This window comes from Bos taurus, chromosome 29 (genome assembly GCF_002263795.3).
Source record: "Bos taurus isolate L1 Dominette 01449 registration number 42190680 breed Hereford chromosome 29, ARS-UCD2.0, whole genome shotgun sequence".
NCBI classification, from domain to species: domain Eukaryota; kingdom Metazoa; phylum Chordata; class Mammalia; order Artiodactyla; family Bovidae; genus Bos; species Bos taurus.
The window spans coordinates 31628280-31700368 of record NC_037356.1 but is presented as its reverse complement, the minus strand read 5'-3'; the positions used below and the strand labels follow the sequence as shown (position 1 = coordinate 31700368).

Below are 72089 nucleotides of genomic sequence, written 5' to 3'. Positions count from 1 at the left end.
TTGTCTGGAAAATCCCATGAATGGAGGAGCCTGGTAGGCTGCAGTCCATGGGGTCGTTGAGGGTCGGACATAACTGAGCAACTTCACTTTCACTTTTCACTTTCCTGCATTGGAGGACGAAATGGCAACCCACTCCAGTGTTCTTGCCTGGAGAATCCCAGGGATGGGGGAGCCTGGTGGGCTGCCGTCTATGGGGTTGCACGGAGTCAGACCCGACTAAAGCAATTTAGCAGCAGCAGCAAGGGCATAGATTAGAAAATACGATAGGGATCTAAAGCTTTATACTGTTTAAAAACACAGTTAAATCCCCTACCTATGAACCTTCAAGCTGCAAACTTTCAAAGGCGCGAACGTGCATTCGTATGTCCAGTCTCTAACTTAGGTCGTGTGTCTGACGTGCATGGTCAGGTATGTGCATCCTCTACAAATGGCTGTGCTTTCGTTTACTTCACTGTACAGTACAGTGTATAGAGTGGGCTTCCCTGGTGGCTCAGCGGTAAAGAATCCGCCTGCCAGTGCAGGAGACACAAGGTCGATCCTTGGTTCAGGATAATCCCCTGGAGAAGGAAATGGAGGCAACCATTTGCCTCCACTGGAGGTGATTTATTAAATAAGGCAATAAAAATACTGGAGGCACCCCACTCCAGTATTCTTGCCTGGAGAATCCCATGGACAGAGGAGCCTGGTGGGCTACAGTCCATGGAGTCACAAGAGAGTCGGACACGACTTAGTGACTAATCAATAGCACCTGTATAAGGCACAGTGGTGCAGCCTCTTTATTTCAAGCCCAGGATGTCTGGAAGCAGGCACAAGAGCAGCGGTGATGTAGCTGGTACGACTGTACTTTTCAAGGTTCTGCACTGTAAGATTAAAAAATGTTTTCTTTATTTTTTGTGTTTGTTTTTTTATGTATTACTCGTGTGAAAAATATAAACCTAATACAGCACAGTACTATATAGCTGATTGAGTTAGTTGGGTACCCAGGCTGACTTTGTTGGACTTCTGAACAAACTGAACTAAGGAACGAAACTCATTCAAATGTAGGAGCTCAAATGTAGCAGACTTGCTCTTCTCTTAGCACTTCTTATCCTCTTTTGCATAACTTACAGATGATTACAGAACTTCAGAGATGCTGGTGAATCGAGCTGTATACATTTGAACTATCCTAATTTTAATGTTAAAATGCAAACAACATCTAACAGCAAGGTGCTAAGCATGGGTGAGCTAGAGGGTTTGGAGAAGAGCCTGTATTCACTTTCCCGAGCTCTCGTAAGAACTCTTGAATATTTACTCAAGGGGATGTCATAGTTTGATTTTGTCCAGGAATATTTAGTTCTACTCAGAGTTCATTAAACCCAGCTGTTTGCTCAAAGCACCAGCTGAAGGAAGTGGCAGAAGTGGTGACAGAAAGGCAGAAATAGAAGACCAGAAAAGGTGAGAAAGCAAGTGTAAAACAAGAGGGGTGATCACAGTTTCAAGCTGTGTATATCATTTGTTTACTCTTGAATTCTGCGAGTAGGTGATTTATTAAATAAGGCGCTTTGCAATTACACCGCTGACTTCTTCACCAAAAATAGGACAGGGCTGGTTTGAACTTTCTGGAAATCTCATATAAATTAGCATCAGATGCCTCTGTTGTCTTCTGACTGTGTAAGGTTTTGAACTCTGTCCGTTCCTACTAAGCTCTTTGGCTTCAGGGCCACTGACACACTCTTCTCACCATCAGCCTGGCAGAGGCCATCAGGGCCCAGTCTCTAGTGGGGTGGCGAGGCCCCCAGTCTCTCTGGTGACAAACAAAGCCAAGTGCTACAAGGAATCACCATGCCATGTGGTGGCCAAATGCTGTGAGACCTAAAGCTGCTGTGGTAGTCTGCTGTTTGCTAGGATAAGACTAATTAGGGAACAGGATAAACATGCATGTTGCTTTGGGATAAGTGGAGGACAGTCAACTGAGGCCAGGCTTTCAGCCTGTCTCACAGCCATCGCTTACCCCCAGGGCCCATGTAAACACACACACTCACACATGCTTAATGAAAACTTGTCTCCAGCCCCAGATCGAGCCAGCAGAGAGTACAGAAGGCAAAGACACAGTAAAATTCCTTTTCTTCAATTCTCAAATTCCGTTACACCATCTAAAGAAACAGATCCTATTATAACCTGTGCTTGAAAGTTGGATAACAGCAAGATGAAGTGGCAAATGCATTTCTACTTAGGATGTAAACTGAAGAAAATAGTTAAATAATTTTCCACATGGAAAAATCGATGCAGAATGCATGAATTCTTTCAAGCTTATTCGACAGTGGTGTTACTGTTTTTTTTCTGGGGGGCATGGCTATTTTCAACAGTCTGATGAAAAACTATGGATAGTTTCCCCCAGACATATGCATGCATACTTACACACACACAAACATACACACATACCCATAGATGGAGAGAGAACTTTGGATGCTGTTTCAAAGGGACTGTTCTTTCTCTGTAGCTTATTTATGGACCAATTTATGGGTTTGGGATAAGATGTCCTGGCATAGTATATCATGATTAGGCACTTGATGGACAGTATTTCTAATTTTTGTAACCATACTGAACAGTAGGGACCACGTGTGGTCAGTCTGACTCTTGGAGACCCTGTGGACTGGAGCCCGCCAGGCTCCCCTGTCCATGGGATTATCCAGGCAAGAATACTGGCGTGGGTTACTGTGCCCTCCTCCAGGGGATCTTCCTGACCCAGGGATTGAACCTGTGTCTCTTGTGTCTAACCTGCATTGGCAGGGGGGTTCTTTACCACTATCCTGTCTTTTATAGAGGAGAAAGTTGAGGCTAAGGGAGAGAAACTTAGTTGGCAGGAAAAGAGTATTTCCTAGTGTTTAGGAGCCCAGACTCTGTGGGCAGGTTGCTCAGGTTCGAATCTTGTTTTCCCTCCACTTACCAGTTAGAAAATTCTGGGTGAGTTTCTCATCCCTTGGTGTGTTTCCTCAGCCATCAGTGAACATAATGATGGGAGGTAACTTCATAAACTCTGGCTGTTGGTGTTTAGTCACAAAGTTGTGTCCGACTCTTTTGTGAACCCATGGACTATAGACTACCAGCCTCCTCTGTCCAAGGGATTTCCCAGGCGAGAATACTGGAGTGGGTTGCCATTCCCTTTTCTAGGGGATCTTCCTGACTCAGGGATTGAACCTGGGTCTCCTGCGTTGGCAGGTGGATTCTTTCCCACTGAGCCACCAGCGAAGGTCCCATAAGGTCTTATGAAGATTCAATAATACAAGACATGCCAAGTGCTTAGAACATTGACTGGCACGTGGTGAGCACTAAATAATTGTTGGAATACTATGGTTAAAGACCACAAAGCTAGTAAGTAGAGGATCCAAGAATCAAACTAAGTTCTGTCTGGCTGGAGCCAGACCCCTAATGCCACCACACACATTTTCAAACTTGTTTTTATGTTTGTCCTTTGGCAAATCATATAATGCTTCCAAATTTTAGTTTCTGCATCCATAAGATACAGATGATGATAGTAATAGTAAAGCACCTCCTTCCTTTTGGGGAGGATTATATAAGACCTGGCTTCCCTGGTGGCACAGATGGTAAAGCATCTGTCTGCAATGTGGGAGACCTGGGTTCAATTCCTGGTTTGGGAAGATTCCTTGGAGAAGGGAAAGGCTGCATACTCCAGTATTCTTGCCTGAAGATTCCATGGACAGAGGAGCCTGGTGGGCTATAGTCCTGGGGTTGACAAAGAGTTGGATAGGACAGAATGACTAACACTTTCACTTTCACATATAAGATACCAGTAAGTACAGTTGGGTAAACTGTTAGGCGCTGTGCCTATATTCATTGTGATTAAAGAACCAATTTGTGGACTTCTCTGGTGATCCAGTGGTTAAGACTTCACCTTCCAATGCAGGGAATATGGGTTCTCCCTGGTTGGGGAACTAAGATCCCATATGCCTCCTGACCAAAAAACCACAACATAAAACAGAAGCAACATTGTAACAAATTCAATAAAGACTTTAAAATACAAAAAAGAAAAAAAAGAAAAGAATTTGACTCAAAGCAAAGAGTCTTATGTTTTCCCTTCTACGTTTATTGTAAATAAATTGGCACTCACCTCCAAATCTACTTAAAAGACACAAATCACTGGAGGTGATCACAATTATGAAATGAGCACTCCATCATCTTAATGACTCTCAAAGTGGGATAGAAAAGAGAGGTCAGCACTCCTCTGGACCTTCAATAACATTTGCCTAAGGTGGGTAGAAAAAACAAAAAGTGCTTTTATTAAAACAAATATTAGGGAATCACATTTATGTTTATGCCAAAACCAAGAGACCACAGTAGTATCCAGCAAGTTCATTATGTTGGCAGAGAAACTTATATTTTGTTAAACATCGAGTTCATTGTCCTTAGCTGGAATGCATGATTTCAGTTAGTTTTCAAAAGGTCAGTTTATTTCAGGGAGTAATATTTCTGCAATGCGAAGAATCAGAGGCCAAAAGGGGAAAGAGGACATGGCCTGTAGAATAGATTACATCCCTTTCTGGAGTCCCCGAGGGAAGCTTAGAAATGAAAGCTTAGCTGTGCTGAAGTGGAGACTTGCACAGTGCAATGGAATGATGATGTTGCAAGAGACTCATCAAATTTAGTTCTATCTTGCTCACAGAGTCCAATTCCCTTAGATATCAATTCAGGTCTTTCTGCCAATTCTTGTCCATCAGCCCTTTTGAAAAATAATGCCATTTGATGACCAGGTGTATGCATGCATGCATGCTAAAGTGCTTCAGTCGTGTCTGACTCTTTGCAACTCTACGGACTGTAGCCTGCCAGGATCCTCTGTCCATGGAATTCACCAGGCAAGAATACTGGAGTGGGTTGCGATGCTCTCCTACAGGGGATCTTCCCTACCAAGCGGTCGAACCCACGTCTTCTGTGTTGCAGGCAGATTCTTTACCGCTGAGCCACTGGGGAAGCACTGACCAGTCATATGCTGAGTGCCTAATATGTACGAGGTGTGTACACTAGTCCAAGAGGAAAGACACTGTTTCTTCCCCAAGTTGTTCAGCCTGATGGAAGAGACCATGCTGCCAAAAACCCATCTCAGGTCTTGCAGTACATCTCTGTTGAAGGGTTGAATTCATGGCAATAAAAGTATAATGTGCTATAGGAAAAATGTTGCTAGGAAATGCGCTGTTTTTGTGGCAGGTGGTCAGGGAAGAATTACCAAGGGCAGCAATATATGCACAATGTTGGTAGAAATGTAGGAATTTGCTGGGTGAGAAGTGAGTGGGAGTTGGAGGGGAAGAGTGAACCTGCAGATTGGGCTAAATGCCCACCAAGCAGCAACAGATGCCCGGACAAACTGTCACTGCGTTAATGTTCTCCATAAGAGAAAGTGCAAGTTCATGCTGTCCTTTGGAGGAGTCCCATGAATTGTCACACGAGTCATCTCTTCCTTTTCTTGTTTTTTGTTTTGGCCACGCCACGTGGTATGCAGAATCTGAGTTCTCTGGAGTACCAGAGGAGTCTCTTTTATTTTTTGTCCTTTTTTCATCTCTTTCATTTGTCCTTTCAGCATTTCACATCCACAGGAAATTATTGACGTTCTGTCCACGTGAGCAGAGAGTTTCTGTTCTATATCTGAGTCGGCTATTAAAACCCAGTCCCCACTCCGCCCCAAGGGTCGAGTTCACACCCTTCATTTCACCACCTACGAGTTCTTCTCTTTGGTGCTGCCTTCTTCCACGAGTGACTAAGGGCTGGGAGGTCGAGCGGCTGAGGCTAGGAGCATCACAGAGCTGGGGCTGCTGCAGGGGCAGGATACAGGGTTGAGCCAGCACTCACCTGAATGGGGGCCAAGTGGCTGCTGGAACCAGCATCTTCAGGAAAGACAGGCGAGAACCACAGTGGCTGGTCTGCAGCCAGAATACCTGGCCATAGAGTGGATGAAGGAAGGGATCCAAGACGGGAAACTAAGTGACCTACGGGAAGTTTGCAGAGGCCATTGGAGAGGATGGCAAGTCTGGAGGAATTTCCTGGGCTGGTTTGGATACTTGTGATGCTTTGGAAGAATTGCCTGAGGCCTCCTTCAGGGATGGAGGAGATCAGTAAAGGGATTAATTTATACACAGGATGGTTAGAACCTCTTTTGTGAGCTTCTATGCTATGGTACACTGTGAGTGTCTATCAAGCTAGTAATCAGTTCTTTTCTTTCAACTTTGTATTTTGTATTGGAGTACAGTTGATTAACAATGTTGTGTTAGTTTCAGGTGTATATCAAACTAATTCAGTTCCATATGTATATAAATGTATCTATTCTTTTTCAAATTCTTTCCCTATTTAAGTTGTTACATAATACTGAGTAGAGTTCCCTGTGCTATACCTAAGGTCCTGGTTGGTTATCCATTTTAAACATAGCGATTTCTTAATGCCTGTATCCCTAATGGCAGGAACGGTGGCTGTTGCACCTTTGAGACTATGTTCTCAGTACTTAGCTCCATAGGCTCTCAATTAGTATTATTGAACAATTCATGGGATGGGTGGGTGGGTGGCTGGCCTGGCTCTCTCGTCTAGCCCTGTAGGTATGTAATTGGTGGTTTTGTTGAGATGGGAAGGAGAGGTGAAATCTTGATTAAAACTTGGATCCATTGGAGCTCTTTCCCCAAGGAAAGGAAGCTGCTGCCTTTTGAAGTGGTACTGAGGGGCCTGAAGAGAACCTTGCCCATTCATCGTTCTACCAGAGAACATGATCCTCCCCTGAACTTCCTGCTCCCACAGATGAGGACTGGGGGTTTTTCTTTGTGTAGCAGACGCTCAGGAAATGCCTGTTGATTTGACTTTTCAATGTGCCATACAAGAAAACAAAAGGCAAGACATTTGAGATTTTTCTGAAATGAAGGAAGCAATTTGGATAAAGGTCATAAGAAGGAAGAGGACTTTTTTACTAGCACAAATTTAGACTTGGAAGTTAGCCTCACCCTCATTTCATTGATACGTGTGGGGATCCTGAGACCCAGTGGGTGAAATTCTTCTCTCAGCCACACAAACACATAATGTTTGTGTGTCTGTGCATCACATATGTTGGTTTTTATTTGCACACCCAACACTTGAACCCAACTTCCTGATCGCCTCTTAGACTCAGACTTTCTCCTTTCTCAGGAGGAAGAAGGTAGGCATGTCTGTCTATGACCAAATGTGGTGAAGGTAGCTAAATAAGAAGCCCAGAATATGCACCTTATTAGCTCTGATTTCCTCTTCACTTTGAAGTCCTCTCCAAGGCTTTGAGAGTTTTCTTTTATTCATCCACATGCAGCTCTGTACCCCCAGACAGCTCTCCAGCTCCACACACATACGTATCTCTGATTCTAAGACAGCTTTGATGGATATCCGTGAGACCACATGTTCCTCCATTCATGCTTTTCCCTTCTTTTAAATATTTATAAAGGTTCACAAGCAGAAATAAAAGTCCTTCAGATTCAGAGCCAACTAAAAATAGCACCTCCATTCCTTGCCAGGCAATCTGGCATCAATCAAGGCCATCGGAAAGATGCTAGGGAGGAAAGAAGAGGAGCTGATAACCATTTTATCCAGCTTTTTTTTTTTTAAGTTATCCCCCTCTGTTATTAATAAGTTAGCAGGACAGACATCTTGGGATGCAACCCAGATGTTTTCTGGGTTCCCACTGCTGAAGATAGCTGTTGCTTCAGGGTTTCTCTGATAAAATGTGTCCATGTGGAGAGAGGGCTTTGAACTAGCTAACTGCCAGCGGAGTCTAGTTGTTGGGCAAGGGTAGGATGGGTGGAATCTTCAGGATGGGATGGGGACCCTGTGAATTCTCTAGAAAACCACTACTTCTATTTACTGGGTTTAGGCTTGCTTTGGGTCATGTATCTGGAGAAAGGAATGGCAACTCACTCCAGTATTCTTGCCTAGAGAATCCCACGGACAGGGCAGCCTTGTGGGCTACAGTCCATGGGGTCACAAAGAGTCAGATGCGACTGAGAGACTTTCACTCACTCACTCACACTTGGGGTCATGTATACGGAGCTGTCACTGACTCAGTGATAGCTATTGTATAGCTCACTTGTCAATACTGGGTTTCTTTTTCAGTCTTGCAGTTTCCCAGAGCTCTAACATTGGGAAACTGGACAGTCATTCATCTGCTCTGGGATTGCCCCTTCGTTAGCTCTGGCAGACAGATTTTTGAAGTTTTCCCTTGGGATTCAGGTCTCTTCCTCTGTCCTTGGGTGCTGATGTAGTTGGTGAAGGCCCTTTTCAGAGAACTACCAACCCTAAATTCCAGCCACCTTTCTCTGAAACATTATTTTTGGATTATGATGCATTCTTTTTTATTTTTTTTTCTGCTGCTTCTCAAAATTTTGGTTTATGTGTTCAAAAGTTTTGACTTTTGATACATTTATCACTGACAAGGCTTTTAAGGGCAGATTTACAAATTTAATGCCTTGAATTTGACTCTTAGATTTGATCTGAATCAACTAGTCTCTCGGAGAAGGCAATGGCACCTCACTCCAGTACTCTTGCCTGGAAAATCCCATGGACGGAGGAGCCTGGTGGGCTGCAGTCCATAAGGTCGCTGAGGGTCGGACATGACTGAAGCGACTTAGCAGCAGCAGCAGCAACTAGTCTCTGCGAGCGTGCTAAGTCACTTCAGGTCTGTTCAACTCTTTGGGACCCTATGAATTTGTGGCCCACCAGGCTCCTCTGTCTATGGGATTCTCCAGGCAAGAACACTGGAGTGGGTTTCCATGCCTTCATCCAGGGGATCTTTCTGACCTAGGGATTGAACTCACATCTCATGTCTCTTACATTGGCAGGAGGATTCTTTACCTCTAGTGCCACCTGGGAAGCCCACTCTCATCAGGAAAGTGCATACAATTATTACTACTGCCTGAATGGTAATAAAACAGAAGGGACAGAGAGTGATGAGTACAAAAGAGAACAACCCTAGGTAATAGCTCGAGGTTTTATCCTGTTATACAATCGATAGTATCTTTCTCTTATCTATTTATTCCTTTTAATTCAGAAATAGTCACTGAGAAGGAGAAAGGAGAAAAACAGTTCTTTATATGTGGATGGATATGGGTCTGCAGTGGGGAAACAGAAGTTTGAAACGTATTCAAATCTGAGCCAGGTAAGTGACTTTATTAAGCATCTACACCATCCATACTGCGTGCTTGGTTTTCCCCTCAGGAACGTTTATTTCTTTGGCTCCAGCTGAACTGACTGAAGGAAAGAAGAGGTGCTTGCAATCTTTTTCACTATTTAATTTGCTATATATATATATATATATATATATATATATATTTGGTTCAGAAGCTGAATGCCTTTCATGGTCACAAATAAAAGTGGAATAGGTGAGGGGTTCTTAATTACACTCACTTCCCATTTTCCATTACATGAGCTGTTTTAAGCCAGAGAGCATGTGGTCGAGACCTTATCTTTATGGTATTTTCTGTTTGTTTCCCTACAATAGAAAAAAAGTTTACTGAAGCTTATAAAATTAAGGGAAGATATGGGTGGGTGTGAAAATGGGTTAAAAGACCTAGAGAACCATTTCCTTGGAAGGAAAACTAGAGTGGTTGTTATTGATGAAGCTAATCACGGAAATATGCAGGCTTAAACATATTAGAACTTTTCTCTGTGTCACTTGCTGTCCCCTCACTGATGGATTTCAGCTCACATCACTTCTCAGTGTCTTGAGGTTATTTCACAACATTATGTGATACTTGCTTTTGTGCAAATACAGGCTTCTGTTGTCTCCTTGATGTAGATTGGAAGAGCTGTTTATTGGTTTCACACAGGCCACCTCTTGTGTTGAAGATTCGTGGAATTACTATTGCCTTTCTCTCTGACTCTCCTTCAGATTCCTGAAGCAACGTCAAGCAACGTCAGTTTCTTCATGCATCTGTAGCACTCAAGAGCATGTTACTTTCATTTTCCCAGTTTTACTGAGAAATAATTGACCTGCATCATTGTATAAATTTAAGGCATATATTAAAGTGGTTTGATTTATGCTCATTGTAAAGTGATTACGATAGGTTTGTTATTCATCAACTCATATAGAAATGAAAAAAAATAATTCTCCTCTCAGAGAACTCTCAGAGTCTACTCTCTAAACAACTCGATACATACCACACAGCAGGGTTAACTACTGTGGCCACGCTGTACATTACATCTCAGCATTTATCTTATAACTGGAAGTTGGTGCCTTTTGCCTGCCTTCCTCCAGTCTTCCTCTTCCCTCCATTTTACCTTTCGATTATGTGATCCATGGATACTTTCTTCTGCTATAGAAACCCATCCACTCGATATACTGTTGTCGTCGTTCATTCACTCAGTCGTGTCTGACTCTTTTGCATCCCCATGCACTGTAGGGTTCTCCGTCCATGGGATTCTCCAGGCAAGAATACTGGAGTGGGTTGCCATTTCCTCCTTCAGAGGATCTTCATGACACAGGGATCGAACCTGTGTCTCTTATGTCTCCTGCATTGACAGGCGGGTTTTTTTTTTTTTTTTTTACCTGGGAAGCCCTTTCTCAGCAGTTAACATGTATAATCCTTTCTCAGAGTTCTCTTGTGTCCAGATCTCAGCAGGAAACAAAAGGAGTGCTTGAATTGGGCAGTTAGAGTGGAGTAGAGGACAGCTCATAAATGTGTGCACAGAGTGTGGGAACAGCACAAGAAATGTCACAACACCATAGGCTTCATAAGACTAGGCTGTTGGCCTCCCCAGAGGCGTGAGGGTGCTAGTGGGTTCTGGAACCCAGGCACAGAGAGCTGAAGTGGAGAATGATAGACCCTCAGTCCTGCTCCTGTTGATGCCACAGGAGTAAAAAGGAATCTGTATCGGGATTTCCCCAGTGGTCCAATGGTTAAGACTTCGCCTTCCAATGCAGGGGGTGTGGGTTCTATTCCTTGTCAGTAAGCTAAGATCCCACATGCTTCACAGCCAAAAAACCAAAACATGAAACAGAAGCATTGTTATAACAAATTCAATCAAGACTTTAAAAGTGGTCCACATCAAAAAAAAAAAAAATCTTAAAAATAAAAACAGAATTATTATCTTGGCCTCATTCTCCTCTTCTGTATGAGCTCCCTGATGATCAAACACGAGAGGAAGCCTGAGGGGAGGTGAGCATTGGCAGCAGTGTGCACGGCTCAGCCTTCCAGGGCACAAAGTAGGGTGGAGAAGGGGGCGGGGAAACGAAGGGGAAAAAAAAAAAATCCATCTTCATTCCGGGCCAGGGATGGGATGTACTGGCCTTGAAAAGTCATTTGGCAGAGACATGTACAGTTTCCAGAAAACACCCATGCTCCCCAAATTTCTCAACCCCTTTTTGCCAGGTGAGGTCATGTGGCTAGTTCTGAAAAACGGACAGCGAGTGGACGTCGTGTGTGTTACCTCTGGGCTGAAACACATAAGGGGCAGCACTGGACCCTGTGGCTTCCTCTCTCTTCGCTCTGCAACGTGGAGGCTGTGTGTGCTGTAGAAGAGTATTGGAGAAATAGGTTGGAGCGTGAACCACCTCCCGAAGGAGAGGCGGCCTGGAGAGACGCTGGGCCTGCAGCAGACTTTGCGTAGTTAGAGATAAAACTTTGTGGGTGGGCTACTGAGATTCTGGGGGCTAATTTCTTCCTGCAGAATAACTTATTCATCCTGACTAACACAGCTAGGAAACTTCTGGCCTCAAACACTGATCTCTCAAAAATGAAATTGACTAGTTCCATATACTGAAGAAGACTTTACCAGTATAGGAGGCTGTGTGACGCATTAAGAAAGAAGACCGACCACTGCCAGCTGGATACTTCTTTCCATGAGACTGCCGTAGGCGTTTACTGATCCTTGAGTTCTTATCCCTCAGTTTGTTTGATTATCCTGTTTCTGAACGTGATTCTTCCCCAGTTTCCCCCTCCTCACACTTCCCATCCAGATGTAAGCAAGTTAGGTACTGCTTCAGAAATCCCCACCTCCTTTTTTGAGGCTAACAGTTACTATTTTCTTTGTTTAAAATGTATTTTATCAAAGTATAGTTGATTTCGGACAAGGCAATGACTGATTTACAATGTTGTGTTTATTTCTGCTGTACAGCAAAGTGATTCAGTTATACATATGTATATACTCTTTTTCACATTCTTTTCCATTATGGTTTCTCACAGAATATTGAATATAGTTCCCTATGCTCTACAGCAGGACCTCATTGTTTATCCATTCCGTATATAATAGTTTGCATCTGCTGATCCCAAACTTCCAGTCTGTTCTTCTCCCAGTTCCCCTTCCCCCTTGAGGACTAGAACCACAAGTCTGTTCTCTGTCTGCAGAATCACTGCCTCTTGAAATATACCAGTCAAATTAATTGCTTGATGATAACCTAGAAACACATTATCAATTTGAAATCATAGAATCTCCCTACAGACTATGGGAAGAACTTGGATTTTGCAGCCAGCCCTCCCAGTGTTTGAGTTTCATTCCAGTCACTTATTAACTCTGTGACCTTGTGTATATTATTTAACTGAGCTTTAATTTCTTTTTCTCATCTGTCAAAGGAGGTTTTATTATCACTTTTATCAAAGTAGGATAAAACCTACTTTGCAAGATTATTGTAGGCATTTAAAAAGATAAGACATGAAAAACAGACTTATGGTTACCAAAGGGGAAAGGGAGGGGGCGGGATAAATTAGGAGCTTGGGATTGACATAGACACACTATTATATATATATATATAAAATACAGCAAGGTCCTACTGTATTAGTATAGGGAACTATGCTCAATATTTTGTTGTAACCTATAAGAGAAAAATATCTGAAAAAAAAAAGTATAACTGAATCACTTTGCTACACACCTGAAACTCAGGCAACATTGTAAATTCAATACACTTCAACTGAAAAAAAAAAAACACAAAAATAGCACAGTGGTTGCCTGATATATTTTAGAAACTAGATGATTGAAAATCTTTATTTTCAGTTTGTGAGAATTCAGCTGAGGTTGTGGCTGATGGTAATTGAGTTTACCGTAACATCATCACAGATCTTTACCTCATGTTTGGTTATGTTGGTTGGGCCATGTCATGGGGCTTTGTGGGATTCTTGGAAATATAACATAGATGTTTTAAACTTGTGTACTAGTTTAAAACTGCTGAATTTCTGAGAGCGTCGTTCTTGTTGGCAAGCTGACTGAAAAGTTATAGCTCCTGACTCACCGCTCTCAATTGAGAGGTTATGGAGAGTATTCTATAATGAATAATATTCTATTCAAAATGCAAAATACTATTTTATTGGCGCTATTTGGAATATTGGATTAGAAATTAGTCTGAGAGTCAAAAGATGTGGTTGCTCCCATCTCTCACAAATTTTAAATGTGTAACCGTTGCGAAATCATTTATTCTCATCAGTTCCTAGTACTATTCTCTTTATTAAAAAGTGGAAACAGGCATGTCTGACTTGCCTACACTCACAAGGTTATTAGGAGACTCAGAGAAATAGCACATATGCCAGGCTTTGAAGAATTATGTGCTATCTAGCATAGCGCTTGCGTGTGACTAAATATTTGCTGAACGGAGAAGGTTGGATAAATAAAAACTGAATCAAAAGAAATAGAACAGACTCAAATTATAGTTTCCCCTGAGGATGGAGAAGCAAACACAGACATCCACAAGCCTAGAATATCGAAGTCCTACTAACATGGCTGAACTTAGTGACCTAGAGCCACAAAATTCCACATGGAGAGAATTTTGAAAGTCCACAAATTCAATCTTCTTTATCCATGAGTACATCAAGGGGAAAGCGGCTTGGGGTTGTGGTAAAGTGGGAGTCCCAGCCTTTGTCTTCTAAATGTCAGAGGAGTGCTGGACTCACGCCACCACTTGGCGTCCTTCTAGGCTTGGTGACATCCCTTTGAGTCCTGAGACTGTGCAGATTCTAAGGGAGGGTGTCTGATCCTTGTGAGCACACATATGGATGAGATCCGATTCATATGCTTTGCTTTAGATCCACAAACAACACAATCCTTAACCCACACACATTTTGTCCCAAATAAGCCCGAAGGGTGTTTATGGTTGTATTCTGAGAATTCAAGGGTGATGGGGAGATTTTACCATTCTCTCAGGCTCCTCCCACACTCTCAAGGTCGCCAGGTTCCTCTTCAAATGAATAGAGGCTTTCACATGTTGACAAAGCCTGTTCCAGGTGGTCTGGTGTTTCCAGGCATAGATAGAGATTCAGGTGCAGGGATGATGTCGCCTTCTGTCACAGGGCTGTCATAAATGCACTCTCCATGGTGAATCACTTTGCATGAGGGGTCCTGAGACAACACGGGGGCTTGCTTCTGTCTCAGACCGCCCCATAGCCTGTAGGGCTAAAACTTCTGTACCCATAAAAGTTGCTGCTTCTGATAGCGTCAGTCTTGTTGGCAAGTAGGCTGTGAAGTTACCGCTCCTGACTCACCACTCTCAAATGAGAGTGTGAGAGCACACGTGGGCGTGGACACAAGATCACCTGCACCATGCCTGGAAATGGGTTATGAACGGACGGCGCTCTTTCTTGCCATTGGTGGTTCCTTACTATAAACTGGAAGCAGCCCAACGCTGGATTTCAGAGTAGCTCTGGGGTATTTGCTACCTAGGAAACAGAAGTTCTGCTCTGTGGGTTCTTTACTTTCTTCAGTCCTGAAGACTGAGGGGAAAACTCAAGTTTTTCTTTACCTTGGACAGGATTCCAGGTTGTCTGTTCCAATAAAATTCCACGACTTGATTATGCGGGTCTTTACCCCAAAGTGTGGATTGCACCTGGGTCTCCAAAGCAGAATGCAAGTTGAAAGAATTTCAAACATCCTCGTGGAAAAACAGGTTGACTTTCATTTACTCGTAGGCGTGGGTGTCTTTCATGAAAACATCACAGTTATTCTTGATTATATAATTGCAACAGTACTTTCTATAAAATACCCCTTCTTTGGGTCAAAATTCCCCTTTGGTGTCGATAGGTTTGACATGATAGATGGATAGGGTTTGTGTGTGTGTGTGTGTGTGTGTGTGTGTGTGTGTGTTTGTGTGTTTGGGGGGAGGTAAACGTAAAACTGAACATGGGTCCACTGAGTGAAAAAATTGATGAGATATGAAGGACCAGAAAAGGAGCAAGGTAGATTTGTGTGTTCCTTACGCCTGGTAGAGAAGAGAAGTGGATTTGAAGAAGTGTGGACATTTTGGTTAAATTGGACTGAAGGTAGATCATTGAACAATCCCTTTTTCTGCTCCCCATCTAAATATGAAAATACAATAAATCCAATTCCATTTTCACTTTTAACCTTATTTAAAATTTTTTTCTTGTAATTATTTCTAATCTTTTACTCAAGTGACTTACTGGAGCTGAGGATAATAAGGGGGTGGTCTTTCATTTTCCCGTATTTTGTGTCCCTGGGATCCAGTAGCTATGAATTTTACTTCCTACCTTTGCTCCCCAGTTGCTAGGTGATCTCAGTTAAGGCCTTTGATCTCCCTTTGGATCTGAAAAAGAAAAACCAATGAAATTAATCTACATCTCAAGTATTAAGTCCCCCAAAGCAGCACATTTCAACATTTCCCCTGACAGATAAGTCTGAGGTGAGGCAACTTTATCGTTCACTTTGCAGGGAAGCAGGAAATATGAAGACAAGGACAGAAAGAGACAAAAAGATGAGACAATGAATTAAACTTTTCTTTAATTTTAAATTTTCAGTAGTTTGATTTGAGAATTAGGTGAGCATGCACGTCAGTGCCTTTGGTAGGGACACGCGCGAGAGCAAAAAAGCCAGCTTGTGGTGAGTATCTTTTGATGAGAAAAAAACAAATTCAGGTATCTGTGGTAACGCTGTTTGTCTCCTTGTTTATCTCCTGAAACATCCCTCGATCTACACAGAACCACCAGAGAAAACCACTGCCCCACATAGATCTTAGAGAGCTGACCTGAAAATTGAGATGGAAATTCCGTGACTGGCCCAGACTGCAGTGCTTCCAGAGTGATCTTGGTCACTGTTGAATACCCCTCCCATCTCAGATGTGCACACATTCTTCTTACTGAATTTTCTTCGATTTGGGAAAGCTGGCCCGAGCCCTAATTCAGAATCCACCCTTTTTACTCTGTTAATCAGGTCAGGCAATTGACAGAAATGATTCCTGACAAGAAAGGGATTATACAAAATATCAAACACATTATCTAATGATTACTCTGCTGTTGAGAACAAAATCTAAAATTCCCAGCAAAGAGTCTGAAAAGATGTTCCTTTGCAGGGTTGAGGCTTAGAATTCTGCCCCTACTTAATAGATGGGATGTGGAGTGCTGACATTTTAGAGCTGAAAATCACCAAAGGCTTAGAGGAGAAAAACATACATGAAGCCCCCTGATTTTCAGTTCTGTGTTTGCATGGCCTGGAAACTCCCATAACTGTGAATCTTGATGCCATCCCCCAAAGGGGAGATTCTAGATCTAATATGAATGCACGCTCCCCAAACTTTTTCTGAAACAAACAAACAAAAAGGCCCAAAGAAACATACATCAGCTAAGTTTTACTACTAGCGTGTTGTCCGGAGCAAAATTTAAGGTTTTCGCAAGTGTCCAAATAGATTCTTTTTCTAATTTTCCCTGAGTCTACAAAGCCATATTCCTTCCACACATACCTGTTTTGTGCCTGTTCTGTACCGAGTTGTGATCTAAGGCGTTGGATACACAAGGAAATGTGATGATTCCAAGGAGCTTAAAGGTGGCATTAGTTTTCTTTCTATAGTAAAGAAAATCTACTGCAATTTCTGTACCCTTTTCCCTGTCTCGGTCTCATGGACCAAGTTTCACCTTGGTCTCCCATCATAACTGCCACCATTATGTGAGTGACTCTTAAGTCATTTTCAGGACTTTTGAAATCTCTCCTAAGCTGTGGTCTAAGATTTTCAGTGTTCTGCTGTTTGTACTTACATTCATCTCAAGCTCAGACTCACTGACACTGTGCATAGATCTCCCTTTCTTGTCTGCCAACCAGATCATTCTCATAACGTTTCTTGTTCTCTTAAAGGCACGATATTCCCCAACTGCCTAGCTGGGTTCCCCTCTGTGGGCCCTTACATGGCAGCATGTCAAATGGTCCTTTAATTCAGCCTCCCCTACGTGTTCCCCATCACTCCTTCACTACCATCACCATCTCATTCTGGTTTGGTTTATTATCTCCTGCCAGCTCTGTGATAGTTCCTCAGTTTGTCCCCCATTTCCCCCTCTCTTTTCTGTTTTTGGCTCTGCTTTGTCTTTGTTGCACGGGCTTTCTCTAGATGCTTCAGGCGGCCTTAGATGCCCCTAGGCATGGGGATCTTTGTTCCCCCACCAGGGATTGAACTCATGTCTCCAGCTTTGGAATGCAGATTCTTAACCACTGGCCCACCAAGGAAGTTCCTCCTCTCTTTTTCATCTTAAACATAATGCTCACTGCTGATTGCTTTTAACAAAGCATCATTTCTTCAGCACTCAGCCTTCTTTATGGTCCAGCCCTCACATCCATACATGACTACTGGAAAAACCGTAGCTTTGACTATACAGGCCTTTATGAACTAAGTGATGTCTCTGCTTTTAATACGCTATCTAATTTTGTTGAATAATCATTTTGCTCCTATTGACTTCTTTTTGGCCACAAATAAACTCTAAACTAAGTATTATTCTTTTTTATGTCTATCTTAATTTCATGGTGTCTAGCCAAATGTCTTGCCATGTTAGATACTCCAGACTATTTGGTGAATTAAAAAAAGAGAGAATTCCTTAGTCAATTGATTCATGTGAGATAGTAAGAGATTAGGGCTCTGCAGTCAGATGTCAGGCTTCAAATACATACTAATGGCCCTGTGACTTTTGTTGTTCAGTTGCCAAGTCATGTCCTTCTCTTTGCAACCCCATGAACTGCAGCACACCAGGCTTCCTTGTCCTTCACTTTCTCCCTTAATTTGCTCAAACTCTTGTCCATTGAGTCATTGATGCCATCCAATCATCTTACCCTCTGTCACCCCCTTCTCCTCCTGCCCTCAGTCTTTCCCAACATCAGGGTCTTTTCCAATAAGTTGGCTCTTTGCATCAGGTGGCCAAAGTATTGGAGCTTCCGCTTTAGCATCAGTCCTTCCAATGAATATCCAGGGTTGATTTCTTTTAGGATTGAATGATTTGATCTCCTTGCAGTCCCAGGGACTCTTAAGAGTCTTCTGCAGCACCACAATTCAAAAGCATCGTTTCTTCAGCACTCAGCCTTCTTTATGGTCCAGCTCTCACATCCATACATGACTACTGGAAAAACCATAGCTTTGACTATAAGGACTTTTATCAGCAAAGTGATGTCTCTGCTTTTAATACGCTGTCTAGGTTTGTCATAGCTTTTCTTCCAAGGAGGTACTTACATGTTGTTTAATCTCTCCATACTGCGGTATGAAGACCCATGCAAGGAGGATAGTGCTAATAGATTGAGGTTGTTGGGAGGTCTAGTTATGTTCATTTATGAGGAGTGTTTAGAATAATGCCTGGTGCAGGGTGGACACTCGGGAAGCCCCAGTTAGCAATTTCTACTACTGTTGTTTTAAGTGTTGTTGGGATTCAGAGAAGAGCGAATTCTGTGCAAACTGGAGTAGCTGGAAGAAGCTTCCTGCAGAAGGTAGGACAGGAGTTGGGATCCTGAATGACGTTCGGGGGGAGAAGGCGCATTGCACTTCGTTTTCCTCAAGATCGCAGTGCGAGTCATGCAGATGGTGCAGTCCGCTGTCAGCCACAGAAGTGGTGTTGCTTTTCAGTCTCTAAGTCCTTTTGTTCAATAAAACAAGGACTTTTTAGGGCGTTTTTATCTCCCCTGCACCTGGCCCACATTTTCAGTGAAGACCATCAGGACGCAGAGTTCAGGGCTTCCTCCCGGTGCCAAAACCTCTGCTCTCAGCCTTGCTCAGCCCGTCAGCCCAGGAAACATCTGCGAGGGCGGCTGCTCGGTGACACATCTCAGCATCAGCCAGACTGGCCGAGAGCGGCCTGCTGGGCTCACCTCCTCCAGACCGCAGCGGGGAGGCCCAGGAAAGAGAACTGGGAGGCCGGGCTTGTCACCTGGACACAGAGGGCTCCGATGACGTGATCCTATTGTTTAAAGAGCAGCCATCTGATGCTTTGTTCTTGTTAGTAAAACAAATAGAGCCTCCCATTTCTATGGTAATGCCTGAGCCGCCTGCCCAAAACAGGCCTGATGGTCCCACCTGGACATGGTTGCCTGGACTCTCAGTGAGGAGCAAGTGGGAGACTAATGACTTGCACAGCTCTGGCCTGATGAATAGCTTTGGAGGGAACTTCCTGGAGTGGGCGGGGGATGCTCCACCCAGGCATCTTGATTGCAGAAGCTATTTTGAAGCTTTTTTCTTTTTGACTCCCAGAGGGACAACCAATTGATTGAGATAGATTTCCTTTGGAGGCTGTTCATGCCTCACTCACCTTTCACCTCAACATGCATCCGCTGGGCCAATGCTCCTTCCACTCTATCAGTGCTCCTTCCACTCTATCAGTGCTCCCTCCACTTCATCAGTGCTCCCCCCACTTCATCAGTGCTCCTCCCCACTCCATTAGTGCTCCCCCCACTCCATTAATGCTCCCCCAACCCACCAATGTTCCCTTCACCCCATCAGTGCTCCCCCATTCCATCAGTGTTCCCTCCACTCCACCAGTATTCCCCCCACCCCATTGGTGCTCCCCCACCAATCAGTGCTCCCTCCACCCCATCAGTGGGTTCTCCCCAAGGAAGCCTTATCCAGAAGAGAGTGTCTGGGTGGTACTCTTAGTGGCCTGGTTTCCTACATCGAGCCTGCTTTCTGCTTCTCTTCCAACTCGTCATTCTTACTGTGGATGCGTTCAGCCACAGCTGGAGATAAGGAAAGATTTTTGTGTTCAGAAAACCAATTCCTTCTCTGTCTCCAGCATCCCATGCCTGCGAACAGCAGAGGGAAAAGTTTTCTGTTTCCAGTGTCCCTGGAAACCACTAGATTTCCTTTTGAGACTTGAAAGGTAGAACAGAGCTCTGTCTTCTGAGATGTTTTACCTTATCTCTGATCGTGGACTATGCCAATCAGTCCTGAAATGCATTTCCTAAAGGGTATGAATGGCAGTGCCAGGGTGGGATGGCATGATGGGTTGGTCAGTAGATGATTTGTAACTGGGGATAAGAGAAATGAGGTCTGAGGTGCTTGAGCTTGGAGTTATTTGTAAACATGTACCCAGGAGCCCATCACTCCCTTCTCTCACTGGGGACCCCTGTGATCCGTGTGTGTTTCCCTTTGAAATGGAAATGCGCACATGGCTCCAGGCTGGAGGCCAGGAACTCACAGCTCCAGGAGGAGGCTCAGGTTGAAAGTAGGAGAGCAGAATTCATCTGGTCTCTACTTCCTTCCTCCACACTTTGTCTGAAGTTTTGTTTCTCTTCTGGTGTTCTCTTTCCCAGCTCACATTCTTTCTGATGCTTAGGGATCTCGTCCCATTTTCAAAAGAAAATAAATGAAGCCACAGAACAGGCTTACCCCACTCTTAAAAATACCCAGGGGGTGGGGATGGGGGTAAAAATGTCTAAATCTTAAACCTAAAGTGTGATTTGGGAGATGGGTGCTCTATGCTCTGCCATGAATAATTCAGAGCAAAAAGAGATTCTGCTTTCTGAATGGCTTTAGATGAACTAAAAGAACACATTGGATGGGGTATCAGGCAGCAGAGCCAAGGCAGGGAAACTCAAGAGACAGTTACCAGGGACTTGTGCAGCGTTTCCTCCAAGTGAGAGATACCACATCTGAATTCAGAGGCTTTTACATAATGGGGCTAAAGGTTGTTTTCTTTGTTAAAAAACTAGGGTATAGTTGCTTTACAATGTTGTGTTAGTTTCTGCTGTACAAACCTCCCATTCCCTTTTCCCATCCCAGTCCTCCAGGTCATTACAGAGGTGAGCTCCCTGTGCTGTATAGCAGCTTCTCACAAGCTCTCTAGTTTACACGTGGTCGTGTATATATGTCAGTCCCAATTTCCCTATTTCATTCTCCACCCTCCATGTCCACCAGTGTATGTGTGCATCTCTGTTTTCGCCCTGGAAATAGGTTCATCTGTACACAATGGCAACCCACTCCAGTACTCTTGCCTGGAAAATCCCATGGGTGGAGGAGCTGGGTGGGCTGCAGTCCATGGGGTCATGAAGAGTCGGACACGACTGAGTGACTTCACTTTCACTTTTCACTTTCATGCATTGGAGAAGGAAATGGCAACCCACTCCAGTGTTCTTGCCTGGAGAATCCCAGGGACGGGGGAGCCTAGTGGGCTGCTGTCTACGGGGTCACACAGAGTCGGACACAACTGAAGCAACTTAGCAGCAGCAGCAGCAGCCGTACCATTTTTCTAGATTCTACACATATGTGTTAATGCAGAGATGTGAATGGACCTGGAGCCCATCATGCAGAGTGAAATAAGTCAGAAAGAAAAAAAAAAAACAGGTTGTTTTTCAAAGTGCAGTCTTCATTTGGGGAGACTTTTTACTTATTCCAACTGTGGAATTCTAAACTTTTCTGGGGCCCCTCTTTTGGGGCCCCTGCTTGGAGAAAACTACAGACAAGGTATCACAGTTTTAGTCTCCCTGCAGTCCTAGAGTTTTGTAAGGCCCTAGAAGATAATATTTAAGACTAGAAAACAGTTCCTGTTTCTCCAGTTAAAAAATAAGATTGTAAATAAAAATAATGAGTTTATTACTTTTTAGGCCAAATAATCCACAGCAATTCAACACAGAGATGATCTATAAGCTCTAGTTATGTAATAGGTAGGTACACTATAATATGTTTGATGTGTTATGATGTAGCACATCCAGTATTTAATAAGTTTAATTTGTAGGAAGTTTGTATGATGACCCTGCTTCAGGCCTATGTGATTAGACATCAGTTTAAAACTTCGAATTGCAGAGGAATGGAGCAGCATAATAGTAAAGAACTCAGGTCCTAGATTCAAACCCAGTTAAAATTCAGAATTTTTATATGACCTAGGGCAAATTCTTGACCTCTCAAGCTTCTTTTTCTCATTAATCAAGTAGAAATCAAAGTAATTGCATTTCTTTTATAGAATTTTTTGAAGGAGAAAAGTCCTTTCGTACAGTAATTGGAACACAGAAAGCATTCAGCAAACTTTTAATTACAATTCTTGTTTTTCTGTTGATCAAAAATGGTTTGCCCTAGATGATTGCTATTAGTACTCTTCACCCTGGGCTCTAATAGAGATTTAGGCTGCCTCTAGAAATCAAATTCATTCCTAAAGGAATAAAAATGAACCAGTAGTGGGACTTCCCTGGAGGCCCAGTGATTAAGACTCCATGCTTCCAATGCAAGGGGTGTGGGTTCAATCCCTGGCTGAGGAACTAAGATCTACACGCCACAGGGCGTGGCCAAAAAAGTGAAAAAAAAAAAGAACCAGGAGTCAGAAGATTTAGAACAACGAGCTTCAGATCTTGATGACATTGCTGTTATCGTTTCCAACTGTCCTATGGAATGTGAGCACCTCTGAATGACATACCTCGAAGCATGTCTCTTGGACCAGAAGTCTCTCACTTGGCTGCTTTATTCTAGCACTTTTGGCTTAAAGAACAAAACTCCACATAAGAAATAAGCTATGTTTATTGTTGCTTGGAAATATTTGGAATAACAGCTGTTTCCATTGTCTAATAGTCCTCTTGAAGTCTAACAGATTCACTACACTATCTCATCACTTTCTTGTTACACAGACATCACAGCCTTCCTGGACTCTTTTTGGATCTATTGTCTTCTTTCTTTATCTGACTTACTCCTCTTCATCCTTCCAAACCCTGCTCAGATGTGTCTCCAAAAAAGCCTTGCCTAACTCCATCAGTTTGCATTGGGGACAGTGTTTTTCAGCTTCCTGTGATATCATCCAGTTTCTCTTATGTCGGACTGTGTCTGAGTTCAGTTAAATCAAAACTGATAAATGCTTTACTCAATATCTGTGTTTGTGCATGCTCAGTCACGCAGTCCCTGGCATTCTCCAGGCAACTGCTGGAGTGGGTTGTGATTTTCTCCTCCAGGTGATCTGCCTGACCCAGGGATGAAACCTGCATCTCCGATGTCTCCTGCCTTGGCAAGTGGATCCTTTACCACTGAGCCACATGTCGTTGTTGTTCAGTCACTCAGTTGTCTCTGACTCTTTGCGACCCCATGGACTGCAGCACGCCAGGCCTCCCTGTCCATCACCAGCTTCTGGAGCTTACTCAAACTCATGTCCATTGAGTCGGTGATGCCATCCAACCATCTCATCCTCTGTCATCCCCTTCTCCTCCTGCTTTCAATCTTTCCCAGCATCAGGGTCTTTTCCAATGAGTCAGTTCTTTGCATCAGGTGGCCAAAGTATTGGAGTTTCAGCTTCAGCATCATTCCTTCCAATGAATATTCAGGACTGATTTCCTTTAGGATTGACTGGTTGGATCTCCTTGCAGTCCAAGGGACTCTCAAGAGTCTTCTCCAACACCACAGTTCAAAAGCATCAATTCTTTGGCACTCAGCTTTCTTTATAGTCCAACTCTCACATCCATATATGACTACTGGAAAAATCATAGCTTTGACTAGACAGACCTTTGTGGGCAAAGTAATGTTTCTGCTTTTTAATATGCTGTCTAGGTCGGTCACAGCTTTTCTTCCAAGGAGCAAGCTTCTTTTAATTTAATGGCTGCAGTCACCATCTGTAGTGACCTGGAGTCACCTGGAAAGCCCAATTAAATACATGCAAGGTGTTGTATTAATGTTACTTAAACCTAGTCAGTTGCAACTTAATTCACATAGCTCTGTATGTACTATTTTCAATGTGTATGATTTAGGAGTATTGTAATATGAAACGTAAGAACGAGTCTATGAAAATAAAAACCTCCCAGACATGTGAAGATCTTAAAAGACAAGCTATTAATGATCAAGCCCTTGAGAGTTCTCACGAAGAGTAGTATAGAGTAGGGAATATCTCTGTAAGACTCCGGACAGCACTGTCTGGGTTTGAGTCAGTTTTCTACTAGTTAGTAATTGTATGAGTTAGGTGAGTCATTTAATTTCTCTAAACCTCAATTTTCCCATCAGGAAAACTGGAAAAATTATGATAATGAGCCTTGTGGTTTCTTCTGAGCCTGAGTGCCACATGACATTAATGACCACATCTAATGGACGGAGAGTTCCCAGGAAGTGCTCTGCCAGGAAGACTGTGTCACTCGGCAGACCACTGTGTGTACGGGGCCCGGAACCAGGCCTGGGAATGCGGAACTTCTCGTTAGTGCTGGCTGAGAGCAGAGCTGGTACCCATCAGGCATTCAGCGGAGGGACGTTTATCTGGACTGTTCCACAGCCTGCTAGTTGCCTCACTTCATTTTTCACTCAAGAATTGGAATGTTTGCTCATTGCAAACTTAGTCCTAGGATTCCTTTTAGCCCATTATTTCTTGGACCTCCAGTACCTTGAGGATAATGTTCATGCTCTTGAGCTCTTGAGCATTCCAGGCCTTCTGGGGTCTGGGCTCCACCTGGAGAGCCCTGCTCCTCTCCTGCTCCACTTGCGCTGCTCTTCTGTGGTCTCTGGGCAACTCGAGACCCCTCTTTCCTCTGCTCCTTCTGTCTGCTGTGTCTCCCAGCTCCCAGCCTACACCCTAGAGTGTGTCATCATGAAAAACTTGCTCTAATACTGTTTCCTCTCTGAAGGTATTTTTGATATTCTCCTTGTCCATCCTGAGCAGTTTTAGGCTCTCTGTGTACATCACTATTTTATGTATGTGTGTGTGAACATCTATGCATGTTCACATCAGGCTGTACTGTTTTCAGTGTGTCTGTTATCCCCAGCAAACTGTAAGCTCCAATGTGTTAGTCTCAGAAAAATTACCTGACATCTAGTAGAGTGTCTGACATAAAGTGTATTATAAATAAATGTAGATTGAATCTTGCTACGTCACTTTATTGAGTGAAGGATTGGGTTGAGGGAATGACTGACTCACTGATTGGCTGAATCAATGAATAGTCTTATATGGTAAAGGCTTCCCTGGTGGCTTAGTCAGTAAAGAATCTGCCTGCAAGGCAGGAGACCTCTTGCAGGAGACCCAGCTTTGATCCCTGGGTCAGGAAGAACCCCTGGACAAGGAAATGGCAACCCACTCCAGTAATCTTGCTTAGGAAATCCCATGGACAGAGGAGCCTGGCAGGCCAAATTCATGGGGTTGCAAGAATCAAACACGACTTAGTGACTCAACTACCATTTGGCAAGGACTGTAAGTACAGTCTAGTTTGAGTTGAGGGCTGTTGGTGTGATTACACAGGTAGGGACATACTTATGGGTTTAATGAGAGTTTTTTGGTGGATGGTGTTGTTCTTTTCCTCTTTATAGTATGTATTGCTATGGCTGTATGACTCTAGCTTTTTAAACATTTATTTTTAACTGAAGGATAATTGCTTTACGATATTGTTTTGGTTTCTGCCATACATCAACATGAATCAGCCATGGGTATACATATGTCCCCTCCCTCTTGAACCTTCCTATCACCCTATCCTACCCCTCTAGTTGTCACAAAGCACCAGTTTGAGCTCCCTGTGCCTCTAGCTTTATATAGAATAGATTAGGGTGAGGGGGAGAGAAGAGACTGGTCCCCAGGCCTGGTGCTTCTGGTCTACCTTTTCTCCACACCTGCAAGTAAGGATGTGTCTATTTGGGTGGGGAACTCTTTTCTGACATTTCACTCTCTTATTCTTTGGAAGCTAATTTGAGAAACAGGGAGAGCCCAGTGTCTGCAGCTCATACTTGCAACTTCTCCCCCTGCTGCCCAGGGGGGCCTTTTCCAGACACGGGGACATAATGTAGTTGAGGAGGTCACTGGAGTGGGCAGGAGGGTCGGGTGCAGATCCAGCAGGCCACTTGAGCCCTCTGGACCTTCGGCCCCTCATTTATTAAAGGAGAGGTCACTGTGCCCCCTCCAGCTTGGACCTTCTAGAGTTCTGAGATGACTACCGTGCTGATAAGGATGATCACCTGTTGGTGGTGGCTTTAGGAGGGGGTCAGTGATGGGTTCAAGTCCTCCAGGCAAGCTCTGGCCCTCGTGGCATAAAATCAAAGAGGGCACGTTTTGTTAATGTGCTTTATCTTGCCATCAGCTCTGGGAACTTATTCCACTGGGTGATCACAGCGAGGCGGCCTCCTCATATAAGGAGACTCGATCCCAGGAGCAGCTGCCCTCTGACCTCGAGCATTACTCACCCTGTCACTAGTCCCCAGACTGGCCCACTGCCTGTCGGGAGCTGCAGCTGGGCCAGGAATGAAACAGGATGCTTGCTGGGAGAGGGGGCAGGGTGGAGACCAACGGGCTGGAGGAAGATGCAGCCTGGACCAGACACACATACATGCTCAGCTTGAGGGCTTGAGGAAATGTGACTGCATCGTGATCTGGGACAAAGACGTGGCCAGACGGGCCCCTGGGAGAAAAGTGTCTGGATGCTGGTACCCAGACAGGAGGAAAAGATCGTAGCTGTGCCAAACCAAACAGTCAAAGCGTGAGGGGCAGCCTTGCCTGATGGGTTGGTGGCTCCAGTCACCTTTGCCTGTGTTTCTCTTCTAATGCAGAGATCTGCCTGCAATAACAAACAACAGGGAGCAGCCCAGATCTCAGTTCCTGACGGGCTCCGTGGTGGGAGAGAGAACAAACGTTACAAAAAGCCAGCCCAGGCTAGGGCCGTGTTTAACAAGGAGCAAGCTCATTCCAGTGGACGGAGCCTTGAATGTTCTCCAGCAGCTGCGGGTCTGGAGGGCTCAACAATAAGTCCTTCCAAGAGGAGGTCATGCACTTTGGTAGATGTTACCCCAGGTACTCTATCCTGCTCCCAGAGGCTAATGAACGGTGAGAGGAGGTGATGGGGAGATGCTGGGGGCACAGAGCGAAGAAAGGTTCGAGTAGTATCAGGAAGGAGTCAGCGACCAAGGCTCTAAACCACCATGCTTTCAGGTTGGACCTGGGCTCTGCAACTGGCTCGTGACCTTGAGCAAGTTCATTAATCACATGCACTGAGCTTCAGTTCTCATCTTGCTTGTGGGAAATGGAAGGAAATCCCTATTGAAAACAGACGGTGAACTGAGACATTTCAAATATGATAGCCACAGATACACGGAAGTACTGCTCTTTCCTTCACTAAAGTATATGACTGAGTTCATTCTTCTCATGTTGCAGACGTTCTTCTATGGAGAACAAAGACAAGAACTAGAAAAGAGAGAAATGCCATATTTTTGTAAAGGACATGTTTGCCTTCCCTGGTGTTTGCCCACAAGGGCAGAGATTTTGAGGGGGGAGTTAATGATCACTCTGGCAGGACACACCCTCAGAGATTCTCTAAACTTGAGAATAAAGCAGAGATTGCAATGGTCACCAGTTCTATATCCTAGGAAACAGAAGGAAATAGGCTGTGTGTGTTCTCTCTCCAAGCCCAACCTCTTTGATTCGGGTTTTGACTCAGAACACCAGCAACTTCATCCAGAGACTGAAACACCTTTTGAGATTCCAGCTCACGACACAGAGGCCCTTGGCTCTTCCTTCTGGTTTAGTGCAGCTGCTCTGCCGGACTGAAGGCAGGGCTGAAGCGGTGCTGGTGGATTCTGCCAGAGGAGTGGCCAGAGAGATGCTCACAGAACACAGTAAACAGGACATGGAGGAAATCAGGAGCTGGACTCGGGCTGTTACCGAGCCCCCCCACCTCCCCCCAACTACCCTGCTCATTGTCAGGAAACGGGGGGAGCTGAGAGCCACTGAGCACACAATGATGCTGCGGGAAGTGGCCTTTATAAATACGCAGGGGTCAGGGCCAAGCCCAGCAAACAATAGGGGGAATGGAGATGGAGGGCAGTGGGTGTGGAGTGTAGGGAAGGCCAGGATGACTCCATCAATGACAATAGCTGAGCAGGCAGTTGGTGGGGGTGGAGGTGCACAGGGAGGCTGGGGGTTGGGAACCAAACAATACAAATTGCCTGCGACCCTGTAGCCACAACAAAGGGCAGTGGATTCTGTTAATAGTCTGCAGAGTGTCCCATTGTTCCTTCCATAACTTCTCCCTGGCCCCTACAAGGCGGAGATCTCTGTTTTGCTCTATTTACTGGAAGCTGCCCCTGATTCAGAGGGTGCTGCTCCTCACCAGCGGTGAGCAGTGTGGGCTGTTTGGCCACATTTTCTGCCTTGAGTTCGTCCTTTTAAGCAAATAGGCACCAAAGCCAGCTTGGGAAGGCTGGTGTGGAAGGGACAGAGGGCAACAGGCAGTGCTCCCTGACATGCTCTTTGATGTAATCTCCCTCAATTCACTTGGATGGACAGCTGGATGGATAGATCCATGGGGATGGATAGATGAGAATGTCACCCTCATTTGCCGTGTAGGGAGATACAGCTACCAAGTAGAACTTCCCTGGTGGTTCAGTCAGTAAATAATCTGCCTACCAGTGCAGGAGACAAGGGTTCAATCTCTGCATCGGGAAGATCCCCTGGAGAGGAAACAGCTACCCACTCCAGTAATCTTGCCTGGAGAATCCCATGGACAGAGGAGCCTGATGGGCTACAGTCCATGGGGTTGCAAAGAGTCAGACACGACTTAGTGACTGAACAACAGCAACACCCACCACGGGCAAAGATGGTTGTGTGGTTATGGCTCAAGTCAGACATGTAAACTCAGCAGATCAGATGTTCTGTCCGTCCGTCATTATTCTGTTTTCCAGTGCTTCGTTGTAAATATAGCTACACGTTTAATTGGGTAATGAATTATTCCATGGTCATCCCTTTCTCTGAAATGGGAGCTTTTTGAAGGCTGGTGCTAGATCTCTCCCGTTGATGTGGTTTCCCCAGGGCTCAACATAGTTCCTCCCGTGAAATTGGCCCTGAGTTAATATTCATTGAGTAACTAGAGGATGCATGCTTTTTTGCTGGTGAGTCCCCTCCCTGTACAGCCTATACAAGGAGCCATCTGGACCCTGTGACCTGGGCTGGCTTTATCAGAGCGGCCTTAGCACAGGTCATCTAGATCTAGGAAGACTTGACCACGGGGGTGTCCTCAGGGTGCTCTCTCAGGACCACGGAGTATGCTGTGCCAGCAAAGGAGCTGCTCCTTAAATATCTTGTAGCATATATAATTAATTAAAATGTTGTCTGAATTGGGGTGAAATAAAAGGCATATGAAATTCAAATGGAGATTAAGCCAATTTTTATCTATTTTAATAATTGTTTATAACATACATTAAAAAAAAATAGGCTTTGCCTTTTAGTGAGAAAATACTAAACAAAATGCAAATTTAGAGCTTGCTAAAGGTAGCTTAACTCTAACCTGAACCTTCACATTCTGCTGGTGAAAGTAGAAACAGCCATATATTTTGTAGCAAGCCATCTTGCGTAAGGCATCTCAAAAGCCTGAAAATATTCAGCTTCTTCAACCCAGCAGTTTTATTCTGGGACTCTTACATGAAAATGTAGACAAAAAATTATAACCAAAGATGTTTATCATAGCTTTATACTAATAATGCTTAAAGTAGGAAATAATTTGTCTAATAATAGGGGATTTTTAAATTAAATTACTAATGTGAAAAAAGTAGAATATTATGATGCCATTGAATTAAGTTAATTAAATTAATGGTGTGCTGTGCTGTGCTCAGTTGTGTCTGACTCTTTACAATCCTGTGGACTGTAGCCCACCAGGCTCCTCTGTCCATGGGGATTCTCCAGGCCAGAATACTGGAGCCGGTTGCCATTTCCTCCTCTGGGGGATCTTCCCGACCCAGGGATTGAACCCGCGTCCCCTGTGTCTCCTGCATTGACAAGCAGGTTCTTTACCACTAGCGCCACCTGGGAAGCCCCTTAATTAAATTAATGATATCTTGAAAACTTACGTATACTTTGGGTTAGTGATTATTATTTGACAAAATGAAAAAATGTAGGTGCAAAATACATACAGCTTATATTCTCAACTATGAAAATACACATTTAAATCTAAAAAAGACTATAAACAAAGTTTTAAACTATTAGTGGTGATGCTGTCAAGATGTCAGAGTAGTGGTTTACTTTTTTTTTTTTGATATGTTTTTCTGCTTTTTATAAAAGTGGAAATGTATTTATAAACAAGTATTTTATAATTGGTTTTTGAAAGTTTTGCCCTGGTAAGTTTACTTTTTAAGTTCCAAATTTTCTCTGTGAACCTCTGGAAGGAGTGAAATGTTGGAGTGAGTCTCTCCATAAAAAAAAAAAAAAAAAGAGGAAGGGAGAGGCTTAGTTGTTGAAGGAAATATTCTTCTGATTTGGGGAAAGATCATGAGGGAATCACTATTGTAATATGGGAAGACATTCTACATGTCCACACTCTTTTTTTCCCTCCCTGCTGCTAAGCTGTGAATGAAGAACGTGTTTAGCAGAGGCTGTGGGAAGTGGCAGCCACATGACAACTTGAAGTGAAGAAGGCATGGTCTCAGCTGCTAGAGGTTGTCGTGGTCTTTGATGTGAGAAGGCTTTCGGGCAGAAGTCTGCTTTGATGGAAGGGTGAGAGGCAGACACCATAGGATGAAGTTGACGAACCAAGGTTAGGTCAAGAAATAAGAGTTAACATCGGTTGCATACCCACCACACGCCAGGCACTGTTTTGAGTATTTAGTATATGTTAATTCCTTTTATCCTAGTGGCAAATCCATGAGCTGCGTATATTACTTTCCTCATTTTAGAGATTAGTGAGTGGAGGCATAACATGCAAGTTATTTGCCGAAGGTTACAGGACTAGTGGATAAATCAGGAATTGAATTCAGGAAATCTATCTGAGAGCCCTAGCTTTTTCATCATGATCTAATCCCTCTCTGATAAAAGCTCTGAACAATAGAAAGGTAGGTATTAGTCCCAGGTGTTCACAATTCTCATAGCCCCGGGACACATTCATCAGGACAAGAAATGACACTTAAATAGAAGATAGTATTGTAAAAGGAAATAGCTAGTGTTCCCTTAAAACCTCAAGTCCCATTCAATACTTATTTGTTTAATAAATATTTATAGAGGGCAGGATGTCCTGGAAGGGGTGATAAAAGACTGACTGTAGAAAGACAGACAGACAAGTAAGTAAATGGTGACGGGCCCTGAGAGCCCTTGGTGGACTGACAGAGATTGATGTGATTACACGGATATTTTAGAGAAGACTCTGACAATCAGTACAACAGCTGGGAGCCTACAGGGAGACAGATCAGGAAATAATACAGCAATCAGATCAGATGTACTGAGGGCTTGAAATGCAGTCATCTGAGTTGGATGGAAAACACAGAATTGGTGACTATATAGCAGTTGGGGTACCATCAGGAAAGAGATGGCACAGTCTAGCTGGGAGTTGTTATAAGTTTAATATAGGGATGACTTACGATCCAAAAGGATATATGCACTTCAATGCTCATTGCAGCTCTGTTTACAGTAGGCAAGACTTGGAAGCAACCTAAATGTCCATCGACAGAGGGATGGATAAAGAAAATGTGGTTGTTGTTCAGTTGCTAAGTTGTGTCCACCTCTTTGTGACTCCATGGTACATATATACAGTGGAATATTACACAGCCATCAAAAAGAATGGAATTTAAAAAATGAAATAATGTCATTTGCAGCAGCATGGATGCACCTGGAAATTGTCATACTGAGTGAAGTAGGTCAGACAGAGAAGGAGAAATATCATATGACATCCCTTATATGTGGAATCTTAAAAAGAAATGATGCAAATGAGCTTACAAAACAGAGACTCACAGACTTAGTTAGAGAAAGAACTTAATGGTTGCCAGGGGAAAGGATGGGTGGAAGGGATAATTAGAGAGTTTGGGATGGACGTGTACATGCTGCTGTATTTAAAATGGATAGTCAACAAGGACCTACTGTAGAACACAGGGAACTCTGCTCAATGTTATGTGGCAGCCTAGATGGGAGGGGAGTTTGGGAGAGAATGGATACATATATATGTATGGCTGAGTTCCTTCGCTGTTCACCTGAAACTGTCACAACATTGTTAATCGGCTTTACCCCAATACAAAATAAAAAGTTTTAAAAAATATATACGGATGATTTACAGAGTATGAGAGTGGGGATTGAGCAGTACCCTGAGGTTGGTAACATCAGGAGGCAGGAGGCTCTACCTCCTCCAAGTTCGATGAGCAACAGGAAGGGATGGTTATCAGAACCCAGAACAAGCCATGTGGAAACGAATTTGTGATGGGCTCTGGCCTTATGTCCAGAATATAGCCAGTCCATGGGGACCTGACAGGGAAGGAGAAGGGAAATAAATAAAACACCTTTTCTCTCCTGCCTCCTTCCAGTCTCTGGCCAGTGCTCACCAAAGGCCAAGTGCAACTGGCAGCCAGAGTTCAAAGGAGCTCAATGGTTTATGTCACAGAAGTCAGTCTCCTTAGGGGGTGTGTTTGGGAGGGGGAAGTGAGCCTGGATGGAGGGGCGTCTGGAAGGTGTCTGGCTCACTTATGTATGAGCTTCCCGGGTAGCTCAGTTGGTAATCTGCCTGCAATGTAGGAGACCCCAGTTTGACTCCTGGGTTGGGAAGATCCCCTGGAGAAGGGATAGGATACCCACTCCAGAATTCATGGGCTCCCCTGGTGGCTCAGACAGTAAAGAATCCGCCTGCAATGCAGGAGGCCTGAGTTCGATCCCTGGGTTGGGAAGAGGCCCTGGAGGAGGGTATGGCAACCCATTCCAGTATTCTTGCCTGGAGAATCCTAATGGACAGAGGAGCCTGGAGGGCTACAAGCCCATGGGGTCACAAAGAGTCAGACATGACTGAGCAACTAAGCTCAGCGCATACTACTGTACATGCGTAAGCACTCATATATAGCAGTGATGGTGTGGGTTGACTCTGTCACAAGTCCCAGGTTTCTCTGATGCTTCATTATTTCTAGGTCCTAAAATAGGGAATATAGGAAGATGTACAGAGCGAGGATGAAAGTGGTGTGTTCTGCTTGGAATGCATTTTTGAAGTGCATGTGACAAATTCATGTAAAACATCTAATACATAGTTAGTATATACTCAGCTAAGAAGAGAGGATGAGGGATGTGGAAACTGATAGTCACTATGAGTTATCTAGGCGAGAGATAAAGCCATTGGGAGGTGGCTGGGGAGAATATGAACAGTGATGACTAAGGCCCGGAGGATCTCCAATCTTTAAAGACGTGATGGAAGCAAAGGCACCCAGAAGAAGCTTCCAAAGAAGCACAGAAGCTTCCAGATCCCTCTTAGCCTGGCCACTGCCCGTGTGCCAGGATCCTTGGGTTTGTATTTCTGTACATGGACTCCTGCCATTCCAAGGGTGTGGGATGCAGAGTGATGGGATCGTAAGCTGAGAAGTTTAAGACCTGAGTTTGTCTGCTGGGCCTCGGTATAGAAACTCAAATGCTGACCTTTCCTCTTAAAGCCTTCCTCACTTTTTGGGAAGAGCACTGTTTGACCACATCCTACCTCTCGGGGTGTTTTTAAGGATAAATGAGATAACGTCTGTAAGGCCCCTAGAGAGGAAGTACCAGTGCAGATAAGCATATGCTTGGGTATTTTTAGCTGACAGCATTCGGTGTTCAGGACGTGCCATTTAGCAATTCCTGGAGCCTTGAAAAGGAAAGAGAAAGGGGTGGGGAGACAGGGAATCAGAGGCAGACAACAAACATTGTTTTTCGAGAAATCCCTCCTACCCTGAGTGTAAGAATCCACGTCAAAGGAAGCAAACACCATGTGTAGATAAAACAGGAAGGTGACAGGTTTGCTTGCTTGCAACCAAGATGGTTCATGCCAAAGGGCCAGCCCTGGCAGTTCGTTTGCCCTAGGGGGTGGAGGTCCAATCGCCGCCTCCTCCACTGATAATGAAAGCAAGGTTAAGTGACTCTCCGTCCTGTACAGAATGGCAGGAAACACCTTCATCACCCATGACTCTTGGAGAGAGTGGCCCGGGTGGGGGTGGGGCGTGCATTTCCTGCCCAGATTCCAGAAAGGGTGCTCAGACTGTTAGGAGGCATGAACCTGCTGACCCAACAGATGCAAGGCTGTGGAGTGACCACAGGGCCTGGCCTGGCCCACCCGTGTCCGTCCATATCTGCTTCATAAGCACAAAGCCTTCAGAACGTAATAACAGGAACCTTAGAAAGATAACTGACTTGGAGAAAGGTCTTAGAAGAGTTCATCTAACTGTTTCTTTCTCTTTTTTTAAACTTTAATTAATTAATTTATTTTTATTTTTGGCTGTGCTGGGTCTTCGCTGCTGCGTGTGAGTTTCTCTAGTTGCGGTACATGGGCTTCTCATCCCGGTGGTTTCTCCTGCTGTGTGCCACGAGCTCTAGGACACACACGGGCTTCAGTAGTTGTGGTACACGGGCTTAGTTGCTCTGAGGCCTGTGGGATCTTTCCTGACCAGGGATCAAACCTGTGTCTCTTGCATTGCAAGGCAGGCTCTTAACCACTGGACCACCAGAGAAGCCCCATTCAACTGCTTCTTCAGTGCTCTTTTCCATGCTGCAGTGAGATCTTTATTTTAGAAATAACGCATGCCCTCTGTAGGCACCTAAATGCGATGCATTGGAGAAGGCAAAGAAGCTTGAGTACCTGTTATGCCATCGGATCTGAGTTAAACATTTTATATACATTATGTCATTGAACTCTGTCTACAAAACTTTAGTGGCTGTTGGTGCATCTTTATAGACAGGTCAGCTGAGGTAGACATCCAAAGTTGATTTGAAATAATTAGATCTGGGTCCAAGTCCTACCTGTACTCTACAGAGTGGAAGTGGAAGTTGCTCAGTCATGTCCGACTCTTTGCAAACCCATGGACTATACAGTCCATGGAATTCTCCAGGCCAGAATACTGGAGTGGGTAGCTGTTTCCTTCTCCAACTCTACATAAGCAATGTGGTATTTGGTAAGTAATTTAACCTCTCCAGGCTCAGTTTATACACAAACTGGGGGACATAACTTTCTTCATGAGATTATTATGAAAGTTAAATGAGATACAGCAGACAAATTTTGAATTTAGTTTTATATTATGTCTATGTTCTTTCCATGACTACCCTGTTAAACACAGAAGTCCAAAATGACACAGAGTACCATTAGGATGCTTTTCACAAGCTGCTTTGCCCCAAAGATGCAAGTTTATTTCAGAGTAAAATCAATGGGAGAGTATAATTTTATTCAGAACATGGTCATCAACTAACAAGTTTTTGTTTTCTTAAAGTGGAAAGAGTATGCCCTCTGTAGACACCTTCAGAGATATCTAGACAGGTGTTTCTTGATTGTGTAAGATTATCGCTTGGTTTGTGAAGGAGTGACAGACAGAACATATTATAGAGAGACTGGGGATGAAGCTCACATCACATGCCCAGATCTTGCACGTTGAGCGGTTTGATATCAAGACAGCAATCACCTGTAAGATAAAAGATTGGGTGATATACAATTTCCTTAGAAGATGGGAAGGCTTTAATCACACGAAGCCATGAAACATTCGCCTTACCAAAGACCCAGTTCTCTTAATTACTAATGAAGAAATTAGAAGCCAAGTCAGTCTTACTCAAATTCTAATAGTCAGCTAAGTCCAGAATTGGGATGGGCATTCCTCAGCTTTGACCCAAGGCTTTTCCTACTACATCACACACCCCTTTTTGCATTTTATATCTCTCACATTTTAGCTTCTCCTCTCCCCTTTTCTGGGTATTTCCCCCTAAAGCAGTGGATGGGGTTTGTAATAGTGCCTTGCCATGAGAAGTGTTCATTAAATGTTTGTCACAAGAATGAACAACAGAATACCTGGAGGCATTTTATTCAAATGTTTTCTCAAATCTCTGGCTTTCCTCTTTGGTTTGGGTTTGAGTCAGTTCACATAAACAGCAGTTCACTTAGAGTTAGAAAATGAAGAAAAATTGTTCTTTTATTTTTTAAGGATTTTTTTTTATGAGGATTTGTTACAATATTGCCTCTGCTTTATGTTTTTGGATTTGGGGTCACAAGGCCTGTGGGATCTTAGGTCCCCAACCAGGTGTCAAACCTGTATCCCCTGCTTTGGAAGTTGAAGTTTTAACCACTGGATTACCAAGAAAGTCTCAACTGTTCCTTTTTAAAAAATGTTCCATTCTTCTTATACTCTCAGGATCATCTCTCATTTGAGGAATATTAAATATTACAATTGCCACCAAAAGCCAACAATGATGCCCCCAGTGCCAAGTCTCTGGCAGTGACTGCTTATTGCCAATGGAGAATTAGATGAAATGACAGGGTTAACTCCCAACGGGACACCAGGCGTTGGTGACGAGAAACTATTGCTGATCTGGGAGACGCGTCAGTTACTCTCCTGACAGTCCGAATGGAGTGGAGGAAGGGTTTCGTCCGTGCCTAGCATATTACCTCCTTTCATCATTTATCAAGGCCTTTGATGTTCTTCACGATGTGAGTAGGAGGAAATCAAGGTGCTTTCTTCCAACCCGAGTTTGGAAATTCCATTTGTGCGAAGTTTGCAAATGACTGGGCAGAAGTGAGCTCTTCACATGAAAAGGAGAGGCCAGCATCAGCATATCCCGTATAACTTGAGTCTGCTCTTCTTGAAGGCCTCACCAGGATTCAAGAGGCCCCAAGGGAACGTGCGGCCTATGGAGTGGAAAGGTTAAATGAGTTTTATCGTCTTCTCACAAAAACGACAATTCTCGTGTCAAGTTTCATTTAGGTGATAAATGTCATGGTGGGAAGGGACAGCAGTGAGCCCACCTCCTTGCTCATCAGCCTGCCCATGGGATGGCCAAGGGGAAGGACATGGCAGAGAGACCTGGAAGGAATGGCAAATAGCCCGCCGTGCTCTGGAAGAAGGGTCTCATCTGACAGTAACTGAGAGATCTCTGGTCTCAAAACACAGCTGTGTTGAGTTCCAGACCAATCCCTGCCATATAAATTTATGTCCGGGTCAATATATGCTCCCCACCAGCAAGAAACCATTGACAGAGATAACAGATCCAGAAGTCTGGATACTGACATTGCCATCTTGGTTGAGCTCCTTTCACAGGTTCTCTGAGTATTTACACCAGATATAAAATGGTTACCCAGCTTCCAAACAATTGTAATCTGTGAAATTAGTTGTCTGTGAACACTTTTTTTTTGTTGTTTGGTAAGGAAGGGCTGGTGAATGCTTAATATGAGCCAACTTCATGGTAGATACTCAGTAAATTTAGGTGGAATGAAAGAAGCTAATTGAACTTCATGTTGCAGAATTTGATTCCTCCCTTTAAGACCGTGCTGCTCGAAATGTGATCCAGCATCCTCATTATCTGAGCAATTGTTACCCAAAGTGCCAAATCTCAGGGCTCACTCCAAACCAACTGGATGAGTATCTGCATTTTAGCCAAATCCTTAAGAGATGGATACGCACATTAAAGTTTGAGAAGCTCAGCTTTAAGATGCTGAACCAGTGAGTTGGGTGGTTTCCACAGGGCCAATGATGGTGCTTTTTACATCTTTTAATCTCAATGATAAAGACCCTCCCAGACCTAGATAACTGAAACAAGCAAACATCTCTGTAGCACAAAGTCAACTTGCATTCTTTTCTAGGGAAAAAAAAAGTGTATCTTCTAAAATAACTTAATACTAAATTTCTCATTCCTCCTTTCAAATGTTATAATTCTTTATTAACACGCCTTAGTCCCTTAAAAAAGTTTTGAGCTCTTGGAAAGTAAGGGTCATATTTCAGGTATTTCTTTGTATCTGTACATTTTATACATAATAGCTGGTTTTAAAATGCTTGTTTAATAGTCTCAGACCTTCAGGTAAAAATAAGATATTCTCCCTCATTGCACTACACAGTCTCTGGGAAATAAAAACCAACATTTGTAACTATGTATTTCAGTATCTACTTTCTTAACGTCTTCTCCCCCTACTAGATACAAAAATTTATATGAGAATAAGACAAGATATGTCTCATTCACTTTGCTGCGATGTTTGCCAAATAGATAAATGCACAAGAGTAGCAAGCCTACAGTTAGACGTTTCAAAGGCTCATTAATCAAGTCATGATTTGCCTTTCTACTTTGAGAAGCCAAAAAAAAAAAACCCAACTTCTGTATATACAATCTTTCTATAAAAAGATATATAATCTGTTTAACAGATTGAAAATATCTGTCCATCGCCTCCTTGAAGACCTGAATTTGGACCCTTCTTTCTCCATTGAACTGCATCTTCAGAAAGAAATTGTTTTCGATTCTCTGAAGTAGAAACTCTCAGTTTCAAGTCCTGAGAACTGTCGGTTTTATTTTCCTCCCAGACCTACCCTCCGCAAAGGAAGCCCTGTAGCATTCATCCCTCTGTGGGGACATCTCAGTGTCCCAGTTCCTCTGCCATCCAGCCAGCCCTCCGTCTCCATTTTTGGCTTTTTTATGGGCACATGAACCGACCTTCTGGTGTGCTGAGACTTTGGGGTTAAACTTTGTTTTGGGGTGTGTGTATGTGTATACGTTGCTCTGTTTTGTGGTGTTTCTTTGCAGCCCTTACCATCTGTGGGTGTTTTCTCCATCTGCCTTGGAACCACTGACTGTCAGCAGCCGCGGCTGTTTGTGCAGTTCTCTGCAAAAAATGGCTTCAAGTGTTACCTTGCCTGCTCCACTTTGGGGCGACCACAATGATGAACAGGCACGAACCCCTTGACACATGCACTTCACCTCCCCAGCGGGGCCGATAAGATCAAGTATGAGGGCGGCGAGCGGTCTGGCATTCTGTGCGCGTTCTGCGCAGAGCTGATGCTCAGCCCCCCGTTATGCCTTCTCAGGGCTGCTGGTGTTGCCAGGCTCCCCGGCCCCCCATTTTGGTCCCCCGGCTGGTGAGGGCCCTGCCTGAGTTTCCAGCGGGGCCTGAGGGTGCATTTCAGACACAGAGAAGGACCTAGAACAACTCATATCTTGTCGCTTTCGTTGTTTATTTTTTAATATAGACCTGTTGCTGGAAGTATTCAAGCAATAGACATTTAAAAATTTACTCTTTTTTTCTTTTTTTGGCCACATGGCATGAAGGATCTTCGTCCCCCCAACCAGGGATCCATTGGAAGCACGGAGTCTTAACCACTGGACCACCAGGGAGTCCCCACTCATGGCTGATGCCCACCTCTGGCTATTTCTCCTCCTCTGCTAATAACAATAATGAAGACAAATTTCTCACATGGTGAGCATATTTACTGAGCCAGGTTCTGTGTTGAGGCATTTATAAATATATGTATATAAATATTCCCTGTCAGCCACCTCTCTACGTCTGAGCTCACAGGCAGAGCCCCACACACCCCAGCATCTAAACCAGAGTGAGGAGAGCTGGCTGTCCTTGCAGCCCACTCTGGGGCTGCTGCAGCTGGTGGTATTTCTGATAGGCTTTTCAAGCTTTTCTTTTTCTTCTAATAAGAATTCTGTCTGACTCGAAAGACAAGCAACCTGTGATGGAGGCAGGGTTAGATCGTAATCGTGTTGTGGGCAAAAATCATCTGGGTCTAATCTTTATGACCAAAGACATACTCAGTAAACTCTAACTGACACTGTTGGTGCAACACTCAATATTAAGAATCTGATGACCCCGGACACCGGAAACCCTGAGAATCACTTGTACTTGGGAGAAGACGTAGGATCCAGGGCTGGGTGTGGTGGGCAGCTCAGGGAATTTTGTTCAGTTGAACTGAAGATGGTAGGTGGTGGGGATTTTTTTTCCACAGATAAAAAAAAATTGAGGCAAAGAGCAGAAAGTGGAGTGGATCAGGATCCACAGGGAGTTAGCCACGGAACCAGTCATCAAGAAAGTTGCCACGGCAAGGGAATTGTTTTTCCCCTAACTGCAAAAGATGGCTACTCATGAAAAGAAGTTATTCATTTTCTTTTCCAGAAAGATGCCAAAAAACAAAATTATCAAGGGTCACACAGAAATATAGGGAAATGCCTTTCTTGAACATCTGTGATGTTCCAGGTTCCTTAGCTCTTTTTTAATGTTTTTATTTCTTTATTTATTTGGCTGCACTAGGTCTGAGTTGCAGCATGCAGGATCTTTAGCTGTGGCATGGGAATTCTTAGTTGCTGCATGTGGGGTCTAGTTCCCTGACTAGGGATCAAACCTGGGCCCCCTGCACTGGGAGTGTGGAGTCTTGGCCACTGCAGCACTAGGGAAATCCCAGGTTCCTAAACTTCGAATTGAGGTATTTTGAACTTTGTTTCATAGATGGAGAATTTGAAGCTTGAAGAGGGTGAGTAATTTGCCCAAGGTCGCCCAGACAACAAGTAGGGGGATTTGATAAGGGTGCTGCCATGTGTGACTATCACTCGGGCTGCCTCCCCACGTCTGAAATGCAAAACAGACAGACAGGCTCTAACTCAGCCTGTTGGGAGCTCGCAACCCATGGTAAGGCCTCTGGTCATCCATGTCCCAGCCTGTGAGCTGGGCCCTCTTCCTCGGGCATCTTCTGGTGCCTGGGGTGTTGTAGCCATTCCAGCAAGGGGGGTGCTGAGGCCTTTGTCTACATCCACTGTCTACAGCTACCTGCTTCTTCCGAGGCTGAGCCACTCTTCAGCCACAGACGGTTGGCCCAGTGTTTTCATCTTTGGTCCCCAGAGTCAGAGAAATAGTGTGTCCTGTTAGTAACTGTGAGGTCCGACAGACACCCACCAACCATCCCAGCAGTCTCGGTAGCAGCAAGGATGAAATCCAGCCCCCACACACCGGGCAGCAGCATCTTCGATTGTAAAAGAGAAGCAGAGCAGCAGGAGGAGTGATGGGGAGGATTTCGGAAGGCGTGGGGGTACCACTCTGCCCCAGAGCCCAGGAAGGGGAATTTGGAGAGACTTCATGTCATGGTCTGTATGCGGGTTGGAAAAGGATTTCCAGACACAGAGTATTTCAGAAAGAAGTGAATTTTTTAAGAACAAATGATGACATGCATGTGTAGTTGTGTCTGACTTTCTGTGACCCCCCATGGATTGGAGCCCACCAGGCTCCCCTGTCCATGGGATTCTCCAGGCAGGAATACTGGAGTGGATGGCCATTTATCATCCCGACCCAGGGATCAAACTCATGTCTCTTGCATCTCCTTCTTTGGCAGATGGGTTCTTTACCATTGCACCATCTGGGGAGCCCATTAAGAACAAAGAGCAGAGATAATGTGGGCATTGCAAGCACAATGCCAGCTGACCTGAGAGATCAGAGAGAGCTGATGCTTTTTGCGGGTTATTAGCCAAGTTTTATAGACTCAAGACAAAGAAAATTCCTGCTGGAAGGGTGGCATTAGGTGATTGTTTAGGGCACTATAGGGTGAGTGCCCTAAACTATTAGGGACATTTTTACCTAATATGGCGTCAAGGAGCTGGATCATTTAGATCAAATGGGCTCATGACAATGTTTGCTATGGGGCTCAGTCAGTTCCGAGATGAACTTGATTCTGGGCTCCTCGTCTGTGGCCTTGGTACAAGGCCTCGAACCTGTGACCTTGGTATGGGACTCCACACTTAAGAAAGTTGCTATGCTTTGATCACTGGGCTCATCTTGTGAAGGGTAACTCTAGCAAAGGGGGCCTCCTGTCCCGAGCTTGGTGCGTTGCTATCTCATCCCTTCTCGGTTGCCTCTGGGTCACCTGGCAGGCGGCTGCTTTCCCTCTTTCTGGTCTGCTTCCAAATGTCAGAATCCCAGAGTCCAAAGTTCCAACAATTGTGTCAGCTTAATCAAAATCATGAGTTTCTCCAGAGGAGTTTTTGTTTGCAAAAAGGGTCAGGAATGGCGGGTTGGGAGAAGAGCAGGGAGAGAGCGTGGGGGCATCAACAAACCCCACCTCCCTCATCTCCTCTGAGAACCCAGCTTGCTCTGGTCACAGTTTCCTTTGCTTCAAGCAGTATAGGTGATAGGACGGGAGCCATTCACACACATGTGAAAGAACAGAATCGCTTCTGATTGCCTCTCAGATACTCCTTTCCTCTCAACACTCCCCCTCTTCAGAGGAGTGGAAAAGTTAAGTCATATCATTTTCTGGCTTTCAGAAGCTTACTTTGAGTCATCCTAGGGCCAGACCTTTATTTAAAAAATTCGAGCTGCAAAAAATTGCAAGCCTTACCCCCAAGGAGTGTGGCCATTCAAATATTTTCGGACAGGGTGGTCGTGTTTTATTCAGTGGTGCTGCGCTCGATTGCGAAATCATGTCAGACTCTTTGCAACCTCGTGGACTGTAGCTCCTCTGTCCGTGGGATTTCCCAGGCAAGAATACTGGAGTAGGTTGCCATTTCCTTCTCCAGGAGATCTTCCTGACCCAAGGATTGAACCCGAATCTTTTGCATTTGCAGGCGGATTCTTTACCACTCAACCACTTGGGAAGTCCTTTATAAAGTCACAGAGTTTCAAAGCTGGAGAAGCCCTTAGAGTCTCTTCCTTCTAATTCTGTCCCTTGACAAATGGTGAACGGAGGCAAGAGATGAAAGTGACCAGGCTGTCACACAGGAAATGACCGGCCCTCTGGCCACAGACCCCCAACCTCACATGCCGAGGACCCTTCTTTCTTTTTATGGGGTGTAGCATCAGAAAAGGAAGGCTTTACAGCAATGCAGCAGGGCTGGGCATTCTTGTCACCTTCTCCTGCCTATTGTTCTTGTATTCAGTTACAAATCTGGCTCTGACCCTTGTTGAAAGGGGTCATTGAACCTAGGGAAGGGCAGAGAGAGCTACAGGCTTGGTCATGACCAAATCAGTCCATGGTTACTTAGTTTCTCGGGACTGGAGCCTCTTTTTACAAGGTCGAGACATGGAAGTGGAGGGAAAGCAGGGGCTGCGGACATAGGATCCAGGGAAGTGGGTGGACAGCTGGCCACGCCATTAGTTCTGGGATCACACACAACCCCCGTGGCCCCCGTTCAGCTCTCAGTGGCGAAGCAAAACCCACAGGAGAAATTGATTGTCCGGCAGTTTCAGTGTAGACTTCGTTCTGTCACTGACTAAAAGAGGCAGGAAGAAAGAAGATAATCTGAAAAACAGTTGCTAGGAATGTCCTAAAAATAGTCGTTCTTAAATTTTAGAAGTTATTAAAACTAGGGCTTATTATACCCCTGTACCCCCACTCTAGACATTCTGATACAGTTAAGAGTAGAGGCCAGAAATGTCTTTCTTGTTGGTGGTGATGCTGGTGTGTTCCTCTAATTGCCCAATAGTGGGGTTTTTTTTGTTGTTGTTTGTTTGTTTTCTTCTTTTTTTCAGAGTTTTTTTTTTTTTTTTGATGCAGACCATTTTAATATCTTGACTAAATTCGTTACAATATTGCTTCTGTTTTACCTTTTGGTTTTTTGACCACTAGGCATGTGAGATCTTAGCTTCCTGGCCAGGGATTGAACCTGCACCTCTTGTATTGGAGGCCAGGTCTCATCCACTGGGCCCTAAGGGAGGTCCCCTAATAGTGTTTTTATGATTATTTTTTTAATAAACCTTTTTAGGGAGAATCATTTTAGATTTACAAAAATGTTGCAAATACAGCATCAGGAATTCTTTGTATCCTTCATCCCATTTCCCCTGATGTTAATTTCCTTTTTTAAAAAATGTTTTGGTACAGCCACTATGGAGAACAGTGTGGAGATTCCTTTAAAAACTGGAAATAGAACTGCCTTATGATCCAGCAATCCCACTGCTGGGCATACACACTGAGGAAACCAGAATTGAAAGAGACACATATACCCCAATGTTCATCGCAGCACTGTTTATAATAGCCAGGACACGGAAACAACCTAGATGTCCATCAACAGATGAATGGATAAGAAAGCTGTGGTACATATACACAATGGAGTATTACTCAGCCATTAAAAAGAATACATTTGAATCAGTTCTAATGAGGTGGATGAAACTGGAGCCTATTATACAGAGTGAAGTAAGCCAGAAAGAAAAACACCAATACAGTATACTAATGCATATATATGGAATTTAGAAAGATGGTAACAATAACCCTGTATACGAGATAGCAAAAGAGACACTGATGTATAGAACAGTCTTTTGGACTCTGTGGGAGAGGGAAAGTGTGGGATGATTTGGAAGAATGGCATTGAAATACGTATAATATCATATATGGAACGAGTCACCAGTCCAGGTTCGATGCACGATACTGGATGCTTGGGGCTGGTGCACTGGGACGACCCAGAGGGATGGTATGGGGAGGGAGGAGGGAGGAGGGTTCAGGATGGGGAACACATGTATACCTGTGGCGGATTCATTTTGATATTTGGCAAAACCAATACAATATTGTAAAGTTAAAAAAAAAAGTTTTGGTAAAATACACATAATATGCAGTTTACCACTTAACCATTTTTAAACATGCAGTTCAGTGGCATTAAATAGATTCACATGGTTGTACTAGCATCATCACCATCCGTCTCTAAAGCACTATTATCTTCCCAATCTGAAATTCTCTCCATTAAAGAACAACCCACCACTGCCTTGCAGCCCCAGAGCAACCCCTGACACACCACCATTCTTAAGAGCTTACAGAAAAACCCAAACAAACTTTTTGGCCAATCCAGTACTTTCTGTCTCTATGAATCTGACTAGTCTAGGGACCTCATATAAGTGGAAATCATGGAATATGTGCTGTTTTGGGACTGGTTTATCTCACTTCACATAATGTCTTCAAAGTACATCCATGCGGTAGCCTGTGTTAGAATTTTCTTCCTTTTAAAGGCTGCATAATAATCCACACACACAGACACACACACACACACACACCATTTAGTCTTTCTTCTACCAATGGACACTTGGATGGCTTCCACCTTTAGGCAACTGTAAATGGTATGTCTATAAACACGGTGTGCAAATATCCATTTGAATCCCTGCTTTCAGTTATTTTGGGATATTACCCAGAAGCCTAATGTTAATTTGTTACATAACCATGGCACATCACTCTTCACTCACCTACAGATTTCACTGACTTTTCTGGTAAAACATACTCTTTTAATAATCTCTCCAGGTGACTCTGGTTTGCTGGGCTTTTAGAAACATTGATTTTTTTAAAATTTAAATTTATTTATTTTAATCGGAGGCTAATTCCTTTACAATATTGTATGAAACGTTGCTTTTCATTTTATTTTTTTAATGTGAGATTCACTCCAGAAAACAGGACACTGTTGGGAAGTCAGTCTTGTGCAGGGGGCTTGTATGCTGGATCTTGTTTCATTTCAGCGCCTTTCACTGGACCTAATGTTCCCCAACTTTCAAAGAAGAATGCTACAATAGATGGGTTGGAATTATCTGGAATGTTCTAGAGAGAAGTTCTGGGATGTAAAGTTGTTCTCAAGGTAGTAATTTCCAGACAGCAGCTGGCAAAGGAAAAATTTGCCAGTGCTTCTAAAATCTTAGAAGCAAATTCAGTAACAGAAAAAAACTTTGAAAGGAATATGACTGGAGGTTTTCTGTATTTCTTGTTTGTCTGGTGTTGTCTAAATACAGGGTCCGTTCAGACATGTGACATCTGCCTTCCATTGCCCCAGAGGACAGCAGCAGAAGAAATGCTCGTTGGTTGCAGTGGTTGATACACATTAACTTTGAAGCTCTTTCTGATTATGTGAGTGGGTGACCCAAATCTTTGGTGCCCTGATTTTGCATCCCCAAGTGAATGAATCTTCTGTAGTTTCTCAAGTAACTAATGCTAATTTTATTTTTTAATTTACCCAACACACATTTACTAATTAGTAAGTATATACCTGAGGATGCAGAGGTAGCTTCATAGAACCTCTGCCCTTAAAACACATGCAGGTTGGTGGAAAAAATAACTGTCCATGTCAGTACCCTGGAGAGCAGTGGTTATTTCAAATTGCAAATGATTTTTGCTTGAATTAAGTGTGGTTTTGACTAAATGTCAAGAGTTCTCGCCTGCCAATGCAGGAGATCTTAGAAATGTGGGTTCCATCCTTGGGTTGTGATGATCCTTGGAGAAGGGCATGGTAACCCACTCCAGTATTCATGCCTAGAGAATCCCATGAACAGAGAAGCCTGGTGGGTTACAGTCCATAAGGTTGTGGAGTCAGACATGACTGAAGTGCCTTAGGACGCATGCACATGAGTTCTAGGGTCCTTTGACAGATACACTGGGTCCTTACAAAACAGCATGGGAGTATTTTTCTATAGGAACCAGCCCAACATAGCCCTACCACACAGAGCTTTTGCAGATGAGCACTGAGACTAAGTATGATGGAGAAGAGCAAAGGTCTAGAAACATGTGAACCAGCTTCATTAGGGCTGCCTCAGGCATGTGGTACTCTCCAGTCATCCTTTTCACTCAGACTTTTCATGAAAAAGATGTAGGAGAAATGTAAATTGAACCTGGGGTGGGGGGTACTTTTTTAGGATGCAGCCCTGAATGTAGCACAGGGATGTGCCTTTCGTGGTGGAAGCACATGAAGCCCAAAACAGGCAACCCAAGATACTCCAAACAAGTACTAAAAACAGGGAAGCAGGAAGTACTCAGCAAGAGAGGAGGACCTGGACTGAAATCTGGTTTAGATTCTCTTAATCTCAGTGGTTTGGGAAAAGCCCTGGACGGTCATTAGCTAAGGGAGGAGCAGTCATGACCTCAGCACTAACATCTTTACATCAATTCCTGGGGACCCCCTTGTGGCAGCCCTGACTCAGAAAGAAACTCACCAGCTACTGCATCACATCATCTTAGACCACTTCCTGAAGGGCTCTGGGTTTTCCCTAGAAGGCATGTATGTACAGGTCCTATTCACGTACAGATCCTGCCAGGAACCGACAGGGGATCAAGAGGTAGGCAGGCCAATGTGAAACTGAGGTCTTCTACACAATAAACATACACACCACAACACACAAATAGAGCAGATAGTTCTAGAGATAGGGGGATAAAACAGAAGTCGTACCTTCCTGTGTGTTTATGTATATACACATATATACCTGCAGGGGCTTTCCAGGTGGCTCGGCGGTAAAGAAATCCACTTGCCAATGAAGGAGACGCAGGTTCGATCCCTGGGTCAGGAGGATCCCCTGGAGAAGGGAATGGCTACCCACTCCAGTATTCTTGCCTGGGAAATCCCATGGACAGAGGAGCTTGACAGGCTACGCAGTCAGACACGACTTAACGACTAAACAGCAACAGCAATACACAGGCAGACACACCCACACTCAATTTATTTAGTATCTGTGCTTTCTAATATCTATGTAAAAAGTAGATTCAGAAGTAGAAAAATAAACCCTATGAAAGAGGGAGAGAAAAAGTCATTCCATGACCTAGGTCAGGCTTTCCCAACTTTCTGTGCTTCAGGATAATTATGCAAAAGCAGAATTCTATAATCAAATAACCTTAGGAGAGGTTGGATAAAGCCAATTCAGGCTTTGATTGCTGGGCCTCTTAAGATGGTTAATATGCTAGTGGACTTGTAAATCTCTTTTCTCACACTTGTTGCCATTAGATGTGTTTTGTGAAAAACATCTTCAGAGGTGGTCTACAGGGCATCACTTTGGGAAATACTGACCTGGTCTGATGCAGCTGCCTTATTAGAACGTTAGCTCTGCCAGGGCTGTCTGGCAGGCAAGGCAGTGAAAAGAAATATGATGGGTCATAGTTTTTTCATCAAATAGAATCCTATCTTTTTCACATACTCCATTGAAATGGATTTTTGGATGTAAGGAGGTCATTGAACTACAAAATAAATTATCTAGCTAACAATGGCTTAATGGAAAATGTAGAATAATAATGATTATATTATTAATTACAGTAATAACACTATTATTATTACATGTATTTCAATTATATTAAATGTTGGGCATAAGCCAAGAAGGTGGCCTGAAACCTTAACTTAGGAAAAGACATTTTGTATTGGGGGAAGGAGAGCAGGCCTGTTGCTTTCTGATAATCCTATGTAATAAAATTTATTAAATTTAGAATACCTTGAATACTCATTCATCTATCTATGATTTGGAGAGGAGTTGAAGTTCAACAATTTACATTTCAAATCTGTAGCTGGGTCCAGAGCTGTTTTGTGTTTTTTTAATATTATGTAATTTTTTTCATTTTTAAAAAATTGAACAATGATTGCTTTACAATATTGAGTTGGTTTCTTCCATATATCAGCATGAATCAGCCATAGGTATACATATGTCCCCTGTGTCCTGAATCCCCCTCCCATCTACCTGAAGTAAGTCAGAAAGAGAAAGACAAATACTGTCCATTAACTCATGCATATGGAATCTAGAAAGATGGTACTGATGAGCCTCTTTGCAGGGCAGCAATAGAGATGCAGACATAGAGAGCAGACTTGTGGACGCAGTAGGGGAAGGAGGCGCTGGGATGGTAGCATGGAAACATATCTATTACCATATGTAAAATAGATAGCAAGTGGGAATTTGCTGTGTGACACAGGTAGCTCAACCCAGACCTGCTTTTTGATTGAAGGAATAATTTGCACACATTTTTAACAGGATATGCAGATGACAATGCTTGCACATTCTATTAGACATTTGAAAAGGTGGCCTCTTCTTTTACCAAATAAAAGTCTTTTCAACCCCTCCAAGAATGAACGCATGGGGAATCCTGCAGGCAAGACCACGACTCTCTTCAGAGCCATCTTAGATCTTCTCAGATGCTCAGAGAGATGCTTGAGTGGATGAACAGACTGACAGGGGTGGCTGGCGGAATAACCATAGCACCATGGCATCGAAGTTAAGGAAGAGGGTTTCCCTTTTTGGATGGCAGAGTTTCTTAGAAAGTAAAGAAGTGCAGAGAATCTTCATCACAGCTGTCTTATCCCCTTGATCTCTTCTGTCTTCATTAGCACAAACCCTCTGGGACAGTTAGAGTGAAAGTCCTGATAAGCAGGAAATCATCACTTTCAAACTAATCTAGCACATCTGTCTTGAGATGGTGATAAACAAGAAAGGTCTAATTGTTAAACAATCAATAACATAGATCTGTATTTGGAGACAGACTACTGGTTCCTCCCTAACTAGCTCTCCCACCACCCCTACCACACAACACACACATGCACACACGCAGATTTAACCAAGCAGAGTCTGGGTTTTTTGTTTTTTTTTTTTGCCCCCATGGTATCCTGTGTTTCTGTTTATCAGAGAACTTACCACATGATGTTGAAATGAACTGTTTATGTGTTCACTAAACACAAAATGTTTCCCTCTTCAAAGATAGGCCCAACATAATCATCTTAAAACCCTACTGACCAGTGGAAAAAGTTCTTACAAATGTGTTGAGTATATTACCTCTAGACAGGTTCCATAGACACTCATTTATGCCATACTTACGGATTGGTTTGACAGGTGTTTTCTTCCTTGAAGTAATCCACTCTTTTTCAGATGAGTAGCCAATGAGAAAATAAACTTTTAGTCCAGACTGTCAAACAGAGGTAACACCTCTAAAGAACCAATGTGTCTCTTTAGGAGAACTAGAACTTGGAAACATGGCAAGAGTAAAAAAAAAAAAAAAAAGTTGAGACAAACTAGGTCAGTCTTGTTTGTGAATTCAGTCAAATCCAAGGAAATCAGAATGATTGTGTGCCAGATAATGGAAACATAAATTAGTCCTTTCATCATTATCTTACTCCCAAGTCCACTCTGTGTTCTACCAAAATGCCTTTGTTTCACATCTGGTAAAGAATGGAATTAAAGGTCCATGTAAGGACTGCCCTGGTGGTGCAGTGGTTAAGACTTCACTTTCTAATGCAGGGGGTGCACATTCAGTCCCTGGTCAGGGAGCTATGATCCCACATGCTTCGTAGCCAAAACCCCAAAAAACATAAAACAGAAGCAATATTGTAATAAATTCAACAAAGACTTAAAAACAATGGTCCACATCAAATTAAAAAAAAAAAACAATGTAAAAGTGAATTTATTTTCTAAAATCTTCCTTCCTTACATACAAGTAATATAAACTCCTTGGAAGAGAATTAATAGATTGGGCTCTTTACATTTTGCTTGCATCCTTAAATTGCCCCCACCCCCCAAGTATTTTTAGGCATGAGAGTATTATATTCAAGAACAGCACTGTTCAGTATAAATATAATTGACTCACATATGTAATTCTAAATTATATAGTAGCTTTGTTTAAAAAGTAAGAAAAAGCTTTAAGAATATGTTTTGTTTAACTCAGTACATCCAAAATGTTATTTTAACATGTGGTCAATAGAAAATTGTATCATGAGATATTTTGCAATCTTGTTTCTGTAGGACTTCTTTGGCATCTTGTGTATATTTCATATCTACAGCACATCTCAATTTGGGCTGGTCACATTTCAGAGTTCAGAAGCATGTGTGCAGGTGGTTACTATTTTGGACAGTAGCCGTCTGTAAAACCTATCACATCAGAGCAAAGATCTCTTGTTTTTTTTTTATGGTATCTATGGTTTTGTTGAGAATATATTATTACCTGAATTGGTGAGTCTAATTGTGCTGAGTTGAGATACAGTATCTGATAACAAATATTTATTGAGTTTTTAATGTGTTCTTAGCTTTGCTTTAGGGATTGAGAATGTGGTTGTGAAAAAAACAAAAGTCAAAATTTCCTCCCTCATGGAGCTAGTGTTCTGTCAGTAGGAGACAGACAATAAAATAGACAAACTTATTTAAGTATCAATAAATGGTAAAGAAAAAGCTTAGAGTAGGTGAAGAGGTGTAGAGAGTAGTGATGAAGGAATTTAAGGAACAGCTATCAGGCCAAGTCTCACTCAGAAGGTAGTGTAATTGGTTAAAGACTCTCATGTTGGCAGCATTTCAGGAAAACCATGGTCTTGGGTAACTTTCCATTTTATTTTAGTAAAGAAGATCGATGATGCAATGTATAAATTAATTTTCTGATTAAAGTTTTTTAATTAAAAAGTTTTATGTATCTATAAAACTGAATGAATTGGGACAAAAATTCTCTCATTCAACAAATAGCTTGCGAAAGGGAACCGCATGCTAGTGTTGGGGATGCAATAGTGAGGGAAATTAACAGTTTCTGCTCTTCTGGGGTTTGCATCCTAGAGAGAGAATTAATGTACTAATTACATATTTGTGCCAATAAATATGTAATTAAAACTCGAGTTGGTACCATGATCTCATACCATGAAAGGACCCAAACCAGACCTAAGTGAGAGTGGATGGAGGCCCCAGTTCCCTGAGCCAGGACTGATGGGAGAAGTGGAGAGAGCATTCCTGGAGGAAGGCACAGGACGTGGGAATGCTCTTGGCAGTGAACTCAAGAATCAAAACTGTAGCTCGTCTGTCCAGAGGAGGGGACAATTCTACAAAATGAACCTGAGATTTAGGCTGGGATCCACAGGAACTTGTAGGCCAATTTCCTTCACAAAAAAATCCACCTTAAGAGTCCCGGTCCATTGTGACGATGGCTAAAAAGAATTTTCACTTCTAAGGGATCAAACTGAGAAACACTGAAGGTGATCTTCAAATGGTCTTTGGACAATACAGGGCTTCCCTGGTGGCCCAGGTGATTAAGAATCTGCCTGCAATGTGGGAGATCTGGGTTTGATCCCTGGGTCAGGGAGATCCCCTGGAGAAGGTAGTGGCAACCAACGCCAGTATTCTTGCCTGGAGAATTCCATGGACAGAGGAGCCTGGTAGGCTATAGTCCATAGGGTCGAAAAGGGTCACACATGATTGAGCAACTAACACTTTCGCTTTCTGGACAGTATAAGATATAAAAGACCTGCTGAGGCAAAATGAAGGAAAGAAAAAAAATAGTTTACAAAAAGTTTACTTATAGAGGATGGCAGTTACTTGCTTTGGGACTCCATTTGATGCCGCCATTTAGTTCAACACACTCCACTCTGTCAATTCCCCTGTCTGCAGGCTCTTCTTCCTTCAACCTATGGGTTGGTTCATCCCGTGGCTCTCAGACCTGAGGTGGGGGCAGGGCTGGAAGTTATGTCACCAAGAACAAAGGGGAGAGAGGTCAATTGTAAGAGATAAAGATGGGATGCTGGAAGCCCAGGCGAATTTCTAGAAATAATCCCCAGTTCCTTTACTTGTTCTTTTATTCTTGTGGGACTCTTAAGCCAGACCCATAAGAACTTTTTGTGTGTGCTAAGTTGCTTCAGTCATGTCTGATTCTTTGTGACCCTTTGGACTGTAGCCTGCCAGAGTCCTCTGTCCATGGGATTCTCCAGGCAAGAATACTGCAGTGGGTTGCCATGCCCTCCTCCAGGGGGGATCTTTCTGACCCAGGGATTGAACCCAGGTCTCTTGTTTGGGTCTCCTGCATTGGCAGGTGGATTCTTAACCACTGTGCCACCTGGAAAGACAAGTTTCCATTGTACCCAGAGTTTATTGAGACTGCATCTCCATTCGTTGTTGTTTTTTTTTGTATCTGTCCAGTAGAGTGTGAGCTTCCAGAGGGCAGGGCATTGCCTTGTTATCCCTGTATCCTCGATGAGCAGAACGCTGCCTAGTGTATAGTAGATGCTCAAGAAGCACTGATTAAATAAATGCTTGATAGCTAAAATTTAATTAGCAAACAATTGAATGCCCACATGTATCAATTTAGCACTCAATTTATCATTGAGTTGTCATTTGTCATTGAAAGTGTTTGAAAACAACTTTGAAAGTGTTTCAGAGATTTGAGAGGAAAGAGAGAGAGAGGGAACCAAAATTGAGAGCATTTGTGTACTAAGATATTGTTTTCTATTTTTGTTCGTAAAGTCCTGGGTAAAGTCCTGGATACCTCACCCTCAGTTCAGTCTCATACTTCCACAGTCTTGAGACATGTGACGAAAGTATCAGCACAGTGGCCCATTTTCCTTTGACAGAACTACCATACCAGGAACTTATGATAGAGTAAAAGCGTATCCTCTCCCACGGCACAGAATCCAGGCCAGGGCAAGGTGGGCAGCTCTCTGTACGGTGTGATTCTGCAGGTCCTCAGAGTGTTGTCAACAACTGATCTTGTCTGCCAGCTTGCCATTAGGTATGACATTTCTGCAACTGAAATTGTTCCTTTCACATAAGATGGTATCTTCCGAAATTCACTTGTTACACACAAAGCAGGTCCCCAGGATGGATATCACGTTCAAGGTTAATGAACAAGATGGCTTGGCAGAATTGGTTCCTACCGCTAGAGAACGCGTCTTAGAGAAGGTGCTCTTGGAGAATGGGCCACGAGAAGGTTCTTGGTGAAGAATTTGATGTCGGAAAATTTGAGCCTGAAGTACCGAGAGCAGGTGGTGATGGGAGACTCAGGTGTGAAGCTTAGTTGTGTGTAGTAGCTCAAAGGCTCAGGGGTCCGTTTGGAAAAAAAGGGGGAAAGTGGATCCGGATGGACCCGCTTCTCCGAGTCTTCACAGCATGTTCCTGCTTGCTCCTAAGTTGGGCTCTCAAGGTTAGGACACGTTTTTCATGATGTGTATGAGATATCACAAGACATCTTGGTTTCTCTGTTTTCTTGCAAAAGTGTAAAACTCTCTCTTTCCAGGGTGTGTCTCGTTGCCACAATTGAGAAGTGTACGTTTGACAGCAGCAGCACCTTTGATAATAAATGGAACTTTGTGGCCACTTTTCTCCTATGATTGAGCTGAAAGAAAACAAAAAACAGGCTCAATGTTATGCAGGAAAGGCCTGAATCAAGCAACAAAATATTTTTTTGAAAGAGACGATCAACATGGCAGGGTCACAAGCTTTCATTGGCCCAAGCAGAGGAGCTCTGCTAAATCCTGTCCTGTGAAGTGCCTTTCCTTTTCTACTGCATGGCGTGGGAGGGACTCTGTGTGAGCATTTTCCCCTAAGAGCACAGACACTGATGAGATGTCCAGTGTAATTAATAACCACAAATAATTGAAACATGGGACTGAAAACTTAGGATCTCCATTCCCTATAAATTTCCAGGTTTATTACCTGAATTGTCAGCCTTGCTCTTTAAAATCCACTCCTGTTGCTAAGTCACTTCAGTCGTGTCCGACTCTGTGCGACTCCATAGACGGCAGCCCACCAGGCTTCCCCGTCCCTGGGATTCTCCAGGCAAGAACACCGGAGTGGGTTGCCATTTCCTTCTCCAATGTATGAAAGTGAAAAGTGAAAGTGAGGTCGCTCAGTCATGTCCGACACTCAGCCTACCAGGCTCCTCCGTCCATGGGATTTTCCAGGCAAGAGTACTGGAGTCGGGTGCCATTGCTTTCTCCCATCTATTTGCTTATCTATGCCAACCTGGAGTTGGGAGTTTGAGGAAGACCTAATTTTCCAGATACTCACCATGTGTTTTTTTTTTTTTAAACTTACAAGTGTAGACTCAAAACAATTTGTTGTTGTTGTTCAGTCACTAAGTTATTTCCAACTGTTTACAACCCCATGGACTGCATCACGCCAGGCTTCCCTGCCCTTCACTACCTCCTGGAGTTTGCTCAAACTCACATTCATTGAGTTACTGATGCCATCCAACCATCTCATCCTCTGTCAGCCCCGTCTCCTCCTGCCCTCTGTCTTTCCCAACATCTGGTTCTCATCAATCATTTGTCTTTCTCTAGAACTTATTGGGAGCCCAAGAAGTATTTTTTCTAAGGCAAAAACAAAAAAAAAAAGGTGTCTAATGCAAGGAGTGAAAAATGAGCTTTTTATGTTTTACACTGACCATAACACACAGTTGGGAAAATTTGAATAACTCTAGCTCAATGTGGAAAGGTGCTTCAAAAAGCCTATAAAGTGCTTTCCGATGTATTTTGCTCATTTGATTCTTCTAAACTTGTGAAAGAGTGCTTACCCCATTTCAGATATGAGATACTGGGGCTCAGAGAAGTGGAGCAGTGAGAGACAAGGCTGCGCAGCTCAGAAGGCATTGAGCTGACACCAAAACCTGACTGCAGGCTGGGCAGTTTCAAATCTCACCAACAAGAGAGACAGAGATGTCTTGGCCACCCAAGGGTTTATTGTGATGCATTTTTAAACTTCAGGCCAACGAGCAGACAAACAAAACTCCCCACTGAACGCTGAAACATCCCCAACCAAACTCAAACCACCAAAAACGGGAATTACTTTTTCCTTAGAGGAGGCAGATGGAGATGGGTACCTAACCAAACTCAAACCACCAAAAACGGGAATTACTTTTTCCTTAGAGGAGGCAGATGGAGATGGGTACCTGCCTGGCGGGTATCAACAACACTCAGCTCCAACTGGCCTCATGCTTCCCCTCGATTTTCCTCAACCAAGCCTCTGAGGCTCTAGTTAATCAGACTGAAGGCCTGGGGATTTATCGCTCTTCCATCAGTATTCTTGCTGACGACCGATTTAAGGATACGAATCTCCTCGATTATCTAAGCGTTAGGGACAACTGAATCCAAATTTCGCTGACAGGGAGATGAGAACCCAGGGCAGTACCTAAGACTATGACTGGCAATTAATTAGACAGATAGCATCTTACTTTTGGAAAAGTCCTTAGAGGTTGAATCCAATCTCCCTCCTAGTGCAGGAAGCCTGACAAATAACCATCAGGCATTTGCTGCTGGGACAGGAATTTTCCCGTATCTCCACTATTGGTAGTTGGGCCCTTGTGAGAATATCTTGTCTTCACGGAATTGAATTCAAAGCCCTCTTACACTGTAAATCTATGTTCTGACTTCATTCTGCCCTCTGGCACTTTAACGACTATGGTTACTTGTCCATTTGTAAGTTCTTTCCCGGATATTTGAAGTTAGCTGTCTTGGCTTTCTTAAAACATCTCTTCTCCAGCAAAACATACTCAGCTTCTCCACCTGTTTCCGTATTTGCTGCTTTTCATGACTCTTGACTCTCTCCAGATGGTCCCTTGTTTGGGTTTTTTTTTTTTTTTCTTCTTTCTATTTTGTTTAAGTGAAATGTCCATAGCTGATTAGGGTCTGTTTTTCCTGCTTTATTTGTCCCAGTATTAATATACTTTTAATAATTTTACTGGTCTTGAGCTCACCAGCGGGGCTATGTATATGGTGGTCAGTGACAGGATCAGTTCCCCAGCTCTGTAACCGACCGGAGATTACCAAATGAGAACTGGTTTTCTTCATGTAATTTACCTCAGAAGCCACACTACCAGCGAGAGGACAAGAACGATTGTCATGTGAAGGCCACAACTAATACACAATTGTCACTTAGACCCAGTTTTTGCTTCTATAAGCAAAACCAGCTTTTTTGTTTATCTAGTACTGCATCTCTCAAATACAGAGAAAAAACAGGTAAGAGACTAGTTTACCAAGGACTTGACAAAGAGCCTATGAGGGAGACTGAGTGACATTTGGAAAGTTGGTAAAAGCCACCAGAGTCAAAGCAAATTCTGAAAAAGAAAAAAAAAAAAAAAAGATTGTGGCTACGCTCTGCTCAACCAGGCCACACCTGTTTTCAGAAACCACCGAGTGTTCTGCAGATAAACAAAGATGCCAGCTCTGACAGTCTCTAAGGCAACGAGATACAGATCACCCCTACACACGGACAAGATAGAAAGAGACACTGGTGACAAAACAGTGAGCCCAGTCTTCAGACTACTCAATGGTGTAGTAACAGCTGGAGTGAATTCTGCCCCAGGGGCTCATCCCACATCCAGTCTCAAACCCTAAACTCTATCTGTAATGGAGAGAACCCTGCAGTTAGAGAAACACCTGTAGGATCTGGACCCCACTTCTTAAGCAATCATCCCACGACTCATGTGAACCTGAAAATGAGCTTCTGGAGCAAGAAGACACAATACATCTCTTTTCTGGGTTTCCTTTTCCTCACCTGCAAAATAATGTTTTGTTGTTGTTCAGTTGCTCGGTCACGTCCAACCCTTTGTGACCCCATGGACTGAGGCACACCAGGCTTCCCTGTCCATCACTCTCTCCCGGAACTTGCTCAGACTCATGTCTATGAGTTGGTGATGCCATCCAACCATCTCATCCTCTGTCATCCCCTTTTCCTCTTGCCCTCAATCTTTCCCAGCATCAGGGTCTTTTCCAATAAGTAAGCTTGTCATATCATGTAGCCAAAGTATTGGAGCTTCAGCTTCAGGATCAGTCCTTCCAATGAAAATGATGTTTATGTGGCTGGGATTCATGAGGGTCTGCACTTGGTGGTAAGCCAGTGAATTTGGCTCCCTAATGAGCAGGTTGGATATAGGAAATCACCATTAAAATAGAACAGTGTCTCTGATTTCTGAACATTTATATCTATTAAAGATGGATAAAATCAGGCTTTCCCATTTTGCGCTATTTCCAACTTGAGATATTTTAAAAGGAGTAAAGGAAAGAAGTGGTTTGTAAGAAGTTGGCAGAGACGCAAGATGGATCCAGGAGCTGGAGTGGGGGCTTGTGTATTGTGTTGAAATCATTGTCCTGGGGTTATTTATGCCTGCTTTTCTTGGTCCCTAGACTCTGAGCTGCTACATCTTGTCCACTGGGGTCATTCCCACTTTCTTGATTGGTATGTTCCTCACCTTGTTGGATCCCAAGTGATAACTGTTGAGTTGAATCACTGTGTTGCTTTGAGGAGATACGGCTTGAAGACCAGTGGATAAACTGGAATCTCATGGCTCAGGACATGGGAAACCACACTGCAAAGTCAGAATAATTAATAATTTAATGAACTTTGAAAAAATACCAGAATAATAAATGTCAATGACAAGTTAGTTTAAGGGGCCTAATTATAAACAGCAGCAGAAAGAGTAACTTAAATGATCAGCTGATCAAATGGCAGCCATCTTTAATTACAAGGTCTGGCTGGTTGGGATAAGAATTGTTAAGTGGAGATGACTGAGGGGCAAAATGTATAGAACTAATTATGATGGTAAATACAACCAGCTTTATATCAACACCAAGGTGTACAGTGGAGACATCAAAATAAAATTCTAAATCTCACCCTGTCCGTATTTATTTTATAGTTTATTGTCAAAAACTTATAAAATACAAGCAACCAAAGAGACAAAACCAAAATTCACACAAAGGCCTACCAGCAAGAAATAAAATAGCTGTTTTAGTATTATGAAGGTATACATATTTTTTTAGTTTGTTTCTCTCTGCAAATATCACAATATATATCACACATTCATACACACATTTTTGTTTTTTGCTTCTTTAAAAGTAAAACTGATACATACATTTGTTCTGTAATTACTATGTTGCTTAGTATAGCAGGGCATATTTCCATGTTATTTCAATATTCTCTGCTTTTCATAGCTGTGTATTATTTCATTATATTTATGTATCATACATAGCATATTAATGGACATTTAGACTGACTCCAAAGTTTTTCTTCCCCCATTGCGTTTTGGTTGTGTCTGGTCAAAACTTCTGCAAATATTGTCTTCTGGAAAGTTCATGCATTTTATTTTCCTTCTTGTAGTATATATGGGGCCTGTTATCTTCTAATTTAAGAGGAAGTGTGGCTATCACTTTAAATGGCATGACACACATCTTCCTAATAATTAAAGAGCCTTTCCTATTAAAAATGAGAAGAATTTACAGCAAGTGACTTAGTCATCAGATTGCTCTACATTGATTAGGCCCCCAAAGTCGATGGTTAGAACACTCCAACACTGGTTTTTAACATAAGATTTAAAATCAGGTCAAAATAGTATTACTCCAGGAAATTTTTACATCATCAAGAGTTCAATGAATATTATCATCCATAAGAGAAAAATTTCTCACAGATGTGTTCTTATATTTAAAAAGTGATCAAAGAGAATTGAGGTGAAAACAATGAAATATAAAACAGTCTTCAGAGAGTATTCCTGCCTGGTGGTTGCACTCTCCCTGTGGTCTTTTCACTTTTGTCTTCTCTCCAAATACTTTCCATAAGCATCTTGCCAGTGGTCCGTGCTCCAGAGACTTCACCGGCTACTATCTCAAAATTTCTCTTTTCCTCTTCTGCTGTGAGAGCCAGAGTGACAGTTTTAGCTGGTGAGAACACAGGACTAGTGAGTGCAAAGCTGCCTGATTTGTGCTATTTAGCTTTGAGTAGGACAAAATAAATCAAAGCAGGAGACGTAAGAGATACAGGTTCGATCCCTGAGTCGGGAAGATCCCTGGAGGAGGGCAGGGCAACCCACTCCAGTACTCTTGCCTGGAGAATCCCCGTGGGCAGAGGAGCCTGGCAGGCTACAGTCCATAGGGTCACACAGAGTCAGACATGCCTGAGACGACTTAGCATGCATGCATGCATGCAGGACAAAATAAAATGCTTCTCTGTAGACCCAGACCATCTATCTCTCACTCATAATAGCTCAACAGTGAAGAAAAGATGGCTGTTGGATGGCTCAGGACAACTTGTCACAACAGCTAGGAAAAATACTTATTGTCGAAGTCTGTCTTGCACTGGGTCAGGAATATGATCACATGCAGAAGACAGTAGCTTTCTCCCTCCGCAGTCTTCCTGCAGGTCTTCCTGTGAAAATCCTTTGAGATATGATGACCAGCCAAAAGCCTAGAGCTGGCAACCATATTGAGATAGAAACAGAGCATAATTCTTATGGTCAAATGCCCCACTCGTAAAGGGGAGAACCCTTACTTGAATTTGAAGACTGTTTCGTTTCTTTAACTAGTGATGTTAGGCTTGTTGTGTAATCACTGAGCTGTGTCCAACTCTTTGTGACCCCATGGACTGTAGCCCACCAGGCTCCTCTGTCCTTGGAATTTCCCAGGTAAGAAGACCAGAGTGGGTTGCCATTTCCTTCTCCAGGGGATCTTCTTGATCCCAGGATTGAACCCACGTCTCCTGGCAGACCAATTCTTTACCACTGAGCCACCAGGGAGGCCCCGATGTTGGGCTTAGTGTGAAATAATTAACTCTTAACTCTGACCTTTCTCCATGCTTGGCTTCCAGAATACAGGTAGAGCTTAGAGGGGCTGAGGCCTGATTGTACACACGTGAGTCCTAGCTCTTCCACTGATTCCTGAGCCCCAGCTCTTCCACTGTGTGGCCCTGGCGAGTCTCTCAATCTCTTTGGGCCTCAGCTTCCAGGTTAATCAAAAATGAGTGATGACAACACCTCCTGGGAGTGTCCTGAAGATGAAATCAGCAAACGCACGGAGAGCGCTTAGACCAGCGCCTGTCACAGGCTCACTGCTCCCTAAGTGTTAGGGGCTCCTGTGGTTGTCACTCCTCTGTTCTGACCGGTGTCTGGACGCATGGCTTTGTCTAGGATTGCCCTGGCAGCCTTGGTGTTGTCTCACCACAGCTCATGTGAGTCTAGGAATATTTACTGAGAGCTGTAATTCTAAACCCTGAAGGGCCCCAGGGCATGAGCGAAGGCTCTGGGAAATGTGAACAGGGCACTAGAGAGTCATTGCGTTCACGTAAAGGGTTGCTGTTTCACCAGCCTTTTCCCGCCCATCAGCACAAGACACATCCACAGGGTGATAAGAAACTTGCCTGGCAGTCGGGTCAACAGAGCAGAGTAGACTGGAGCCCAGCCACAGACCGGCCTGTGCCGTTCAGCCTGCGAATACCTGGGGTGCCCACCCCTTCTCCTTCTTCCTGTGATGACACGAGCAGGCCACGCACGAGCTTGTGAATGCGTGTGCACACACGATTCCCACAGCCACTTCCAGCAGCCCTGGTTCCTGATCTAGGGGAGCAGCTGCTTGGGTCAGATGAGGTGATTCCGTGATTTTCCTGGTTCCAGGCTCTGGGGAAAGGTTGAAGGGAGAGGCTTCAGGGCAGGGCCCAGAACAAGGTCTTGCCTGGAACATGTAACCTGCCTCCCACTTCTTCTCCCTCAGGCTCCCCAGCTCAGGGAAGCCAGGGCATGGGAAGAGTTGGTTAACTTGGTTGTGTCCCCACCTCCCTGTGTATCATTCCCTTTGGAGCCACACGCCATCTATTGTGCTGACAACGTCTGTCCCTGGAGGCCATTCCAAATAGGCTTAAGAACATATTGTTCCTAGATTTATGGTGACGTCAACCAATCAGTTGGAAAGAATCCCATTACATCAGAAAACACAGTTGGGAATTCAAATCTCTTTCCTTCAACGTTTGTCAGGCAGTGTCTCTTCTCACCTAGGTCCAACTTCCTTTTTGATAGTAAATGAGACAGAGTAAGGCTGAATTTTCAGCCAGATCAATGGCCAGAGTGACCAGGGAGATGATAGAATGCTTGTGAAAGGCCAGCACTGACCTGCAGCTGACTTCTCCAGAAGAAATAGAAACAACAGAACCTCAAGCCTAATCTTAAGAGTTCGTCAGAGCTCCACCATTCTGCCAATGCAGGAGATGTAAGAGACACGGGTTCCACCCCTGCATTGGGAAAATCCCCTGGAGGAGGGCATGACAACCTACTCCAGTATTCTTGCCCAGGAAATCCCATGGACAGAGGAACCTGGAGGGCTACAGTCCGTAAGATCGCAGAGAGTTGGATACGAATGAAGTGACTTGGCACATCCTCGTAAAAAACTATCAGCATTAAGAACCCTTAACCTCAATGTTTATTGCAGCACTATTTACAATAGCTGAGACATAGAAGCAACCTAAATGACCATCAACAGAGGATGGATAAAGAAGATATGATACATATACACAATGGAATACTACTTAACCATAAGAAAAAACAATGAAGCAATGCCATTCGCAACAACATGGATGGCCCTGGAGATTATTTTACTAAGCAAAGTAAGTCAGAGAAAGATGAACATCACGTGATATCACATACGTGAATCTAAAGGGAAAAAATGAGACAAACGAACTTCACAAAACAGAAACAGACTCAGACTTTGAAAACAAACTTACGGTTAACAAAGTGGAAAGCTGGTGGGGAGGGATAGATTAGGAGGTTGGGATTTACTTACATACGCTATTATGTATAAAATAGATAACCAATGAGGACCTGCTGTATAGCATAAGGAGCTCTACCTAATATTCCGTAACAACCTATATGAGAAAAGAATCTGAAAAAGAGTACATATATGTATATGTAAAACTGAGCCACTTTGCTGTATGCCTGAAACTAACACAACATTGTAAATCAACTGTACTCCAATATAAAATAACAATTAAATTAAAAAAGAACTCAATACTTGTTTTACACTTCAGCTCTACACAAAGCTTTCACATTCATTATGTATCTCATCTTCACAAGCCCAGTAGATGGACACTCCCAGCTTGCCAATTTAAAGATGGTGGCTCAGATGGTAAAGAATCTGCCTGCATTGCAGGAAAGCCTGGTTCGATGCTTGGGTAGGGAAGATCCCCAAGAGAATGGAATGACAACCCACTCCAGTATTTTTGCCTGGAGAATTCCATGAACAGAGGAGCCTAGCAGGCTACAGTCCATGGGGGTCACAAAGAGTCAGACTCGACTGAGCAACTAACACACACACACACATAGAGACAATCTCAAGGGCTTTCCTGATGGCTCAGCAAGGGAAGAATCCACTTGCCAATGCAGGAGTTGAAGGTTTGATCCTTGCTCCATGTTTCCACTGCAGGAGGGGGTGCAGGTTCGATGCCTGGTCTGGGAACTAACACCCCACACGCTATGCAGTGAGGTCAGAAAAACAAAACAGAAACATGCACTAGAACGGGGAAATGGAGGCATGCACTTTTTAACAATTAGCACAAGGACTTATCCAAGGTCAGAGAGTGAGTCAGAGGAAAAAACTGAGCTCCTGGTGATCTGATCTGGTCCTAAAGATTCCCTGGGGAGAACCCCATCTCTGCAGAAATACGTGCATGGCCAACACTTTGGCCAGCAGATGTTTTATCAAGCCTACTGTACAATGAGGCCCGCCCTGGCCTATCTGTTCCTATCTGCTTTTATTCTGCTTTGGGGCTGCAGCACGATAAGACCTCCCATATGGTACTTGTATTAACATTAAATAATGAACATTGTGTTGTGTACACTATCACCATAGAAATATTTACTTAGTGGAACACAGACACCGGTCAGGCACGGTGATTGAAAACAAGCTAATCATAAAAACCATTCATGCTCACATCTATTTATAAAATCTGTTTCTCTTGTGCCAGTTAAGTACAGGCTTTGTGCTAAACAAACACACGCAAACCTTCTGCACACCCAGGGACATGAAAGACAGCCCTTCCCCCCTCGGCCAGCCGGGCCCTGGGGTGTGGCTGTGTGTGAAATAGCAGGCGTGTTTCTGGGGCTCGACAAGGTTCCTCGGAGGCTGAGGCTGGCCCATGCTTTCTGGGCTCCTTTCTTTTCTCCTGGTGCTGACGTCCCTCCAGGGGCCATTCAGGCCTCAGGTTCTCAAACTTGGGTGTGCTCAAAAGCAGCAGGGGTACCCGTTGCAATTGCAGTTTCCACTGCACACCCGAGAGCACCTTTGAGTTGTGACAAGTGGGGCCTGGGAAACGGATTTATAGGAAACCCTCTGGTGGTTCTGGTTTTGAGAGTCTGTTTTCTTCACTTGAAAAAGGGTCCTGTCCTCTGGGCTGTGAGAGCGGGCCCCTACCTGCTGCTCCTCCCTGCCTATAGCAGATGCTAGGGAGCTCAGAGCCCTGGCTCCTGGGGGCTGCTTTTGTGTTTTTTTTTCTTTCTTTTTTTTTTTTTTAAGATCAGTTTTATTAGTTTTGGAACAAACTAGTATCAACCACAGAGAAGGCAATGGCACCCCACTCCAGTACTTTTGCCTAGAAAATCCCATGGATGGAGGAGCCTGGTAGGCTGCAGTCCATGGGGTCGCTAGCGACTTCACTTTCACTTTTCACTTTCATGCATTGGAGAAGGAAATGGCAACCCACTCCAGTGTTCTTGCCTGGAGAATCCCAGGGACGGGGGAGCCTGGTGGGCTGCCGTCTATGGGGTCGCACAGAGTCGGACACGACTGAAGTGACTTAGCAGTAGCAGTAGCAGTATCAACCAAACTAGTGAATACATTTTCACTTTTGTTGCATATCCCAAATACTCAGATTCATTGATTCTTAACAATGAAATGATGCAGAAAATGGAACATCATATTGATGAACTTGAGGATCTGCTTTCTTTTTGGTTAGCTTTTTATTTTGTATTGGGCTATTAACAATGATGTGATAGTTTCAGGTGAACAGCAAAGGGACTCAGGGATACATACACATGTATCCATTCTCCCCGAAACTCCCCTCTCATCCAGGCTGCTACATAGCATTGAGCACAGTTCCCCGCGCTTTACAGTAGGTCCTTGTTGGCTATCCATTTAAAATACAGCAGTGTGTCCATGTCCCTCCCAAACTCCCTAACTGTCCTGAGGGCTGCTTTTTGATGCCCTTGAATTTTGTTTCAAGAGATACCAGCGACTTCCATTAACGCGAACTCTTAAGAACAGCCAAGTGGCTGAGAATCTGGATTCGCAGTCAGTTTGTATCTGTCTCTGCAATTTACTAACCACACGGCCTCTGCAATGATGGAGCCCCTCCAGACACCATATATATATTTTTTTGACTTATAAAATGAGGATAATGATACCACCTGCCCCATCGAATTGATGGGAGAGTAGAGGTAGTCATGAGTGTCTGGCACACAGCCCCTCTCATGAGCAGTTCTGTTTCAGAAATAGGTTGGGCAGGCCTTTCAGGTCCAGGCATGTGGGAAGATGCCATCTGAGAGAACACAGTGTAAAGAAAAGGGCAGAGAGCCTGTGTTGATACCCGACCCTGCCACCAAAGGACAGTGACTGGGGGCTGGTCCCTGTCCTTCTCTGGGAGAATCTACGAAATGTTACCTGTGACATGAGTAGGCAGGTCCACAGCAGTTATGTACAAACAACCTGAGCAGGGGATGCCTTCCGATGTGAAGAAAGTAGCAGTGTATCTGCTGGTGTTTATACTCTCCTGTTCATTGACACATCGTGACAAAAGGTTTTTACATATTCTGTAATTTTAAATTTTATATTAACATTTATTCACACCAAATCCTATTTACGTTGATTTGGGAAATCGGCTTGTTTTGCATGACAGATGTTATTGATCAGACAACAGATAGTGTTTGACCAGTCATTAAGGACACCCAGTAGTTACGATTGTTTCAAGTGGGGGTCACCAGGTGCAATGGTTGTTTTTTTAAATCTTTCAGGCACACCATGTGGCACATGGGATCTTAGTTCCCAGATCAGAGATTGGGAACTGATCGAGCCCCCCCTGCACTGGTAGCATGGAGTCTTAGCCACTGCACCACCAGAGAAGGTTGCTTTTTACTAGATCACTCTTGGTTAAGTAATGGGATCTGAAAGCCCAAATTGTGAAATGGATTCCCTGGGAGCAGATTCGCTGTTTCTCCCGCTCACTTCTGATTTTCAGCCAGCAAAGATTTGACAGGTGGCTCTGTTTATTCAATAAATCATTTCTGAGCACCTAGTGTAGGGAGGTGCAGTTCTAGAAGCTTGGGGCATGTCAGGGACACAAGCTCCACCCTTCCTAGTGAATGCATGCCTCTCTAGTCTCTCACAAGGGGTCCCAGGTCTCTGAGGCTGAAATGCCTGGGAGGACCCAGGGGGAAGAAGTGAGGTTTGCTCAGGCCACTTGCTCTGTCTTTTTCCCCTCCCACCCTTTTCAGTTACTTCTTCCTCTACCTTACTTTTTTTTTTTTTTTTTTACAAATCAGAAGCTTTGATTATGACTAGACAAAGATCTTTCTCTCTCCAAACTTTAGTTTCCTCATTTATAAGAATAGAGGTTGGCTTCTCAGATGCCAAGCTCCTCTCTAGCTCTGTAACTCAGTCTGATTCACCCAGCAAAAACAAAACACCCCATTTACCTCAACCATCTTGTCATCCTCTCCCCATTTGCCCCAATAAACACTTTGAGGCACCTTAGAAACAAGCCAACGATATGGATATAATTTTTTTTTTTTTTTTGGCCACGTCTTGGAATCTTAGTTCCCTAGCCAGGGATCGAACCCAGGTCATGCCAGTGAAAGTGCCAAGTCCTAATCACTGGACAGCCAGGGAATTCTCAGTGTTGTTTGTTCGCAGAAGCTATGTTTGTTTGCAGAGTTTAGGACTACTTCTCTCTCTAAATGTCAATCTCTCAGTCCTGACAATAGATACTCAAGAACATCTTTTTTCTTAGGCTCAGCCAGGGGACTGATGGGAACTGAGGCCAAGGTCACGGCATCAAGAGTTTCTGAAGTAGTTGAGTATTAAGTGCAAAACGGGGGGGTGGGGGTGGGGGGTGGGGAGAGGTGGGGAGAAGTGCTCCTCAACCCCCAGCCCCAGTCACACTGTTCTTTATTTCTTTCACTGGTGTGGCATCCATGTGCCTGTGTGGACTAGGTTTCTAGCATGCCCAGTTGGGAATATTTGTTGAATGAATGAGCAGACTCTAGCCTGGCTCATTTTTCCACTTGGTTTTCCCCACCCTTCATCAGCCAGCTCTGCTTTGGGAAGGAAAACACACGCTATTAGGCAGATTCATCTGCAAAAAAGATGGAGGGTGGCTGAAGCCAGCCCCGTCTCTGTGCCGGTTACTCCATGTTCTGCTTCCTTTTTGCTCTGTGTTCTTACACACACCCTGTTCAGCATCAGAGAAGTCAGCCAAGGGTCCTCTAAGGGGACTAGAACTTTATCACGGGCTAATGTCCTGGCCTCATCCTCATGGGAATTAAGTGGCAAACCTTCAGATGGATAGTAATACACTCAATACAGACCTCCAGGTCTGCCCATGAGAGCTGGTCAGGCTGGTCCCCCAGGATCAGAGATCAAGTGCCCGCACACATGTGGTCTTGCAACCATGTGCAGAGCTGATGTGCCTGGGTGTGTGTCTACCTAATTCTGCAGCCAATAGTGTCCTGAGCAGAAGCCTGCTTTTGTAGACAGTAATGTGGATTCAGAGGGCTTCCTAGGAGGCGCTAGTGGTAAAAAGCCTGCCTGCCATTGCAGGAGACATAAGAGACCCAGGTTCGATCCCTGGTTCTGGAAGATCCACGGGAGGAGGGCATGGCAACCCACTCCAGTACTCCTGCCTGGAGAATCCCATGGACAGAGGAGCCTGGCGAACTACAGTCCATAGGGTTGCAAAGAATTGGACATGACTAAAGCGACTTGACAACATACCCTCCTGTAATAAGTGAGGAGGGTTTTGGGGCCACATAGGCTCAGCCCATGCTGACTTCCACCTGCCACCAGGATCAGCATTGATCCACTTCGCGTGCCCTGTCTCTGGTACTTCCAGGGGAGCACCCCCCCTGCGAGATGCTCCCACCCTGGAGAGGAATCTGATACATAAACCCTTGGGGCAGGCCTAGTGGAGGCAAAGTGGTTACATTAAGGATTGGGGTTCTGTTTATTGACGAGGTCATGGCCTCTCCTGGTTATGACCCCCGAGGGACCCCGGCATGGAAACGGGATTTGTAACGTAACACTAACAATAACACACTAGAGACAGCCGTGACAGGGCCCGTCTCTCCTACACGCTGCAGCTGGTTCAGGATGAGGATGGAGCAGATGGGCGGGCAAGCGGGCAGCAGACAAAGGAGCAGAGGTGGAGACGATGTGGCTGGAAGTCCCGGGGCCAGGAGTCCAGCGGGGTTTTGGGGATCCCTGTGGTTGGAGAGGTTGCCCTCTGCTCATGAGCCTCTGTGGGCCTGTGTCCCTCCAGCGTCCAGGGACGTGCTGCTGGCTCTGCACCCTCTCACCCGGCTCCCAGCTACCCTCTCACCAAACAGGCCTGCTCACGGGGCCACCTCCTTCTTGCTCCTCATCCTTTGTTTGTGGATGTATTTTGTGTCTCAGGGGTCAGGGAGGGAATGGGGCAGGGCAGGAAGAGTGCAAACCTGAAGTCCCAGGACATTCTTGTGGATTTTTTTTTTTTTTTTGTCCACAGGCAACCTGGACAGAACTGGAATAGATATTTTCTACAATTTCTGTCCTGGCCTGTTAGGGAGAGGACTTGGGGAGCTGTGACATATTTTTGATGGGATATGACATAAGGGTTCTCTGAAATCCCACCATATTGGAAACCCCCTCTTCTAGCGTTTCATCAATGGCTTCTCTTCTGGTCCATGTGAGATGAGAAATCTGTGTGCCCGCATGGGACCTGACCCAGGAGGATTTTCCCGTTAGCAGATGACTAGCCCTGGACTCTGCTATTTTTTTTCCGTCAGGGCTGTGCTTTACCTCTCACCCACCCAGTGGGCCAGAAGCACCGGAGTGGAGATTCTAGAAGAGCCTGGCATCCCTTCAGGGGTGATTTCCAGAGGAAACAGTTAAGAACGCTTTTCTTCATCGTGTGCTCTGGGATTGTCCATTTCCTTGAACTGAGGTATCACGGTCCTCGTTGGCAGCACCTCCACAGTCTCAGACGAGACCCTCCCTTCCTGAAATCCTCCAGGAGCTCAAGTTTCCAACTAATGTCCTTTTCTGAGGTTGTTTAACCAAGCCTGGTGTCCCAGATGTCACGGCAACCCTGCTTTTACCACGTGCTCTTGTCCTTTTGAGGGAGATGCCAACTAACTCATTGCTATATTTGAAATATTTAAAAAAAAAAAAACAACAACAACTCAGAAAGGGTATCCCTGGAAATTGCCTATACACATAGCGTCATGTTGCATGGAGAGGTTGTAATAGTGTCCTGACCCTTTATCCCCAAACTAGACACAGGCAAGCTTCACAGACAAGATGAGGGAGCTTCATGCGCAAGTCATTTTGTCATCTCACCAGCTTTCCACATTCAGTGATTGTAACTTGAACTGGAAGAGACTTCTCTGGGCCCTTTCCTGGTTACTATGTAGAGATTTGGGCCACAAAGGAATACATTATATGTCTTTGGTTGGCTAATTGTGAGAGGAGGAGCCGGTTGACCAAATGTGATATTTTTCATGGTTTCTTTTTCGAAACACAGCGGTCTGTCTACATCAACTCACACCTACTTCAGCACTCAATTTCCATCTCGCTTGTGAATGTCTTCTAGACCACTGTGGTTCCATCTCTGCCTATCTGACCTGTATACAATCTAGGCCTTGCGTCACCCTTTGCAGGGTTGTGTCGAGTACCGTCCACTGTTTCGCATGCCCTTCCTCCTTCCCTCCCGGCGGGCAGAGGCGTTAGGAACGCACGGGTCTCATCCCGGCGCTGTTCCCAGCTGGCTGGCCCATTCGTGTTTCTCGTCACGTAGAAGAGTTCCATGTCCACATGGAAGTGTCGTGATGAAGTGCAGTGTTAGTTCAGAACAATAGTCAGGGATTGTCTGAAAGACAGTCAGAGAAGAAAGTCCCAGATGACATGTCATTTAGATAATATTTGCCTAATCTTTTGCATGAAACCTACACAATGATTGTCTCTATGTACATCAGTGTTTATCTTCTTTCAGTCACCTTCTCTCTCACTCTCTTTCTTTCTCTGTCTCCCCCATCCCTTTTGCCCCTCTCCCTACCTCCCTTTTTGTAAAAGTAGAGACAAAAGTTACCGGAAGTCTCAATTGTCAGACTTCAAAGTCTCTGCTAAACATTTGACATTTGACACTGTGTCTCCCTCCCCTTCCTTCTCACCCTCTGCTCGCTTGCATGGGCACAGCCTCACAGAGATAACCATATCGGGCAGAATAAATGAAGCCTGTTTCCTTCTAAATTTGCTTCCTCCCACACATGGTTCGACTGTGTACCCTGGGGCTGGCAGGCACTCTACCCGAGACTTTTCCCTACTGACTTCTGGGTGGAGGTGGTGGGCTGGATGTGGTCAGAGACTCTTCATTCACCAGGCAGAAATCGTGGAGTTTTTGAACCAGAAAAAGATCCCACACAGAGTCTCATCGAACACTCTCACTTTATAGATGGCAGAGTGGAGGCTGGGAGGAGTTCATCGAACTGTCTGAAATCAGTTAGATATGATCAGAGCAGGCCCTGGGAGCCAGAATGCTTTTATAACCCAGGCTGGTCTTCTTTCTGCCTGAACACAGAAACTCAGACCCTGTATATGTCAGAGTTAACACTCAAAGCTCAGAGAGTGGATTTCTCCAGTCTGCAGGTGACCAAATCCTCCTGGGGGTTCATCAGGGTGAAGATAGAAGTCCTGTCCTAGGCTCCCTGCCTGCGAGAGGACCCGGAAACCCAGCTGCCTACGTGCGTTGAGGTCCGTGGGAGAAGGAAGCAGCAGGTAGAAGGTGGTCTGTGCACTGGATCCAGCCACGTGCTCTGCAGAACCACTCAGAACCTAGACTGGGGCCATCCCCTGTCCCCAGCCCAAGAGAGGGCAGTCACAGATGATTCTCCAGATGAAGCAAACATGGCCGTGGCAGACAGGAAAGAAAGAGGAGCCGCTGAGGCAGAGGGCTGGGCATCTGAGGAGGAGAAACACACAGCTCCCCACTGGGATACGTGGGGTATCGCCTCCAACATGCTTCAGAAGAGAAACTCCACTAGTGAAGTTCCTTAACTTTAGGTCTTCAGGGGGTTTTAGAGTGGAATCCATAGAAAATTACAAATGCCTTTAAAAATGGTTGACTTCCCTGGTGGCTCAGATGGTAAAGTGTCTGTCTACAATGCGGGAGACCTGGGTTCAATCCCTGGGTTGGGAAGATCCCCTGGAGAAGGAAATGGCAATCCATTCCAGGACTATTGCCTGGAAAATTCCTGGGACAGAGGAGCCTGGTAGGCTACAGCCCATGGGGTTGCAAAGAGTCAGACACGACTGAATGACTTCACTTTCTTTCTTTCTTTAAAAATGGTAGAGGAACTTCCCTGGTGGCTCAGATAGTTAAGCGTCTGCCTACAATGTGGGAGACCCGGGTTCAATCCCTGGGTCGGAAAGATACCCTGGAGAAGGAAATGGCAATCCACTCCAGGACTATTGCCTGGAAAATCCCACGGTCGGAGGAGCCTTGTAGGGTCGCAAAGAGTTGAGCATGACTGAGCGACTTCATTTTCTTTCTTCTTTCTTTCTTAAAAATGGCAAGACTTTAGTAAGAATTGGAAAGTTGAATAGAGAGAAAAGCTGGGTGAGGAAAATGCAAAGAACCTGTAAAATCTTGACTTTCTCTTCTTGCCATCTCCTAGCATGTGCGTGGACATGCACACACACACACACACACACACACACACACACACACTCCTCCCAGCACAGGTTGGCAAAGCTCCCTTCCTCTGCCACCGTCTGGCTGAAGAAAATCTCTCACCACGATCCACCCCCGATTGCCACCTGTAACGGGCACCCCAGCCTCAAATTGTTTCCTCCTTTCTGGGTGCTCAGCAGGGCTGTTCACACCTCCCAGCTGACCTTCTCCTTCTATCAGGCTTGGTGGGTCTGGCTTGCCACCCGCCTCGTGGGCACCTGCAGCCCTCCTCGCAGGGCAACTAGTTTTGTGCTTTTTTACTGCTTTCTCATCCCGCATGCCCAGCCTCCAGGGTCCCTGCGGGCAGGAGTACTTCCCACTCGCTCACCGCTCTGCCTGTGTGCTTCCCAGCCTACGAGGGCAATTTTTCAGAAAACTATTTTTAGAAATAAGTAACCTCAGAATAAACACAGCACACCAGATGTTGGTGTTTTTCTGGGGCAACTGAGCTGAGAATCATTTGTTTAAAGAGAAAGGTAAAAGAGCCAACCTTGCTGTGCGGGCAGGGCCACTGGCTGCAGATTGCTGGGTTTTACTCCCTCTAGTGACAGGACCTTAGATGGCAATGAAGCCACCTTGACTCAGAGTAGCAACTTTATTATGGACTGTATTTTTACATGAATTCAATTTTACATGATATTTAGGCTTCTAGTTTAGTAAAAGTGAGGACGACTGAGCATGTGATGGATGACAAAGGATAGATGGCATTCTAATTTTAAGGGTCTGTACAGGTGTATAAAGTCACTTTAGTTGTGTCCAACTCTTTGCAACCCTATGTTCTCTGTCCATGCGATTCTCCAGGCAAGAATACTGGAATGGGTTGCCATTTCCTCCTTCAGGGGATCTTCCCGACCCAGCATCTCCTGCATTGGCAGGTGGGTTCTTTACCGCTAGCGCCACCTGGGAAGTCCAATTTTAAGGATACAAAACTCAGTTTTACTTGATATTCAGGCTTCTAGTTTAATGAAAAGTAGGTTAGATGGTATTATAATTTTAAGGGAACAAAATGATATTAGGGCAGTTTCTCTGCATATTTTCCTTATTGCAAGAAAGACTGATCACTGTATAGAACTGTATTTTGGAAATGAGGCTATGGTACAACTGCTGGAGACCTTTGGTTAAATAAAATGTTTTCC

The 72089-nt window shown here is 44.1% G+C and overlaps 1 long non-coding RNA gene across 1 annotated transcript; it reads left to right on the top strand.

The window, feature by feature from the left end:
* The first annotated feature begins 25096 nt into the window (after positions 1 to 25096).
* Positions 25097 to 47939, top strand: LOC112444858 (uncharacterized). Its single transcript, XR_009493341.1, has 4 exons — positions 25097 to 25295; positions 26639 to 34951; positions 36173 to 39216; positions 45487 to 47939. It is a non-coding gene; the product is annotated as an uncharacterized lncRNA (long non-coding RNA).
* Positions 47940 to 72089: the final 24150 nt, after the last annotated feature.